The 72,089-nt window shown below is 40.7% G+C and overlaps 2 protein-coding genes across 3 annotated transcripts; one reads left to right on the forward strand and one right to left on the reverse strand.

The window, feature by feature from the left end:
• Positions 1-13,361: 13,361 nt before the first annotated feature.
• Positions 13,362-47,645, forward strand: ADSS2 (adenylosuccinate synthase 2). 2 transcript variants are annotated; one of them, XM_063124317.1, is made up of 13 exons: positions 13,362-13,719; positions 30,639-30,741; positions 31,823-31,891; positions 33,231-33,281; positions 36,202-36,268; positions 38,097-38,204; positions 38,421-38,502; positions 40,569-40,695; positions 41,422-41,576; positions 42,248-42,372; positions 44,552-44,649; positions 45,661-45,810; positions 46,983-47,645. In XM_063124317.1, the coding sequence occupies exons 1-13, from the start codon at positions 13,552-13,554 to the stop codon at positions 47,033-47,035; spliced, it is 1,356 nt and encodes a 451-aa protein (XP_062980387.1). In that variant the 5' UTR covers positions 13,362-13,551; the 3' UTR covers positions 47,036-47,645. The 2 variants fall into 2 exon arrangements, with proteins under 2 accessions (XP_062980387.1, XP_062980388.1); XM_063124318.1 differs by lacking the exon at positions 38,097-38,204.
• Positions 47,646-53,018: 5,373 nt separating this feature from the next.
• On the reverse strand, positions 53,019-62,213 carry SPMIP3 (sperm microtubule inner protein 3). The gene is made up of 4 exons (XM_063125638.1): positions 62,146-62,213; positions 60,342-60,434; positions 54,581-54,756; positions 53,019-53,131 (listed from the first exon to the last, which is right to left on the reverse strand). The coding sequence occupies exons 1-4, from the start codon at positions 62,211-62,213 to the stop codon at positions 53,019-53,021; spliced, it is 450 nt and encodes a 149-aa protein (XP_062981708.1).
• Positions 62,214-72,089: the final 9,876 nt, after the last annotated feature.

Below are 72,089 nucleotides of genomic sequence, written 5' to 3' on the forward strand. Positions count from 1 at the left end.
CAGCCTACTTATGGTTAGAAGATCTGTGTGTGGCTGGTATTTTAGATGCATCTAAAATTTTCTGTACAAAATGATGTATCCATACAGAAGAAATGACTAACTTTTCCGTGCCATCATTTTCAATGTCGACAGGTATCGGTGCCTGATCCATCCTTGCCGTTGTGTTAATGATGTTGGTATGTGTGGCAGACTGCAGTACCGACCCCTTGTCATTTTGAGAAGTGGAGCAAACCACACCTGTCTCAGCCACCAAGGAGTAACTTTAGGGCTGCCCTTTAAGCTGATCCGGAAGCTGGAGCTAATGCAGAATGCAGCAGCTTGGCTATTGTCAGAGCTGCCCTTTTCCAGTATGCAACTCCTTTGCTGAGGGAACTGCATTGGCTGTCTATTTGCTACTGGACCAGGTTTAAGGTTCTAGTACTAGTGTACAAAGCCCTAAACAGCTTGGGATTAGATCCTGGAGAAGATTGCAGGTAAGTCCCATCAAGACCTATACTTGTTGCTTCGTAGAAGATACAACCCAGTCATTGAGGTATCGATATACCTCAACACTGTGTAGCCGCAAACTGGCACAAACCACTGCCATACACTTCAAAAAGACTGTGGAGCAGTAGCAAGGACGAATGGAAGGGTTCTTTATTTGTAGATGTTCTCGCCTATGACGAAGTGGAGGTATTTGTGATGGGAGTGCTCAACTGCGATATGAAAGTATGCATTGCAAATGTTGATGGAAACAAACCAGTCTCCTCAAGTTAGAAGTGGAAGAATGGAGACCACTTAAATCACACGGAACTTCCTTAGTGTCAGGTAGGTATTGCGAAGCCACAGGTCCAGGAGAGGTTGAAGTTCTCTGCCCCTCCTCGAAACCGTGAAGTACTAGAGTAAAAACTGGTGCAGAGACAACTCCAAGAACTGGGTCTATAGCACCTTTGCGAAGGAGCATGTCAACCTCCTGCTGTTAAGCAGTTGCTGCTGTTACCCTCATATACTGACCGGAGGGAGGACGTCGAATTATATCCTGTAACCATTTTGGATTATGGATAACACCCTATTGTCTGACGTAATCCTGGCTCATGATGGAAGAAAGCTTTCAGGCGATCATTGAAAATGGGGGAGAAGACGGGTGATTAGGGACTTTGCCTATGGAGTCAAAGATGCCATCTTCCCAATCCCTCACACTTTCAGAATGTGCCCCTATTCTTAGAGAAAATATACCGTTTCCTCTGATGAAAGGGTTGCTGTCGGTGTTGAGTGGATTATTTCTGCTGGTGTTGTTGCCCTTGAAATTACTGAGATTGAGAATGGTACCATTATTGCTTGCCTTGCTACTGAGGCTGAGAAAATCCCATCCTCCGAGCTGTCGTTCTGGTCTTATGCACTGTGTCCAGCGCTTTATCAATCTTTGCATTAAAATGGCCCAATCCATCAAATGGTAAATCTTAAATTCTCGTATGGGCTTCCAGTGAGATCCCTGCTGATCTTAACCAAATGTGACGTCTCAATGCAACTGCTCCAACAAGTGTTTTAGAATTACAAACCACCTGATACCTAGAGGTGTGGATTTGTTGCCTTGAAAATTTCACCACCTCATTATGGAAGATTTGGGCCAGATTTCACTTGTCTTCCGGTAGGTGTTCCATCAGTTTGCCCTTTTTGTCCCATAAAAGAAGCTGATAGCTTGACATAACAGCTTGATAATTGGAGATCTGCCAAAGAATAAAGGCGATAGCCTAGCAGATTAAGACGATGGATTTCCTCATCTACTGGCGAAGAATGTTGACGTGACTTGCCCTGTGCTGCTAGAAGCTGGATGTTGGAAGAGGAATTCTACATCACTCTGTTGAATGTTACACATCACTTCTAGATGCTTGGAAGTGGGCAGCATGGAAGATGGTGACTTCCAGGATTGATTTATCATATCCAAGAGGACTGGTAATATCAGTATTAAGACTGGTTTGGATGAGTTGCTGGCAATGGAATCAAACACAGGATCTTGTACAGTAGGTGTTGATTACTGTACTGAAATGCCCAAAGCCTGAGCCATTTTCATGATCTGGTTAGACAACTGACTTCCAAAGGAGGTCTTCCAAAGGAGAAATGGCAGCTTGTGTACCCACTGGTGTCAGAAGAGATCGAAAACTGGGCTGAAGATGGGGATGTTGAGTCAGAGTAATAGTCCTGAAAAAGGTGGCTCCTGAGGTCGTGGTTGAGTTTCCATAGAAGATACTGAGAGGAGGTACAATTCCAAGAGACTCTAATACTGATACCGGGATGGTCCCAACTGCTATGCTGATTGGGGCTGCTCCCGGGGCTGTGTTGCAACCCATCTTGGGATTTGTGGAGGGTCCATTAGGACGGACTGAGGCAATACTGCAGGTTGTGTCTCTGGAGGTGACAGTGTTGAAACTGTTGCTGAAGGATAACAAGATCAATGAACCAAAGGTGGTTCATGCCAATGTCTGTCATAAAACCCTGGACCGTACAAGTCCAGTTCCCAGTATCTGGGTCTGTAGTATGGACAGCCCCTGTCAGAGTGCCTATCACAGTCTAAAAGGCAAACAGGATCTTTCCTTTGATCTACTACCAGAATAGTAATATCCCTGTTCCGATGGTGCTGAAAACACTGAGTCTTGGGAGTAACGTCTGTGTTCTTGCCTTGGTATCCTGTCTTGTGGAATAACAGGCCTCATGGGGATTGGTGACTTGTCCCTGATCTTGACTTCTGACGTCGACATAAGCTGTTGATCAACTGGCGCTGATTGCATAATCGCGATTGGTGACTGACGCAATGGTGGCGATGGAGGAGCTACCTTGACCTATCATAACTGTTGGAATCCTGGAACGGATCCTGGTTATGTTTCCATTGATTTGTTAATTGCTGAGGAGCTGGAGGAACAGAAGACTCAGCAGAAAACTTAAAGGTCAACTTTACACCTGGACATTGATGTCATAATTGAATAATTGGTAAACTGATTGTCTTCAATTAAGGGTTGCAAGAAGTTGCATCGTTGTACAGGTAGTCTATAAAAGTAAATGTATTTCCATGTACATGTATCACTCTGAATGTATCACTCAGAGCTGTGAGCTGTATTGACTGACCGTTTGTAAGTATTTGTTATCTGTGATTGCCATAACTAAATTATATTTTATATGCCAGTAAAGGTTTGTTTAAACCAATTCAGATCTGTCTTAATTAGTGTCTTTGCTGACTTGGCTGGAAACCGTTGTAATACTCTGCTACAAAGTTATTGGCCAGAAGCCTAGTCTGTGCAATAACTAATGAGGTTGGAAAATCTCCCATAAACCTCAATCATAAAACCTCAACAATAACAACATAAGAAGTGCATGCTGGATCAGACCAAGGATCCATCTAGTCTAGGACTCTATTCAGAGTGGCCAACCAGCTGTTAACCAGGGACCAACAAAGCACAACATGGTGCAGCAGCACCCTCCCACCCATGTTCCCCAGGAACTGGTGCACAGGCTTACTGCCTTCAATATTGGAGTCGTTGGTATTGATCGGGCAGTTAGAAGCACTTGGTCACTGATCTCAGTGGAACTGCAGCAGAGGAATCAGAGAACGCACTGAGCTAGATTGCAGAGGATCAGGTCTCTTCAGAGACTTCTTCCTCTTTTTCTCTGCTGATATTGGTGCAACATGCTTTGTTTTGTTGCCTTAGCCTTTTTAGCCAACTTTTTAGCCGCTGATAAACTAGAGATCTGCCCCATGTAAGGAGCTGCTCCCGTAGAGCGCTTGTCTCCAATAATGGCATTTGGGGTGTGTTTTTCTCCTGCAGCCATCTCTGAAGAAGCCAATTGCTGTGACTGAGTATCAATAGCCTGAAGCGCTTTACTCCACAGAATGGCTTTAAGTCTGTCAGAGCTGTTGTTGCGCTTCATTTTCTTAGAGAAGGCCTGGCAAAATTGACAGGATTCTACAATGTGCCTTTCTCCTAGACAAAGAACGTACAGGGAGTGGACGTCGGATGGTGGGAGCTTACTGCCACACCTAAAACAACTCCTGAAAGAGGCCTTCAGGGCCACTCACTCTTTCAGGCATCGAAAGTTTGTGAAATAAACCAGCAAAACAAAAAAGAATAACCAGAAAGACAAAGAAAGAAGAAGATATAGAAAGAAGAAGATATAGATGAAAAATGCCTCTTTACTCTAATTTTTTAAATGAACATGAAGAGAAATTGCCCTATGAGGTTGCCACAATGGCTGACGAAATAGGTGGGAATCCGTTAAAACATCTGCAGTAGACGGTGGGGGAAGAGATCCTGCCAAAACCATCTTAGCTATAGAGGTTTTCCAAAAATGAGGCTCCACAGGCACAGAGTCCATATGTGTAATACACAGAGACCACAAAGAAAAACAAAATGTCAATACTGTAGGTAGCATATAGGAATCAGGGCTAACAGCCACTGATAGCCTTATCCTCAATGATCCTCCAGTGTCCTTTTAAAGACATCAAAATTGGTGACCATCACTACATCTTGTGCTAGTGAATCCCAGTTTACATTGTGTGAAGTGCTCGTGTGAAGCAGCGCACAAAATGCTGCTGTCCCTTGTCAACAAAAACAAACAAACTGATATAGAGATTTCAATGGCAATATCTTCAGTGTAGCTCAAAGCAGAAAAGCCTTTATTACTCATTCCTTTCCCCCTTCCACCTCATGCTACTTTAAGTATATCCATATGACATATTTTTGCATTGCTTACCTTTTATCCGCAACAGAACATGATGTGGAAATATCCCATTCCACAAAGGAAGTCCCTTCATACTCTAGATATATCTAGACAAAGAGAAGATAATTTAGAAATATTCAAACATTTTCAATATATTTCTTTCTTTAAGGCAATTTGGACCAAGTCTAGCTGAAAAGCCTCCTAGAACAGCAAAGATGAATAAAAACAAGACAATCCCTGCTGCCAGGAATAAAATTGAAAATACATGATACAAAATGGAAAGGGGATGGGGAGAAAGGTAGAAAAAAGCAAACTCAGGCATTCGTTATTTACTTTGCATAGTTCTTATAACAACCAGCTAGGCTGGAGACTGTTTGGAGAGAGGAGACAAAAGGAGCTGCTCTATCAGTAAAGCTGGTTGAATGGCTCTGCTGCCTTCTCTCCCTCTGCTGTAGCTTGATAAAATGACTGCTGCTAGTTGAGGAACCCAGGTCACCAGGTCATAAAATGGAAAGGCAGCATAAATGATACCAATGAATTCTGGATAAATTTAAATCCAGTAAGTCACAGATCTTATCACTTGAAAAATGGATAAAAAGTTTTATTTACTACTTTGGCTCATGGGCAGAAATATTTTTGTCTATTTTTCCAAGCGATAACCTTTCTCAGACTGAAGTAAATTTAAAATTTGACACCATTGGGATATTCACAACTCAATCCTATTCATTTCTACTCAGAAGTAAGCAAGCCCCACTGATTTAAATAAGGTTTGTTCCCAGTTGAGTATAGGATTGCATCTTCAGTGTCTAACTCTCAGATTTGGGCTGGAGGACGAAGAGCTGTCATAGAAAGTTGGGAGGAGATATTCTCTGACAAATCCTTAGGGAAAGGACAAGCCAGTTCATAAAGAAAAATTGAGGAAACAGTATCACGGAAACTCTTCTGTCACTATTTCAAGAATGGACCACATATACCATCATTCTCTATACTGCCAATGTTCAAGGTTGTGCCATTGCTTGTATAGTCAAACTGACACTGCCTAGACAATAGAGGGATGTAGCAGCAACCTGGAAGAAACCACAAGGTTTGCAGAAGTACAAAACAATTTTAGAAAAAAAGTATCTGGGGCAAAAAAACCCGCCCCAAATACCCCAATGCTCAGCATTCATGGAATGCTGACTGAATCTTGGTGGCGGTGGGATAGGAAAATGGGAGAGGGAGGAATGGAATGGAGTGGAGTGGCTGGAACCCTGAATAGCAGCACTCTGCACTGCAACGTTTTATTACAGGCCCCACCTATTTTTTATATATTAGTTCTGCACCATTGATTGAAATCAGTGCCTGCCAAATGTTTTGGACTATAACTCTCAGCATTCCATATCATGGGCCATGCTGTCTAAGACTAATGGGAGTTGAAGTCCAAAACACTTGGAGGGCACCAGATTGCAGGCTACATGACGGCTGATCCAAAACAGGGATTCAATAGGTGTTAGATGGCATTGCACTTGCCTTGAAAAGTCTAGTTCACAGTTTAGCAGTGCTTCTGTTCTCAGTCTTCTTCCCAGATTCCCAGGTGGCAACAGTACCCCAGAAAGCCTTTGCCTACCTTAGGTTGGTGCACCAACAGCACCCATTTCTGTAGAACACAGATCTGCCCAGTCATGCACACAGATTTAAAAATGTCAGAGAAATTCATTTGGGGGGTGGAGTTAAATGAGTTTTCCTAGGTTCACCTCCTGAACTTTGTTCTGGTTTCCATTGTGGCGCTCAACTCGGTCTGCAGCAAGTTGGCCCAGTTCACGGATTTTCCAGGCATTTTGCACAACCCACCACCATAGGTTCCACAATTTGTTCTAATTTCTGAGCAACTTGCGGAAATTCAGCTGCAAATTGCACAACCCGCAAAAAATGCACAAAAAAGTCCTGAGTTCAGGGCAAAGCATGCGGCTTGGATTGTAAATGCAAATTGAGGGCAGCACGGTTACTAACAGGGACTGGCCGACGAGACCACATCACGCCAGTCCTTTTCCAGCTTCATTGGCTGCCAGTCCAGGTCCGGGCCCGATTCAAAGTGCTGGTATTAACATTTAAAGCCCTAAACGGCTTGGGGCCAGGCTATCTGAAGGAACGCCTCCTCCCGTATGTACCTGCCCGGACCCTAAGGTCATCCTCAGGGGTCCTTCTCCGCGAGCCCCTGCCAAAGGAAGTGAGGCAGGTGGCTACCAGGAGGAGGGCCTTCTCTGCTGTGGCACCCCGGCTGTGGAATGAGCTCCCTAAGGAGGTTCGCTTGGCACCTACATTATATGCTTTTAGACGCCAGGTGAAGACCTTTTTATTCTCCCAACATTTTAACAGTCTATACATAAATTTTAACTTGGTGTTTTAAATTTGTAATTTGGCATTGCTGCTGTTTTTATCTGGTTGAGCTTTTATATTGTATTTTATATTATGGTTTTATACTGTTGTTTTATACTTTGAATGTTTTTAATTTTTGTGAACCACCCAGAGAGCTCCGGCTATTGGGTGGTATAGAAATGTAATAAATAAATAAATAAATAATGAGTTGTAAATGCCACAGAACTCCATCGAGTCCAAAAAGAACCAGATTTCCCAAGGATGGACATTCCTACACAGATTGGACTGATATACTGCACTAAGTGGGGGCTGCCTTCAAAAAGCTTTTGAAAATTGCATTAGGTACAAAATAGCTCTGCAAAAGTGTTGCCGAGCACTCTTATTCGACACCCATACCAACTGTACTGCCCACCAGTCCATTTCCAGGCTCAATTCAAAGTAGTGATCATTACCTGTAAAACGTGACTTGGGACTACTGTACAACGTGAACTAAGAATGTGGAAGAGTACCTTTGCTGTTGCAGAACCCAGAATGCGGAACTCATTGCTCTGAAAAATTCACTTGATCCTATTTGCTAGTTTTCTCAGACAACTTTTTCAAGAAGTCTTTAGCTCAATTTTTATTTCACTTTTGTTTCCTCTAAAAAGGGTGCTTTTTTGTTTTATTTGTGTGGTATGTATGTTTAAACTGGCATATATATATATATATATATATATATATATATATATATATATTATATATTGAGCACTCTGTTCTTAGAACGAAAGGGTGGAATAGAAACCTTATAATAAACAATTCTACTAATTTTTAATTGCCCCAATCTAGTGTGCTTGGTGTGGGATATGAGTGCTCTGAATTTCATTTCAACCACATAAAACAATTTATACATTTATAGCATTTTACCCCATTCTTCAGCCAAAAAATGCTCCCAGAGTGGCTTAGAAAGATAATTAGTAACTACCAGTCTCTGCCCTCAGGTTACAAACAAAAAGCACAACGAATAGGAAAAAGGGAGGAAGAAAACAAAACAAAACAGACACTGGTTCTTAGTATAAAAATTCTTATAGAAGTTTTTTCTGACATAGCAGCTGTTCCTTCACTGATTGAGATATGGGGATAGATTTTTCTCCACCTTGCTATGATATTTCTCTTGGGTGGCAGAGGGTGCAGCCCTTAGTTTTCTGCCCAATTAAATGAGGCCAGAGTTGCAGTCCCAGGGGACGGTCAGTTGGAACTGTGTGTTCCTTCTAGCAGGGAAGGGTGAAGCTAGCTCCCTGCAGCCCTGACTGGTGTTTGCGCCGATGTTGGTCTCCCCATTGCCATGACCTTCTTCCAGAGAGGCAGAGGATGCAGCCTCCCAGTGGCCCCTGTTTTTCTGGCCAATGGATGAGCTGTCAGATGGAGCTGTGTGTTGTTTTGGAGAGGGCTGAAGCAAGCTCCCTGCAGCTGTTCTCTCTCTCTCTGGTTGATGTATGCATCCATATTGTACTCTCTTTTGCTATGAGGTTCTTCCTGAGAGTCAGGTGGTAGTGCCCAATGTTAGTTCTATGTAGGGTAGACCTATTGAAAAGAATGGGACAAGTAAGTCTTGACTAACTTAAGCCTCATTCATTCCAATGAGTCTACTCTATGTAGGACTAACCTTGGATACAAACCAAGGGAATGCAGGGTGCAAGTGGCCCTTTGTTCTTTAGAATGGCATTTCTAATTTCTTTAATGCCAAATGACCAATGAACTAGAAGCGTGGAATGGGCTTATTTCTGTATCCGAGGACTGGGGAATGGCCAGTGTAACATTGATTTTTAAAAAAGAATCCAGGAAATTACAGACTGGTTAATTTAACGTCTGTTCCGGGTAAACTGGAAAAAGCATTATTAAATATAAAATCAGTAGGTATAGAGAAGGAAAAGCTCTGTTGAAAAAGAATCAACATGGCTTCTACAAAGGTAAGTCTTGCCTCACTGACCTTTGAGAGAATCAATAAGCACATGGGCAAGGGTGATCTAGTAGACACTGGACTTTGAAAAGCCTTTTGACAAAGCCACTCATCAAAGATTCCTGAACAAACTTAGCAGCCATGAAATAAAAGAGGACCTCTTATGGATCAGTAAACTAGTTAAAGAACAGAAGGGAGAGAGTAGGAATAAATGGTAAGTTCTCCCAATAGAAGGATGTAAATAGTGGGGTCCACAAGGAACTGTATTGGGACCAATGCTTTTCAATGTTTATAATTGATCTGGAACCAGGAGTAAAAACTGAGGTTACCAAATTTTCTAATGACGCAATTTTTTTTAGGGTGGTTAAAACAAACAGGAATGCAAAGAGCTCCAGAACAATCTCTTCAAACTGGGAGAAAAAGCATCAAAATGGCAAATACAGTTTAATGTATGCAGGTGTGAAGTGATGCACATTTTGGCAAAAATCCCAACTTCATGTATATGCTGTTGGGATCTGAACTAGCAGTGACTGACCAAGAAAGAAATCTTGGGGTTGTGTAGACAGCTCATTCAAAGTGTTGACCTAGTGTAGGGATGCAGTGAAAAAGGCAAATTCTATGTTAGGCATAATTAGGAAAAGTATTGAAAAAAACCTGCCAGGATCATACTCCCCTTAGAAAAGGGTTGGAAAGTGTAGAGTCAGAAAAGGGCAACTAAAATTATCAAGGAGCTGGAGCAACTCCCCTAAGTTACAACATCTGGAACTTTTTAGCTTAGAAAAATGGTAGGGGGAGACATGCTTAGAGGTGTACAAATTATGAAAGTGTATAGGGGAACGTTTTTCTCCCTCTTTCCTAATACTAGAACCTAGAATTATCCCATGAAGCTGTTTGGTGCGAAATTCAGGACAGATAAAAGGAAGTATTTCTTCACACAGTGCATAGTTAAACTATGGAATTCACTACCACAAGATGGCCAGCAATTTGGATAGCTTTAAAAGAGGGTTGGACAAATTCTTGGAAGATAAGACTATCAATGGCTACTAATCCTGATAGCTATATGTTAACTCCAGCATCCAAAGCAGAATGCCTATGTACACCAGTTGCTGTGGAATATGGGCAGGAAGTTTTTTGCACTCCTTTCCTGCTTGTGAACAGCTGGTAGGGCACTGTGGGAACAGAATGCTGGACTAGGTGGGCCTTGGTCCGATCCAGCATGGCTCTTCATGTGTTCTTATGGTTGATAAAAAATAGGAAATATTCAAGTTATCCATCAAAAGAAGCATCATTTGAAATATCAGGGGAAGCTTTTGAAAACAATGAAATTTTAAATGGAACTCAAATATTCAGTTGGAATTAAACATGCCTAATTTCCTTAGAATTGCTCAAGAAACTTAAAACTATTTCTATATACCAATGATTAACTTCTAAAATTAAGTATGCTGGGACACAAATCTTTCCAGAAGTCCCACACCTGACTTGAATGTCTTCTCATATAGGAGCTGTCTACGGTTATTCAAGATAAGAAGATATTATGTGCATTTTAAAACACTCTATCCTTTATTATAACAAATTCCCAACCCTGAGCCTTGACTCAAAGTAAAGGTTCCAGGGCTGAGCCCTATCAATCACAATTTTAAAACTACTGCCAACTTTGGTGTCATAACTACCAAAAAAGTAAAGTCTAGAAGCACTGTTGTAATCTGAGAAATAAACCTAGCTACAGACTTTTAATACATTAGTTTAAAACATTAAGTACTTACAGTAGTTCCTGCACTGAATATAACATAGTTTTCTACTCTAGTTTTATATCTGAAAAATAGAAAGATTAAAAATTAAGGCATTCATTAACCACAGCAGAAAAGCAAGTTTTCCCATGATCAAACCCAGTGTACACACCTGCATACTTACTATAAGATTAAACTATTTTTTAATTTCATGATTTTGTCTTCCCTTCAGGATCCCTAGTCTAATCATTGTGTGTGTGTGAGTGTGAAATACTTTCATTCTTTGCTCCCTCACAGAATTACGATTTCCAGCTGCCTGATTTATCTGTAGATATTTGCTACTTATCCAGCCAATTTTCACTTGAGTATAAATTGAGTGGACACAAAAGCTTGAATGTATTTGAAGCTCCCACAATCAATCTTACAAGTTCAATAAAACTATTCACTATATACGCTATCATTCAACTCTATAGAAACTAAGTCCCAACATATTTTAGCAGCAAAGAACTCCTCTGTAATTATCAGATCTACCAATGACTATCCAGTTTAAGGATGAAACTATGTAGGAGGTCCTTGTAGAGGAAAATTGTCAGACAGGTGGCTGGGTGTGTTTGACTCTTTCTTTGCCTGATTATCCTTTGCAAATGATCCTCAAGCTATTCTGTTCCATAGCCAAGCTTCAGTTATTGAACCCAGCTGTGGAAAATACTTAATGTTGCCTGGAAAGGATTTGCATTGAAAAATCAGCACAGAAGAGTGATATTAAGCATTGCCTCCCAATTCACCTTTGCCCATGCCTGATGAGGAAAACAGAGTTCAGCATTCTGTGTTTACATCTTGAAGTATTATTATATTTATTTGTATTCTGCCTTTTGCCCAATACTGGGCCTTAGTACAGTTCTTCCCTAATGATCATGGGTTCATCACTTAGCATAATAGTTTTTCAATATTTTATTGCTGTGGATAACAAATTGAAAATCATTTTCTAAACATGTGATCATAATTTAGAAGCATATTGCAATATTTTGTTTTCATGTTTGCATCTGAATACTGTATTGTGAAATAAATGTTTGTGTTTGCTTATGTTTATTTTTTAAATTGTACACCACTTTGGATAATATTTGATTTCAGAAAATGCAGCTTCGGAATTCTCAAGGAATGAATCCATATTTTTGTTCTTTGATGCTTCTTCTGCTTGCAGACGTCTGAAAATCTATAGAATGAGCTAGAAACAGCAAACCTTTTGATAACAATTAAGTTGTTGAGTTCAGTGTGGACAGAATGAGGAACTGACTGTAAGAGTCAAGAGGGTGGCAGACAACATCACTTGCACAATTACCAGAGTTTCAGGTTTAATTCGAGCAACAACTTTAAAAGGAAAGGGCTAATTCTCACATGCACGTTAATCGAACACTAATAATTAATTTTTTATTATTGAATGACTTGCCTGAAAATATCAGCCATTCCATAATTGCCACTGAGGGTGGATTGATTTAAATCAAGGCAGTTTAAACCAATTATTTAAATCAGCAAGAAAAGAACAGTTGATTTAAATCAAGTTTCCACTGAAACTTTTTCATGTATTTCCTAAAGCAAGGTGAAAATCTGACCACTAAGTCATAGTAATCACAACTAAATAGAATATTATTTACTCTGTTTTATTCTTACAAGCAGGTTTTACATCTTTTGGTCTGTATATATTTTGCATGTTTTCCTTTTTATCTAGAGGGAATGTGTCTAAAATATTCCCATATGGACTTTCTATAAATAAAATAAACCGTGAAAGTTTAAAGCTAAAAGCACAATTCTCTGTGTCTCCTCATACATAAATTCCATTGAGTTTAATGGGGCTTACTCCTAAGGTAAGCGGGTATAAGATTTCAGCCTTAGTATGAAAATAAAGGAACATGCACACTGGACATTTTTTCAACTTTTTCTTTCCAGTGTTGCTTCTTTCTGCTTTGCTCTGCCTTAGATCAGCCCTTCTCTCTCTCTCTCTCTCTCTCTCTCTCTCTCTCTCACACACACACACACACACACGGCAAACCAAGACAAAACACCGATGACTGAGAGGTCAACCCAAAGTTTGATAGTTACTGAGCTGGAAAAAAAATCCAATTTAATTTTTTTTAATCCAATTTTTGGGACAGTTTTAAGCATCAATATGTATCCACCCTGCTGCAGTGTCTTTCTGCCTTGCTTGGCCCCACTCCACTGCATGAGTACACAATAACAATTCTATCTAGCCCTTGATACCATCCTTCGCTCCCGCACCTCCACACTGTCCAGCATCCGTTCAGCCAAAGGCAAAGCAACAGGAGCCCAGCCCTCACAACCGCGGACAAAAAGCGCGCCATTGGTACGACCTAATGGACGCTCCCCAACCGCTATTTGCAACCGCCGCCGTCTCGCGCACACCCGCGCGCTCTCTATCGGCCTATAGCAGCGCCTAAGCTTTGCAGCTGAAGAGTGGGCTTCCCCCTCCCATAGAGTACTGCCAACAGTAACTACGCCTCCCAGGACGACGCGCGGCCATCTCACGGAGACTGTGCGGGACTTAACCGCAATGCACCTTAGGAAATGTAGTTCTTTCTATACACGGCATGAAGCGCCCCCTTTCGTTCTATGCAGATAAGTGGGCGGGCCTCTTGACCCGCGTAGAAGAAGAATGTCAAAGAGAGACCAATAGGCGAGGGCAGTAGTTGCTGGATGCGGCAAATGTATTTTCTATGTAAGAAGGCGGGGAAGAAATAGCCGTCGCCGGCAGAGTCGGGCGCGCCGCTTCCTCCTCTGTCTCTCGCATGTGTCTTAAGCGCAACAGGGGAACCTTCGCCTACGGGAGCCATGTCTGAAAGCGGCTCCTCGTCCGCCTCCATCCCCAACGGTGGGGCCGCTTCCCGGCAACCCGGCAACAAAGTGACCGTGGTCCTGGGAGCACAATGGGGCGACGAGGGCAAAGGAAAAGTAGTGGATCTGCTAGCGCAGGACGCGGACATCGTCTGCAGGTGCCAGGTGAGGAGCCGAATGGGCCGAGATGGAGTCACCTTGAGCCTCCCGGGGGCTCATTCTACGAAGAGACGGGGAAGCGGGGCGATTTAATAGCTCCTCCGCGGCTTTTCCCGCCTTAGTTTCTATGGTAACTACCGCGCTCTATCTTAACCCGCCATCGCTTGCGCTTTTAATCAGCAGTCAATCAATAGGAGTATCTTTCTCTGTCTTCCCCCTTCCCCCATGCCCGTTTCCTCCTTCGCTTTCCCCATAGCCGGCTCTTCTCGCGCCTTCTCTCCACCCCCCCTCCAGCCCCATTGTTGTTACTATGCTGGGTTGATGCTGCCTTAGAAGCTCCTAGAGGCTTCCCCGACGGCGCTGCTTTGTGACGGGGAGAAACCCCAGCAGCGACCTGTTCCTTCCTTCCTTGTAGTTCTCTCCTCGCTCTCCCCCCCCCCCCCACCACCACGGGCCCAGCCAAACCGTTAAGGCCATTTCCCGCTTGGGGAGGGTGGAGAGTGACTCTGTCGCTCGTCAGTCAGTCAGTCAGTTGTCCACTGCGTTTTCCTTCGGGCTCCTGCAGTGCCGCGGTGGCTGCCTTCGCCCTGGCGAGACGTGTGGGGCAGGAAAACCTTGTTGGGGGGGGGGGGACGCGAAGTGTGAGCGAGAAATGCAGTTGTGGTTGGCGAGGCCTTGGCCGCCCCTTTACCAGCCCCCTTCTCTTAACCCCTATCCTGAGTCCTTGGAGGCAGCAGGAGGAAGAGGAACGTTGAGTCTCAAGCGTTCAGTTCTTGTTGTGCTCTGTTAAAAAGGCAGGAAGGTGTGCTTTTGTTTTTCCAAAAAAAAAAAGAAAGAAAGAAATGTACACACCTGAGTGGTTCTTTGAGTTCTAACTTGTTGTATAAAGATGGCTCATGAAGAGATGTTGGTATTGCATATCATTGATGTACACTAATCATACAGGAGATACTAGAATAATGTTAGATACTAGTAAAGTCCTAAATTAGGTTGGAAATAATAATTAAAACACCTGTTTTCTCTAACTGGCTGATTTTCTAGAAACCAAGAGAGTCTAGAGATTATATAATGTGACTACAGTGTGCAACAGAAATGTTCCTAAACTGTGGCAAGAATCCAAAGAGCATCATGTGCATGCTTAAGCTCTTCCATACATGTACAAGAAATGTGGTGACTATTTTACAAATGCAGCCTCTCAAACTACATCAGATACTTCTCTGGAGGATTTTCTGGCCTTCAGGAAACATGAGTGCTGTGGTGGGAAAGGCCCTGTTGAATGCCTAGAAGTTCACGTACAACTCTGGATCTTTGTATGCAGATTGTAGGCTGCATATTTCAAACATATTTAGATAAGAAAAGGTTTATCACCCTTAAGCAATGTAATGTAATAGCAGTTCCATACTTAGGGGATGATACTTTGCTTTCCTTTCCCCCTCCTCCTCCTCCCTCCCAATCCCCTTTCCTTTTGTGTCATGTCTTTTAGATTGTAAGCCTGTGGGCAGGGACTGTCAAGAAATACTTTTGTAAGCTGCCGTGAGAGCCTTTTTTGGCTGAATGGGGGCATAAAAATCCTTAAATAAATAAATAAATAAATAGATGATAAATCAGATTACCTGCCATACCTAGATGACTCAAAATCATAGGCTGTCTGACTGATTTTAAGAATCTGAATAGATTTCAGTTGCTGTGTTTTGGAGGGCTACTATTATGGCAAAACCTTGTCGTTTCGTTTTGTTTCCCATTTCAACTTCTTGTTTATGTTTTTTCTTGTATATGTCATACTCTGAAGTCATTGGCACTGTTACTTTGTAAACATTCTCCTCACTCCTATTCAACTTTTCAGAATCATGGCCCCTTAGCCTATGAAATATTATTAGCACTAGGAGCAAACATAAATTCTGAAGTTCTCTTCAAATTATGCTCTGCTTGTTTGCAACCATCATTAGAACTATTGCATTTGTGTAGAATAGACAGATTAAAATCAGGCTTAAAGAGTAGGCCCATATACTGGGTTGTATCAAACATTGTGTGAATGGGAAGCTACTCATCTAGCAGTTCTTTCCCATTGCTTACGCCTCTGCATACCCTGAAAAGCATCTATGGAGGGTCAAGGAACCTTCCTGCGCAGAGAGGCTGCACTGTGGGGGCTGAACTGTAAAGGGGGGAATTACCAAAAATCAGGCAGAGGCCTCTTATACAAGCACTTGCCCACACTGGCTGCATTCAGAAGACACAATAATCAATGTGGGGGGGAAGCAACTCTCAGTTGAGTTGATTATTGTGTCATGTGGGGATACACACAACGCACACACAACCGAGAGTATGCTATTTTGCCATTTTAAGCAACGGAGAAAAACAATGGACTGCTCCGTTGGCTTATCAAATAATCAATTGATTAAGATGTTGGCGGGGGCTCCCCCCTTTATTGAGTGCACTATTCCATTGGCCATATAATTCTCCAGCAGGAGCAGCCAAAACACCCCAGCTGTTCCTATACAGCCAGCAGAACTTGCAATGGCTGATGGGATGTGGCCAGGAAGACTGAGGGAGGGTGGAGCACCGGCAGCCCAGAAGTTCGCTGGGACTTTCAGCCGCATGACAGGGGAGGGGCAACATGTCATGTGAGGAGTACCAGGAGAATAATGCTGTGAGTGTGTTATTACCCCCTCCGTTGCCTAATACGTCGTTCAAACTCAGCCTCTGTTTAGGAGGGTCCACCGGCCCTGTGATGAGTCTTTTGCAGGATAGGAAAGGAGGGGCATAGGAAAGATCTATTGCATGAATGATCGCCATCTCACCCAACTTTGATCCATCCTGTTGTGAATGAAGTGCATATTCAACGTTTAAAATCCTAAGCATGAAAGTCTGTCAAGGCCTCAAACTTATACATGCATATATAATATTTTAAATATATTTTATACTGAGTTAGGTGAAGAGTCCATATACCCAGTACTACACTGAAACTTTCTCCGTTTTGATCTTTGGGTCAAAAATAGAGCTTTTTTGCATGGGAGCAGAAATATTTATCAAAAGCCGTTGTCAAAACATTCAGCTTTTTTCAATACTATTTTCTTCCATTATTTCTCCTCCTTTCCCCTAGCTACTTTTTGGCACATCTTTCTGGATTAGTCACATGGCCAGTCCCTAGTTAATTAGCTATATACATCATAATGTGATCCCTAATCAGATTTAGCTGATGTCACTGAGGGCAAGTGCTTCTTGAATAGCTGAGTATTTCTGAAGAAGCAAATGAAAAATACCTAAGGGCTTTTTGATGTCAAAAATATCATCTGCTTCTGGCTTAGTTTTGTGACTCTCCTGGTGGTTGGGTAGATTCAAGAGGTTGGAGCATCTACTCAATGAGGGAAGGTTACAATAGGTGGAATTGTTATCTCGAAAAAGGAGGCTAAGAGGAGGCATGATAGAAGTGTACAAAATTATGCATGTGGCGAATGTGGATAGGGAGTCATTTTTCTTCTTCTCATAATATTAGAAGAATTCCATGAAGCTGATTGGTGGGAGATTCAGAAGAGATAAAAATAAGTCCTTCACACAGCACATAATTAAACTATGGAGTTCACTACCACAAGACATAGTGATGTCCACCAATTTGGATGGCTTTAAAAGGGGGTTGGATAAATTCCTGGAGGAGAAGGCTATCACTGGCTACTAGTCCTTATGGCTCTGTGCTACTTCCAGTATCAGAGACAGTAAGCTTGTATACACCAGTTTCTGGGGAACAGGAGTGAGAGGGTACTGTTGCAGTATGTCCTATTTGTGGGTTCCTGGTTGACAGCTGGTGGGCACCCAGTGTTGGACTAGTTGGATCCTTGATCTGATCCAGCATGGCTCTTCTTATGTTCTCCTATTGCTTACCTTAAGAGATAGGATACTAGCATAGATTTCCTATTTGTCCTTTCTAATTGAGCAGTTGTAATGTTTTTTCCTTAAATATTTTGCTCATAGTCTTTCTTACAATTAGCCAAGTGGGATCTGTAACAAAAAGTTGTGTGTGGCGTACACTTGTTTAGGATAATCAATTGCATCCCAAGTCAGTTAACATTCTGTGGCTAGTGAGCATGGACTGTTTTGGGTCCCCTCCCCACTTAGAGTTGGTTGTAAATATCATTGACTATAGTCTGCATTTGTATACTGCCCATTAACAATACTTTCTGTTAATGTTTATTTATTTTTATTTATTGCATTTTTATACCGCCCAACAGCCGAAGCTCCCTGGGTGGTTCACAAAAACTAAAACCATTCAAAGTATAAAACAAACAGTATAAAAACATGATTAAAAAATAAAGGTTTGTTTGGTAGTACTTCGACCTCAGGGTCCCCTCAAGCCTGTTGATAACTCCCTCTTGAGTGTAGATGTTGCCATTTTGGCTATGTAAGGAGCAGCATTTAGATATTTTAAGTTCCCTCTTAGTGTAAATATTGATGATAATACAATGTTTCGTAGAACTCCACCTTTTTTCAAACAAGAAAGATGCAAACAATGACCAAGAACTGCAAAACTAGTTCTGAGATCTCAAATGGGATTTAGGCTTCTTTCTCAAACAGTCTTTCCATGACAAGCCTGCTTTTGAAATTGAGGGGAGTTTCAAAAGAAGTTTGTACTATAGCATGGGGCTCAGCTGTTCAAAATAGCTCTTAAAACATGATAGCTGAACATCTGCAGCTGCCTCCTGATTTGACTGTCTATTAAGAACTCTAAAATTAGGAGAAGGATTAAGTTTCTTTTCCAAAAATAAACAGATTCTAAAATATATTTTACAGTATTAATTCCTTTGTTTTCTGTTAATTCTAGCTACTTTGTACCTGTACCTCTCTTGAATGATGTAAACATACTCAAGTGTTAAAAAGTTAGAAAAATGAAAGTTGCCATTCTCATACATCACTTTAACTCTCTCATAGTCAAATGGAATAACAGAACAGTGTTGTTGTAGCGCTATCTAATTATTTCATCAGATATGCAAGCAACTATGCAGTACTAATTTAGGCTATAATCCTATACAAAGTTACTTGGGAGTAATCCCACTGAATAGTGGGACTTATTTTTGAGTAAGCATATGTAGGGTTGAGCTGTTAATCTCTATAATATGCCATGCTGGAAATGAACAGACTTTCTGAAGTAAAGTGTTAATTCGTCAAATTATTGTCTCGTTTTTCCTTTGACATATATTTACTTAACTGCTGTGCATGTTGACTAGTTAGGATACTTTAGGATTATCAACTAGTGGTCAGGGATTGCATTCCTCTCTGAAACATAATCTGAGCAACTGAAGATGATTTTAAAAAATGGCACTTCTGCAACTGCAGTTATAAAACAAAACATTACTATAAAACTTTATTTCCCCCCCTTAAAATGGCATGATGGAATCTTGACAGAGGACATCTTAAACCTCAAAGAATACCATTATTCTGTGTTGGGTTTTAGAACATGGATTCTCAGGAAAATCAGAGATTACAGCTTGCTTTGAAGGCAGACCCTGTTCACTTCCATGGAAAAAACAAGCTTAAATCCGGTACATCAAAACCTACTAGAAGGGTATAACTGCAATTTAAAAGACTGGCTAAGATTGTACATAGTGTCTTTTTAGTTTTAGCCTTCAGGAGATGTGATACCTGATATAGCCTTATTAAAAGTAGCTAATGTGATTTATAGATGTACATAGTTGCACTGGCTGTCACTTGGGCTATCATAGTTATAGTGCTCTCCTGGATTTGACACATGTTTTGCAGCCTTCCATTTGTACTCCTATTTTAACTTCTTACTACATTAAACTGTTTATTTTAATTTTTGTGAACCACCCAGAGAGCTTCGACTATTGGGCGGCATAGAAATGTACTAAATAAATAATGTAGGAATGTGCAAACTTGGTGGCTGAAAGGATTTTGGGATGTTCTCTAAATATCTGTGAGTTTTGGTGCTATATGACAGTTTTGTATGTTGCTGCTGCAACTCCCAGGATTGCTTAACATTGGCTGTGTTGACTAGGGCTGATGGAAGTTGAAGTCCAAAATATCTGGAATGAAACAGGGTGGAGATGGCTGCTGAAAGCAATAGTCCCTATGCTCTTATTTGTTTCCCTGTTTTATTAATCTAGTGGCACCCAATTGGACTACTAGAGATAATAGTGATACTGCCAAAGATTTCTGAGCCAAGTTTATTGTTTTATTCTGGTTAAGAACATGTACAGAATTTGATTGACCTAAGTAACAATTAGGCTCTAGCTTTCTTTCTGTTAATTGGTATAAAGTGTTGACTTGCACAAAGGTCTCTAGATAAGAGCTACAGTCCTTTCTAATATCTTGTGATGTCAATTTTAATTAAAACTGAAATAGTATTTGATCTAGGTATAACTAATCTCAGACTAGAACTGGGGAGAGAATAATTCAAATCCCCATTTAGTCATGAAGCTCTCTTGCTCAAAGTCACCATTTCTCAGCCTGCTTAACAGGGTTGTTATGAGGTTAAAATGGGGTGGGGGGATCATGTATGCTTCTCTAAGGAGGGATTATTGACCTCCAACATGTTTATTGGGAGAGAGATTTTGGCCTGCGGTGAGGTAGCAGAGGCAAGTGCACATATCCCAGCCCTTGCTGAAGTCAGTTTTTAGAGTTTGAGGGGTAGGAGGGAAGATGCAAGATTATCCTGCATGAGCTGAAGATCCTGGTTTTCTGTGGAGAGCCATTCTTTCTCTCTCACTCCTACCATTTTTGTGCTCAGCATGGACCTATCTTACTAATAGGGAGTGTAGTACTAGAAGTAGAATATATGAAATGCCTGCACAGTTTCAACTAGCTCACAAGCCTTCATCAGAGAGAGAGATTGCTAGATTAGGTTACCTCCAGGGAAGTAGTTCAACCAAGGATAAAAGCTTTGTAGCTTTTTCTGGGTGAGCAGCACTAGAGAGACTTCAGAAATATATCTTGCAGATAATTTAGAAGAAATGTTGTTTCTCACTCCTATTAAAAATATTCAAAAGATAAAATACTCAGTTATAAATAGCAACACATTAACATGAGGATAGAATACTATTTAGACTTATAATCCAAAGTTAGCACTTGTGGGATTCTTGATATTGATTTGGAAGCACTGATGCAGAGTTAAACAGGATGGATGATTTCGAACTTCTGCAGAAAGGGATGTCTGATAGTTTCAAAGCAGAGTTTAACTCCCATATCCTGCAACATGTGATGATATCTGCAACATGGGAGACCCTGCTCTATGGAGTTTAACTAGGGAGAATCCGGCACGCACACAGCCACCCTGTGGTCCATTCCAGTGGTGAATATGCCAAGATTATCGTGTGCTTGTGAGGATTTGTAGATTGGGGTTCTACTCCAACAGTTGCATTAGAAGATTTATAAGTGGGAACCTGCAACAAAATGTTCTGACTAGAGTGGTTCAGGACTTCAGCTTGGAACAGAATGCTTGTAGTGTGCTTTGGAGTTCAGGAGGGCATTTATTTTCTTTCTGGCACTGGGATTGGCATTAGAAGAGGAGCTAGTGGGAATGATCAAGAAAATGTTGCACTGTATTTCCAGTCCCTAGCAGGAGTGGCTTTCAATTCTAGTTTGCAGGCAAACTTTGTTTGCACAAAAAATATTTAGCCCAGTTTGGATCAAAACAGGAAGTGTCTCAAATATAACTGCCTTCTATGACTAGTTTACTGTAGGGAAGGAAAAAAAAAAGAACGAGTGTCTAGAGTGCAAATGTTTACCTCTCTTGATGGAGTAATTGTTAGTAGCTGTGCTTAGGGCTCGCTGTTAACCACCTGAAACAATAAAAACTGGTATTTACCATTATGAATTCTATGGATGCCTGTAAGAAAAATGCTGACTTAAACCAAGTTTCCCATTGACACTTTATACATTTCTGAATCAACTTCTGTCTTGTCTAGATTAAGCTTCAGTTTGTTTGTCCTTGCCCAGTCCATTATCCACATCAGACAGTGATTTAGAACTAGAACAGCTTGCTTGGATCTTGATGGAAAGAAGAGATAGAGTTGGGTGTTATCAGCATTCTGGTGGCACCAAATCCTAAATTCCAGACAACCTCTCTCAGTTGTTTCATGTATTTGTTAAATAGCATGGAGGACAAGATGGAATCCAGAGGAACACTACAGGCCAATAGCCAAAGTGTTGAATAGGAGTCATCCAGCACTACCTTCTGATATTGCCCATCAGGAAAGACGAGAGCCACCATACAACAATGCCCAAGTTATATCCCAGAGAGATGCCTTGGAAAGCTGCCAAGAGGTATAGCAAAACTAACAATGACACACTTCCCTCTTCCTTTTCCCAGTATAGCTCATCTACTAAGGCAACCAAAGCAGTCTCTGCCCCATAACCAAGTCTGGAGCCAGATTGAAATGTATCTAGATAATCCACTCCATCCGAAAACCCCAGACATACTATGGAATTATACTAAAACAGTTCATTGCAATTTTAACATGTCAGTTAAAATAATAGTAAAACAATATATAAAAATGGCAGTGGAAGATCATAATTATTTTTTTTACAGTTCTTTCATGTTGTGTTTTAGGATTTGGCAACAACATAGGCATTGGAGCTCCATGACAAGTTTGAAGATTGTTCTTATCATTTAGTCCTTATGGTTTCAGAGATATAACATGCCAAAAACACACATTCCAAAGAACTTTTTATACTTAAAATTATCTGTTTTCCAGAAGAAGGCTCTTCTCTATAAATATTTCCTACTTAACTTAGAGCTGTAGAACATTATTATAAGTCAGATAAAACATAATTTTTATAAAAAAGCTATAGTAGTTGATAAGGCTGATTTACCTACAAGTTTGCTGGAGCTTCATTAGGATCCTTGCAACCTGCTCTGTAGACTATGTTAGATGCATTTGGAATCTCTAGTGTTGATGTGTGCACCCCCTTTTCTTTCTCTTCAGCACCCACTCTCCCCCTCCAGTCCTGCTGTGTTTTCCTCTTAGGCACCCAAATAAATGTGTTAAAAGCTCTGACAGTGTGATGCATATCTACTCAGAAGTAAGTCTTATTGAGGATTGCAGCCTCAATGATTAGTGGTTTTACTCCTTCGGTCGTTACAGCCAATGTAAAAGTGGAGACTGCAATGTAAAAGTACTGGAAATTTTGAAGCCATAGTGAAAAAGGAGTGTTACTCTACCAGGTACGGCAAAAATCTTAGAAAACATTGAAAAATATGCAATACTTGTCAAAAATAAACCTACCTTATTTAAGGCTATGAAGTGTATCATATAACATAGCACTTTAAATTGTACTGTATTCTAGATTTGTGAAATTTAAAAGAATAAAGGTTTTTTTCCAAACAATTTATTCAAGGGTATAAAAGCTCTTCATTTTAGTCAAACAATTGTTACGAATATGAGTGTTTAGGTGGAGCAGTTTGTAGCTGCTTCCCTTATGTATTACATCCAGAATCTTATACACACTTAAAATGAAGTAATGCTCTTTGAACTCAATGAAAGTTACTTCTAAGTAGACATTTATAGGATTACACTGTAAGTATACTTTGAAACACTTGGCATTGCACTAAAAGTTTTTATTATCTTGTGGTAGAAACAATATGTAAATCTTGGCATTCATGATGGAACAAAGAAACCATACTTTTAGTAGAAAAGCTCAAATAAAAAAATCCTATAATTAAGAAATTGCAATAAACTTGGATATTAGCATATTGTCATTTATATGTAGTGGAAATCTCCATCTTTTATGCATATTTATTTGGGAATGAGCCCCACTGAATATTGTAAAACTTCCTTCTGAGTAAATGTGTACAGATAAAAAAGTCACAATTAACATTAAAGAAAATTGACTAGCCTGAATCCATATTTATCTAGATTCCACTCCATCTTGGGGGGAAATATATAATTGAAAATGCTAGCATGTTTATTTCTCTAATCAGTGTGCGAAAAATCTATAGAACTTCCTCTTTAAGCTCGATTGACTTCGGTTTTGCATGAATTAAAATAAACATCTTTCAAGTGTAAGTTTGTTCTTTGATACTTTATTGCACTTGATGTCTCAGATTTTTCTATCTTCTGCAAGTGAGAAGCAAGAGCAGCCATAGGCTACACTATGCACACAGAACGTGGTACCAGGTTGCAGGAGCAATAGGTTTAGCAGACTCCTAATTGGGTCTTAAGAGTGTTGTATTGCTTGTTTAGTAAATCAGAAAGATGCTGTCACTAACACTACTACCATAGAATATTTTGTCTAGGGGTATTGAAGCGGTGTAATTGGCTGTAATAATATTTTAAAACACTATTTTAAAATGGTTCTTTCATCAATCGTTCTGAAAAAGAATCTCAAGTACCGTATTTCTTCGATTCTAAGACGCACTCCCTCCCCCCCGTATAAACCTCTCTAAAAACTGGGTGTGTCTTAGAATCGCGGGTGCATTCATTATTTCTTAGAATCAAAGCTTTTTTTCTGTTGGTGGTACTGAAATTAGTGTGCATCTTACAATCGATGGCGTCTTAGAATCGAAGAAATACGGTATTTGTTTCTTATTTAACTTTCCCAAACCAGTCAATAGTTGTTTTAAACTATTTTTAAAATAGTTGTTTTAAAACAACAAAAAATGGTTGTTTTATGATGATTTTAATTTTTGTGAACCGCCCAGAGAGCTTCGGCTATTGGGCGGTATAAAAATGTAATAAATAAATAAATAAATAAATAAAATAGTTTCACTGGAAAAAATGGAAAAACGTGTTCTTTTCCCCGATATTTTGTCAAAAGCTACTTTGGAATCCCCAGACTGTGAACTTGATGCCTATTCAGACTTTTGTTTTTTTATGTCTTTTAATAAAATAGGTCATTAAATGGCTCCAGTGGAGTAGCTTTTGGGGGTGCATGGAGTGCTGCAGGGATGAGCATTCCCTCCTCCATTGTTTAGTGCAGTGCCTCTGGGTCTTTGATCCTAGCAAAGGTTTACACCAGGAATCACAGCTTGTGGGCTGGATGCAGCCCTTGGTACAGCCTGCAGAGCTTTGGGGACTCTACTACTTATTTGTTTATTCCATTTTTGTACCGCCTAATAGCCGAAGCTCTCTGGGCGGTTCGCACAAATTAAAACCATTCAAAATATAAAACAGTATAAAATCCGTAATATAAAATACAACATAAAAACACAACCAGGATAAAATCAGCAGCAGTGCAGAAATACAATTTTAACATACAAATTTAAAACAGCAAAGTTAAAATTAAATTTATAAACTGTTAAAATACTGAGAGAATGAAAAAGTCTTCACCTGGCAGCTGAAAGAATATAGTGTAGGTGCCAGGCGAACCTCCTTAGGAAGCTCATTCCACAGCCGGGGTGACACAGCAGAGAAGGCCCTCCTCCTGGTAGCCACCTGCCTCACTTCCTTTGGCGGGAGCTCTCAAAGAAGGACTCCTGAAGGATGACTTACACCGCAACCCAGCTGAACAGCTAGACTGTGGGGTGAAAATGCTGTTCCAGCGTTACTATTAGTGCCGGGAAACGATTTCACTGGATATTGTTAGGAGTCCCTTGCAACCCCAACTTTAAGATTTCTGTTTCCACTACTACTACTTTCTGCCTAGGAACAGATTCCTGCCCATTTTTGCAGAATTTCTGTCGACCTGAATATGTATGTTTACAGAGTAACTAGTTAAGACTGTAGGACCGCTTGTACTTTACCATCTCTACATAGAAGTCATTTGTACTTTACCTTTTTCCACAAATTGCATGTGTTCTTTGTTTCCCTAATTTTCTGTGAGTAAACATTTTAGGACAAATGTTTTCTTTATTCATGTGTTTTAAGCTGGTGTTAATCTTAAAGTTTCTAAAGCCTGCTTCCAGGCCTAAGAAATTACCATACTGATCAGGGAGGAGTTTGGAAAGGGCTGACTAGGATCTAGTACTCAGTGAGAGTATGGTCCTAAGTTGATACAACAATCTACCCCCTCCAAATACTTCAGCAAAAGTGCATTCTCTTTCGAAGGGAACTAGAAATCATCTGTAGAAGGCTGGTGGCAGCAAACCAAGACTTGAGCTGGTTATCTTAAGGAAGTATGTTTTTGGGAACACAAGACTCTGAGTAAAGGGGTGATACACCCCTAAGTAAAACGTTGCCTTAATTCTTGTGACATAAGTTTTAAAATATTGGAGCTAGCCTCTATTTGAGCTTGAAACCAATCCCTTGCCGATGTCAAGTTCTCTGGCATATACAGGGAGCTTGAGGGAGAAGTAGGGATTTCTTTGATTTGCCCTGCGATATGGGGAAGGTAAGAAACTACTCCTGTTTCTTTAAACTGTAACGTAAGTGAAAGTTTGTGGCAGGTATGTGTGCTGCTGGCTATTCTTGCCATAGGGCTGTGAGTGCTTGCTCTGTGTGAGCTGGTGAGTGGATAGTGGATGTTGCTGTTTATCTGGTGAAGGTAGAGGGACTAGCAGTTCCAGAGGGAGCTGGAGAAGCAAAGTAAGGGAGACAGTAAATGGGAATGAGGCTTGGAGAGAAGGAGGATGGGTGCCAAGGTGTCCCAAGGAACCTCAGAATCGAGGCAGTGTAGATGGAATCATAAGATTTCCTTGCTAGAACTAAATGCTGCATTCTAGAGGATTGGACAAGGTGAAATGTTTAAGACAGGTGAATTTGTTGGATAGTGGAGAAAACATCTGCCAAACGTACAGGAGGCTTTCTAAATCTCTTGTGGTTTTATGGAATGACAGAGATGGCGTGCTATATCTATATAAATATTGGCTCCATGGACTATTGCAAGGTAAATCCTGTGAGAAAAAATATGCCAAGTATGTTCACATAACTAGAAGGCTGGATTTGTATATTTTACTCACAATTCAACTACCACAGCCACTGCACATTGTGCGTGCCTGTTGCATAGCACAATTAAAATTGACTTAATTTAAAACAAACATAACCCTGTGTTGTTAATCATAGACTGCAGTCCTAAACAAACTTAACTAGGGAACAAGTTCCATTGAACTGGGAGTACGTTTCATTGAACACAATAGTTCTTTGCTTCTGAGGAAGATGCATAGGAGTGTCTTGTTTGTTTACTTTCTACAAGCCGTTAGTTTTTCCTCAGTTCCTTAGAATAATTAAACTCATGCTAGCTTTGTCTATTGTCAAATCTAGCTCATAAAATATAATGCTTGATCACTTATTGAGTAGGACAGTAATAGAGAGTGTCTTGTATTCAATGCGTATTAGAATAGTTTGGGTTTTTACTGCTTGAACTGTGGAGGCTTTTCATGCTTCCCTCCCCCTATGTATCTGGTCTTCATCAGCTCAAGTGTCTCAGCATTACTGTGTTTTTATCTCAGAACAGGGTAAATATAGCTACATATAATGGTGTGCTTTCACTAGTGGTTTACTATATGGGAAGTGTTGTTGGATTTGCATAGTGGTTCTGAAGCAGTGACTAAAATACAGGGGTTTAGGGTGCAATCCTATGCATTTTTAAACAGAAAAAGCTCCCAGCTAGCCCCGATGTAGGATTTTTTCTGCCTAAACATGCATGGGATTGTGCCCTTAAAGTGCAGTTGTATGCATGTTTAGACAGAGAAAAAAGCTTACAACTAACTCCCAGCATGCCGGCAATTGTAAGGCTTGTTTCTGTCTAAATGTGCACAGGATGATGTCCTTATTCTTCTTAGTGGTCTCTGTGCATCACACCCATGGGCTCTGCGCCTGCGTGAGCTTGATCGGGAACTTTCAAAGCTTATGATAATTTTAGGCGGGAACCATGTCCACTGGGTTCCCACCTACTCTTTCAGTTTCTTTTCGACCGCCATTGTGGCTGCTCGTTCTTCAGGACTTCTCGTCAAAGAAATGTCTTCTTCTTACCTTTTTCTATATATATAAAAAAAGGGATTGTTAGTGTTAGTTTTTCTTGTTTTTGTTGAATTAGGTCGATCGCATATAAAATTGCGCGATCTCTGTGCCGCCTTTTTGGGCACGTATGGCCCTTAAGGCCCCATTTAGAAAATGTGTAAAGTGTGGAGCTAAACTCCCGCCTACTGATGGCCACTCCCTGTGTTTAATTTGCCTGGGAGAACAGCATATTCCAGAATCCTGTCATCACTGCATGACCTTTACCAGACAGACTAGAAGACATTGTGCAGACCGTCTCCGCGCTGTTCTGAGGGAAAAAACCTTACTTGCGGTAGACGAGCCTATTCTCCCTATGGCCACGATGCAAAGCGTGCCAAACCCAGGCCAGCTCTGCAGGGGCAAGATTCTGTAGAACGCCTTGACTCTCCTGCACTGGGCCCCTCCCTATCAGTCGTGATGGCAAAAAAGATCTCAAAGAAGGCCCGTACGCCAAGACACGGAGAATCGCATAAAAAGAAAAAGAGGCACTCTGTGGAGGAAACATTTGTGTCTGAGCCTCCAAGGAAAAATACGATGCTAGCGCCTCCTCCACCTTCACTGCTGGATTCACCGGCTCCTTCCTGTACCGAGCTCCAAGTGAGGTCTCGGTACCGGCACTGGCATCAAGACATACTTTATCAATGTCCGAGGGTGAGATACTGGCATCAAGACATACTTTATCGATGTCCGAGGGTGAGATACGGGACCCCACCCCACCGACACACATGGAGAAGAGACAGATACCGCTATCTGAGGGCACAGACTATAGATCTCCTCGATCTCGTCCGCAGACCCTGTCCTCGAGGCATAATCCACGGTCTCATGGACGCCACTATTCAAGGGACAGATTGCGCTCCCCAAGATCGTGCTGTTCAGACTCCGACAGAGAGTCTAGCTGGTCAGCCCTGAGACCATACTATGGCTGAGGCGACTGTAATTACTTCAGACCACCTGACTACCACTATTATTACGACTGGCATAATCACCCCCCTCGATACCAGCAGGAGGGGCAATTCGTCCTACCACTGCCAGTCTCTCAGTCGGCACCGAACCCAGCCTCGGTACCCACCCCCACTCCCCATCCAGCAGCCCCAATGCCAAACCTGGCTTCGGAGCATCGTAGACTTGAATTACCATTGCCACCTGCTCACTCATTGGGTGGGGATGACCAAGAATCCTCCTGCTCCCCAGGGGAGGATTACCAATCCGATACAGCGTCGTTATCATCGGTAACCCCCTCCACTCTATCTCCGGAGGGAGCGGTTGGGACATGCAAATCCATGTCCCCACCAGACGACAAGGCCCATTTCACCGAAAATGTGCAAAGAATGGCTCAGTCATTAGGCTTAGAGATGCATCAGACTATAGAGCATGTTAAAGACCCAGTGTTCGATGCAGTTCATTCAGAACTGCCAACCACAGTAGCTATACCCTTTCTGCCTACGCTTCTCCAAATGGCCAAACAGTCTTGGAAAAATCCTTCTTCTATGCCACCAACAGCTAGAAGATTAGAGAATATGTACAGAGTTCAGGAACCGGGTGCAGAATTTCTCTTCTCTCACCCCCCACCTAACTCGGTGATTGTGGAGGCTTCGCAGAGCAGATCACAGAAAGTCCATTCCTCCCCTGTAGATAAAGAGGGCCGCAGACTCGACCTACTGGGCAGACGTTTATACTCTTCTACTGCCTTAGGACTTAGAGTCGCGAATTATCAGGCTGTCATGGCAAGGTATCAATTGTTCCTTTGGGAGAAGATGGGATCGTTATCTGACCATCTCCCAGAGGAACAACGAGAGCTTGCCCAAGTTTTTCAAGTGGAGGCACAGAGAATGGCGTGGCAACAAATTAATACTGCCCGTCACCAAACGAACTGTAATTCAAAGGTGATGGTGGGAGCAATTGCCCTGCGCCGCCATGCATGGTTACGCTCTGCTGGTTTAACTCAGGAAGCCCGCAAAAGAATTGAGGACCTTCCATTTGATGGGGAGGGCCTTTTCAACAGAAAAACTGATGACACTATGGATGTTATACAAAAAGCTAAGAACACAGCACATAAAATGGGGATATTACAGCCGCAATCGAGTTTTAGGCAACGTAAGTGGTACAAAAGTCCAACTTCTCAACAGTTCTGCCGACCTGCGGATCGCACCGATAGACAACAGCCCAACTGGCAACAACGTCGGTACACACAGAACTTCCCTAGGTACCAGACTCCTAGAAAGAGGGGGGACTCCAATAAGAAGCAGCGGCTTTGACTCCCTCATGGTATGCCGCAGTATATACCTTGAAGGACAACATCTGGAGGGCACCAAGTTGGGGAAGGCTGCTTTGGAGAAAGGCAGGCAGGCAAAGAACACCTCAGGTTCTTGCTCTAACTGGACTGTCTCCTTATCCTACAAAGCCATTACCACTAATTGCCTGTGGGAAAGATCCCAGACAGGCAGGTGAAAATTACCTCAGGCCCCTGTTTCACCTGGTCTGTCCTCCCTTCCCCCACAGAGCTTTCTACCATCAGCTGCTCTGCGGGTCAGATCCCTATGAGTTATTTTCAGTACTGTTTTATAGTGGTTTATATTACTGCATTGTTGTCCAACTTGTAAGCCACCTTGGTAGGATTTTATCCTGAAAAGCAGGATATAAATAATTATAATAAATAAAAACTATAATAACATGAGGTATTTAATTGAGAACAACCCTGCACATTGTAAAGCTTATTGTTTCCATTCAAGAAATAAACTTTGCCTTGTGAATTCAATTGAAAAAAAAACATTGAAAGTGTGTGAAAATGGAAAGATAAGTTGAAAGCAAGTTAAATAAACAATCAGTCAAGTCAGTGTAGGTACTTTCAAGAGTATTAGTAAGGTGTTTATTGTTCATACTGCCAAACTAAGTAAAAAATACCTTGATTTGGCTTTCTCCCTAGCTATAAAGAAATTGTAACTACATATATGAAATGGGCATAGTAGTTTTAGTGTTAAAAGTAATTATTTGTACGTATTTTCGGACAAGGTGAAAAACAATTCATTCCTTTCTAATCTGCAGGGAGGCAACAATGCTGGACATACTGTTGTTGTTGATTCTGTGGAATATGACTTTCATCTATTACCCAGTGGTATCATCAATCCAAAAGTCATGGCATTTATTGGTAAGTGATCATTTTTCAAAATTCAGTGTACCTCTACAGTCTACAGCTCCTTGGTCCTGAAAAACATGGAAGAGTAGATTATGAATGTCTATTGGCACTTCTGTCAACATCGAAACACATTGTGAAATAGCTCTACTTAAATGTATACATTAGGAATCGCCTGCATTTCCTTTTTTTCCAAAGCAAGCATGCACATATCCATATCTAACATTCCAGCAACATTTCCTGATGGTATTTGTAGTAATGCTGATTGTTCATTAGGGAGTTACATATTTGGACACCCATGATCAAGTTTCCTGATACCTTTATTTCAAGGGCTGCTTGAAGGGCTGCTAATTTGATCAATGAAGCTGTGCTGTGAAATCCCTGAAGTTGCTATTGCCCCCACTGGAAAGGAGACAGGAACTAGATATCCACATTGTACCTGTTTTTAGTCCCCAACAGGGGAGCAAATAGCACCTTTGTGGGTGATTTTAGTTGGGAAAATGGCATAGATTGATATTAACTCAATAGGCTGCAGGGCTTTCCACACTTTATATAGGAGTAGCCCTGAGCCTGCTTCTTGGTGTGCTTAATAGCTGCAGCTAATTCCAGTTCTTTGATAACTGTTTCTCTATGGGGCATGTGTTTGCAAACATATTTGTTGTGTTCAAAGTTTGTTAGGTATAAAAGCAAAAAAAATTGGGTGTACACCTAAAAATTGAAAAGTGTGAAGTGATATTCACTCCTTAGTTTCTTTCTCTCCTTGTCCTTTCTTCATAATCTATTTGCTAGTCATAACTTTATTAATGAAATAGATCCACCTAATTAATTAAGGTGCATGCCTTTTTTTCTTTCAATGGTTTTCTTGAACTATAGAAATAATGACTGAACAGGGAGGATTTAGAAAAATTGAGCACCCTATATTGCATATGTAGAATTGCTTTCATCATTGACACAGGACTTGAATTTTAATTGAAATGGTTGAACAATAATATTGGTGTACTTTTCCCATCTCCAAAGTAAAACTGTGGACTTCAGGAGAGAAAGTTAATATATGTTGCATTCTTCATTGAACTCTCTCTTTCATGGCTTTCTCCAGGAAATGGTGTGGTTATTCACTTGCCAGGGTTATTTGAAGAAGCAGAGAAAAATGTTAAAAAAGGAAAAGGTAAGAACAGCTTTCTTAGGTACTGTCGTTGAGGAGGCAGGGATCCACTCACAGTGGCATGTAGCAGAACTCCCAATCCTTGCTAATGTGCTGTTCATACTCAGTTATGGCAGCCTTCCCCAATTTGGTGCCCTCCAGATGTTTTGGATTATAAGACCCATACTCTCCAGCCAGCATGGCTGTTGGGACCAGATTGGGGAAGGCTGCCTTATGGCGTCCAGTTAACACATTGATTAAAAAAAAAGGTAATCCTCATAGGCTTTTCCCCCTAAGAAAGTATTTATCCCTTACATTTTAATATCTACAACTTTGTGGTACATTACATACAATGCTCTAAAATGCAAAAACATACTGTGCATCAGTGGACAAGGATGACAGGTTAGTATTCAATTATCTAAATATTACTTTCAAACAAGTTTAGTAGCAAACAGGTACGGAGACTCAAAAATACCAAATATAGCATTGTTTTTAAGCTAAATATGGTCCTCTTGAGTAGTTTGCCATCAAATTTTGGTGGCAAACCAATGATTTTTATTATTTTTTGCTGGTAGTGTAGCAGCAGCAACAGGAGTGCAATCATTAGGGTGGTGTGGGAAGAGGAAATTGGCTGTTGGACCATCTGAAGCTGCCCACACCTCTCCTTGGACATCTCAAGTTACCCATGCTTGACCTAGAATTTTTATTGCAAGTTAGAGGATTCAGAAGCCCAGTTTGATATATATGCATTTTCCAGGTACTCTATGGTTGAGACAGAGACCCGGTTTACACATCACAGTGGGAAATCATGATTCACTGGGCCACGTGTGAGCTGCTTCCAATTTCTCTAAATAACCTCTGATCAATCCGATTGGAGATTAGGGGCATGACATGTGTACTGATCAGTTGTTTAGGGGCTAAACAACCCAGCAGTTAACCGAACAACAAACCATGGAGCTAAACAACCCATTGCTCCACGTTCACACATTACACACACAACCTCCAATTGAGTCAATCAGAGGTTGTTTACAGAAATTGGAAGCACCTTGTGTGCAGTGTACATCACAACAAATCATGGGTTAATTAAGGTATGATTTGCCACCTTGATGTGTGAAAGAAATTTGTTTGGTTTTCCAAAATACAATCAGTTTTGTGGTGTCTTTTTAACTGTCTCTTCTTTCAAGAGATCAAGTTAGGCTATAGTCCTATGAACACTTCCTTGGCAGTAATCATCATCCAAGTCAAATGAATTCATCTCTAAGTAACATGCATAGGATTGCACTGTTAGTCATCTTAAATATTTTTTTTAAAAATTAAAAAACTGATTTGTGAATGTTTTGTAATATTCTGTTTCTTTTTAAAGGATTAGAAGGCTGGGAAAAAAGATTAATTATATCTGACAGAGCTCATATTGGTAAGTAAATATATATATAAAATTTATTCATAGTATTAACATCTCTGATAACTCTGATTTGTTTTCCCTTTATAAACACCTAACAATAATGTAGGCTGGGATCCAAAGGGCTTCATGTGAAAGTTCTATGCACAGAGTGGTACTTCTGTGAGATTCATCCACACTGCGTTACTCAACAAGCAGTTCTTGTACAGCCTTCAACACAATATAAGCTGAATTTTAATACGAACAGGTGTCAATTCAAAACGGGCTCATCAAATTCTCAATCACTGTTTCTCAGACTTGTAGCATCTGAGATTCCATTCAAGCGCGTGTTTACTATTAGTAACATACCTGTCAAATCATTATTCTATATAACCCATAATATTTACACCGATTGAGATTCCAGTTCTAGCTATTTAACATGGAATGTTGTTGACTTGAATTGGCTGTCAAATAAGCCAAATTCTTAGAAATGGGAGGTTATTTTTCTCTCTAAATTGTTAATTGATTTATAAAATTTGAAGATGATCCTCCAACCTTCCATCTAGGGAGAGCTTTTGACAGAAAGGGGTTTATTCATTTATTGCCTTTTTTATAAATAGATGTGTACTGTGTTTTCAGTGCTGCATACTACATAATGTTTGTTTATTAGTTGAATTTTATGTCCTGCCTTACCACCAAATTGTGCTCCAGGATCGCCCAGTGGCAACATGAGCAACATCAGCCTCACAACTTAACTTTGTCTCGCCTCCATAAATTAATCCTAGCATTCTATCAAACTTAGAAAACAGAGTGAGAAGTATCTTGGCTTTCCTTTCTGCCTTTGCACTATTTTCTACAAAGCCCATAAGAGAAGACAAGGGGCACTTCTGTAGTTTATCAGTTCAGCTAATCAGAAGAACTTACTATGGTAGAGTCTCGGAGAGCTGGGACCTTGTGAAATGTTTTAGGGTGCCTGCTGTTCCAAGTGACATAAAGGTGGTAGGGAGGCCTGCCTGCTACTGCTCTTATCACTGCAGCAGCAGCTGCCGACATAACAGCAGTAGCCAGATAAGCGGGGTGGGAGCTGTCAGGAGGTAGGCCACAGATTTGGGCCCTGTCATACCTCCATGATGTCTGTCATTCACAAATGAGACTCTTAATTAATTGATCTATTTTCCAATTTGGGGAAGGCAGATTTGCTCAGTTTCCTGACCCCAGTCTGATTTGGAAGGTGCCATCCATTCTTATTTCACATCTCTCTTCGTTTAGAACATGACAGGATTTTTGTTGTTCTTGTTAATTAAACCACTGTCATTGCTTATGATGCAACATAGCTACCTTTGTGGCTTATTTCTTTGCTGTTTTCTATGTTTCTCAGTTTTGGTTTGTCTCCTAAGTATTTGAATATCAAAATATATTCTGTGTTTTGAGGAAGCTTCTATATATCTTGACCTGGTTCGCACGTAATGACTTTCCATGGGTTAAATAACCCATGGTTTGTCATGCATGAACAGGAGAGAGTGGGCATGCTGCTTCCTGCATGCCTACCACTTCCACTTTTAATCAACCTGCAACCAGCTGGATTGTAGGTTGTTAAACATGACATGCAAACCCAGAGCATTGGGTTATTTAGGGGCTAAACAACCCAGCAGTTAACCTATAGTTTGTTAGTTTTACTGCTGAATTGTTCAGCCCATACTCTCTTACTTGTCCTTGAAAGCCCATGAACTGTTTAATCCATGGCTTTTACTAAGTGTGAACTGGCTCCATATGTTCTGTGATGAGCAAGAATGTTTTTTGGTCCTGCTGTCACTGGGCCTTGAGAAATGTAAATGTTCTGGGGGGGAAATAATTTTGAATGACATTACTTGATTTGCAGTGTAGTACAGTACAGTTTATATTTGCCTTGACTTTTCTGTTCTCACACATCAAAGTGCATATCTTACATAACACTATATTTTCTCTGAGTGTTTTCTACTTTGTTTAGAAACGTATGAACAACAGGTGCTCACCTTAACCAGAAGTTAAACAATAAGTGGCTACAAAGTTAAGGAAATAATGAAACAATAAACTTATAAAAAAACAATCTATCTATCTATCTATATATAAAAGAATAAAATGTGGAACACTTTTTAGAGGCATACACACAAAGTTAATAAACATACAGACAACAGTAACACAATAATAAAGCTGCTCTGCAATGTCTGTGAGTGAAGGCCAAACGCGTTTCGACTTGTGATCTTCAGTGGCCTGATAGCTAAAATAAATAAAGATAACATACACAAAGCAATAATAATAATGAGTGTCTCAGAGGTTACAATGGGATTGATAATTTTAGCAGTTTTGAAAGTACATACAGTCAAGGGAACATACCATAGCTCATTAAAAACTTCAGTTCAGGTATTTTTTTTGGAAAAAGAAAATATATACGGGCTGACTCAGTTGATCCCAAATTCAGGGAATATATAAAGTTGTCACTCCCTATAGCACGGCGAGTGGTGCCTCCTGGAATGAGATAAAGTTGTAGCTAATAGCTTTTTCTAAAAAAAACCAAAAAAGGCCCAGAAGTCGTCTCATCGTCACAAACAATGCCAAACTTAAAACTGAAACCAGAACTGCTGATATCTACTTACATAAATCACTGACTGCCCCAACTCATGTGGATTCGTAATGAGCATTTGGAAGCCAGTTTGGAGTAGGGCTATTTATGGAGGCATAGAGGGTGAAATTAATCACCTGTGCTATGACCCCTTAAAGCTAAAGTTTTAAAGGAAAAACGTTCCTTCCTGTGACCTCAGAGGCACTAGACATAAGTAAAAACCACGATGAACATAAATAGGAAAAATAGCCATTTAAGCTGCAGAAACACACCTAGAAATAGATAAACATATTCTAGCATGCACACTGCCAATTGCATTTCTCATTGAGTTCATTTTGTACCCTCCAAATTTCCTAGTATTTGACTTCCATCAAGCTGCTGATGGCATCCAGGAACAACAAAGACAAGAGCAAGCAGGAAAGAAGTATGTTTTCCTTTGTCATATGTCTTAACTGTTACATAACGGAAGGAATTTTTAGTTAAACAAAGGGAGGGGTTTAAGCAATTCACTTCCAGAATCTGTTAACGATGCTTTGTAGTATTTCTGAATGTTTTTGTAGGAAGTCTGAAATATCAGTAAATTTCCATTTATTTGTATATACTTTTAAGGCAGGCAGTTGAAAGGAATCAAAACTAGCTTATTTTCAGAGCAAACAGTGCAACAGAAGTCTAATTCTCTCTAATTGGGACGGGCATAAGATGTATGTTTTATGCAGTAGTTCTATTCTAAATTGTAAGCCTCAATACTTTTTTAATACACTGGATAATTTTGCTGGCAGAGCATATAATGTTACCCAAGTAGCATATCTGGAAAAGTGAATCAAGTCATTGTTCTTGTTTCTAAGGCAAATATGCATCTAAAAATGTTTATCGGTGATATAGATCTTGTTCTTGAGCAGGAACAGGAAATATATCCAAACTTCTGGGATTGTATTACTGCTTGTTAAGAATACAGCAGACTGTGGTTATCTTAATGAGATTTGGGATTTGCAGTTGCACTTATAGTGAATTCAAGGAAAAACAGTTAATATTAGGTGAGGATTCTGGGTACCTATCTCACCCTCATATAATGAAATGATAGTGTTGTGGTCCTGAATATTTGGGAATTTTCAGGTCCTGTGCTAACGTTGAGAAGCCATTTCTAGGTTTTAGCACTTAGAATTCATTGCAGCATCATAAGCAATTGAAATTGGTGTGGTGGGAGTGGGGAAAGAAGAAAATCTGGCCCAGGATCTTCGCAATCTATCCTTGGAGTCAGTGAAATAGAACTCATTTATTTATTACTTCAGTCGACAGTGCACACTCTTATAATTGCAATCTACAACATTTCTGTCTGCCATGCCTCTCTTATGCCAGGTATGGGCAGAAGATAAATCTCCAGATGTTTAGGTCTTCATTTCCCTGGAGCATGGCCAATGGTTATTGATGTTGGGAGCTGAAATCCAAAACAGCTGGAGAGCTACTTTCTGTTTGACCCTATCTTACACCACTGGATAATTTGTTGTGATTCTAAACATTGGTGCAGATCAGCTGAGCAATTTTAGAGCCTTTTGGTGGAGATAGGCAAAACTTTCTGCTTATCGTATGCAATGACTGACCAACTTGAGCACCAAAGAAGAGATTATTAAAATGATGCTGATTTGCTGAGATAGGCATTCAGTATCAGCAAATCAGCATCATTTTAATAATCTCCGATCTCAGCAACTCTATGACATGCTTTAGATATATGTTACTGTATGTTGTTTTGCTGATAAGGTCAGAGCAATTTATAATGCTATTATTTAAGTTACTCAGAGTTTACACATCTAACATGTTAAGATTCACACCATTAAGATCCTTGGCATCAGTAAGTTTTGGCTTCTTTTGAAAACTTAAATAATATTTACATAGAAATGCATATAAAACAAATGTATTTAAGCAGTTTGAGATTACTGATGTGTTTTATAAAATTATCATATTTAAGGTCTGAGAGCTAATTAGTGATTATCCTGTTGCCTCATTTATTTTTAAGTATTTGCATATCAGTGTTACAATTAACACTCTTCGAGATAGTTGTCCAACTTTTGCACCACTTGCCTGGGTTTTGCCTCTTTCAGTCCTCTCTCTTCCCACGGGTACCCTCATGGGGGCAAAACCTACCAAAATGATTATATTTTTAAACATTTAGTATCAACAAACTAGTCATCATGTTTTGATTGAGAGTCACCAGATTGTGTAGTATGTGTGTGTTTTTTTATTTTTGTGTTTTAAAGCTTGGGAACTACAAAAAAGGGAATTGGTCCAGTGTATTCTTCTAAAGCAGCTCGAAGTGGGCTCAGAATGTGTGATCTAGTTTCTGACTTCAATGAATTTTCAGAAAGGTAACCACTTCTCTAGAGTAATGTTACATTTCAAATATATTTATTATTAGGGCTATCAGTATACTTAAGATTTCGTATTCTAATAAATCCTTACTGGATCTCTCATTCGTAATTTTTTCTCTCTTTCTCTCATCTCAAGTCAAAATCTATTTTAAAGGTTTGTATAAAATGTTACAGGTATAATAGAATACAAATATTAACTTTTTTACTTTTTAGATTCAAAGTGTTGGCCAACCAGTACAAGTCTATTTATCCTACTTTAGAGATAGACATTGAAGGGGAATTGAAAAGACTCAAGGTAAAATTATAGAAGTTCTTTTTATATGCAGCTGGATTTTCTATGTATGTTACTTCTAATGAGAGAGGTTTTTTTTAAAGCTGCCTCTGACGTACAACACAGCAGTCAGAACTAACACAGCAGTCAGAACTAACATCTGGCTTTGATTACTTGCATGAGAGTTCCTGAGAAGTTAGGAAAAGATGGCCAAGTAGTTTTAGCACAATATGCTAAATATGTCTTAACTTCTATAGTGAACTATTTACTGATTAAAGGTAGCTCTGATACTGCATGCCGGGCACCATTTGCCTAACTACCTGCCTGGGCACGGCTTGTTTTGTTGTCTGAACACATGTGGCATGGTTTGTTTGAGGGAGAAATAACCCTCAGATAAACCAACAACAGGCCATGGCACCCAGCATGGACTGAGGCTTAAACAAGCCACTATGGCTTGTTTAAGTCAAGTGATCATGCAAACTGGATGATTGTGGGGTGAATAAATTTATTTCTGTTCAAGGACCCTGGAATGTCTTACCTTTTAAAAGTGCATATTCCGCATTGATTTGATAATGCTGCTGAGAGCTTATGTAGTATAGTATCTTGAAAGACTGGTGCTATGAATCAGAAAATCCCTGGTTGTTATCTTTTCTACCATGAATAATTGTAAAATTATGCATGGTGTGTAGAATGTAGATGAGCAGACATTTTTCTTCCTGTCATATAGTAGAATTCAGGGTCACCAAAGAAACTGATTGTCAAATTCAGGACAGGCAAAAGTTTCATGATACTGACTCTGAATAACAGATCCTGGCTCTGACACAGAGGAGAAGGGACCAACTCGATCCGGAAAACCAGCAGCTCAAGCCTCAGAGATGCTAAACCCAGGCCCCAACACCAAGCCAGAACCCTGAACTGGCATCCCAAGATTCTCCTGAGGAATTGCCTCCCTTTTAAACAGGAGTGCCATGCCTCCCCTGTGCCTGTTCACCAGTGCAGACAATGCTGCACCAGGCAGAAGCTAACCAAGAGGTGACAGTCTAGGCTCCAGGTCAAAGGACTAGTCCTGAAGGCCTTCTCTTTAGGGAAAAGGATGGAGCTTTAGACCAGGGGGTGCTGAACCTATTTCACCCTGAGGGCCAAATTCTATTAAAGAAAACTTCTCAGGCCACATCCCAGTGATGGGAGGGCCCAAAGAAAAAAGGGGTGGGGTTAACCCCCAGCGTAGTTTATCTTAAAGCTCCTACTGCCAGTCACTAAAGCTTAGTCTGTACCATGAACGATGGATAAAAGGCAGATATTATCTGCTACCTGTCAAACTAGCCTCAGACTCTTGTCATGTCCTGTGGACACCCGCTCAGGAGGGTACTCCCATAACACAAACTTAAATTACAGGATTCGCTGCCACAAGATCCGTTGTTAAAAATGCCTGTTAGCCATGACATCTAAATGGAACCTCCAGATTTGGAGGCAGTGTACCTCTGCATACTACTTGCTAGGGGATAAAGAACAGGGGATGGGTATTGCCTTCAAGCTTTGCCTGAGTTATTTTCGGGAGTACTTGGCTTGCAAATATTGGAAATAAGGTGCTGAATTATATGGATCTTTGGTCTGATTCAGCAGGGCTCTTCTTCATTTTTAATATAAGAAAGAACTCTTAATGCTGCCTAAAGTAAGTTACTGCTCCATGACATGTACATATTTTAGGGGTGCTAATGATAAATTGCAAATGGAAGTTGTTGTTGTTTCACATATCCCACATTTTTTCCTCCAAGGAAACCAAGGCAGCATACATAATCCTCCTCCTCTCCATTTTATCCTCACAACAACAACCCTGTGAGGTGAGTTGGGCTGAGAATTTGTGACTGGCCCAAAGCCATCCAGTGGACTTCCATGGCCAAGTGGGGTCTAGAACCCAGATCTCCCGACTCACAGTCCCATCACTTTAGCCACTACACCACACTGACTCTGATTTTATTACAAGTCTAGAACAATTTATCTTTCTAACTACAGTTTACTAAAAAAAAAGTACTGCAAATCACAATTTATGAATTTAATCCTAATCTATAGAATATATTTGTTTGTTTTAGGGTTACATTGACAGGATCAAACCAATGGTGAGGGATGGTGTATATTTTATGTATGAAGCTTTGCATGGCCCACCAAAGAAAATTTTAGTAGAGGGTGCAAATGCAGCACTGCTGGACATTGATTTTGGTAAGTAGAATAACTGCTGGTTTTGAGAAAGTGCTTGTTTTGTGCTTGCCATAATTGCAATGTATGAAATATTTACCATGCAGATTTCTTGTAGGGCAGCAGCAGGGAACCCTTGGAAATGTATACTTGAAGGATTACATATAAGTGAGCGGCTGCAAGTTACATTTGTATTGCGTAAACTTTACTTCATAAAGCCATTCAAACCATAGGGTGGTATCCAGTTAATGCCTAACCCTGACATAACGGCTTCCATTAATGGAATGAGACTGTGGAGAGATCCACCCACATTCTCTCAAAATCTGCCCCAGAGGGTTGTGGGATCCTCTAGAGCAGATGCGCGGGGGCGCCATGGAGGCTGCATGGAAAAGGAGAGGAGGTCATGGAACACAAAAAATACTCAATAAAAAGCAATGTGATTGAATTACAAATATTTAGGTATAATGTGTGACCTTTGCTGGGAGTTGGAAACTTTCCTGGAGTGGGCCATTATTTTTTAAACTAAGGAGCAGCATATAAATGAATAAGTATCTGTTGTGATTGTATACAATGGGATTGTATACTGTTGTTCAAATTGAATAGTACCCCAGGAATCCAAACTTGCTTTGCTATTCAGTTACCTTAAAATGAAAAAGTACAGAACTTAGCATCCATACCTGTTTTATAGAACTATGTTATTGTTAGGTCATTAATTTCTTCTCTCCATTACCACCCCCCGCCCCCAAATAGGGACTTACCCTTTTGTGACCTCATCAAACTGCACTGTGGGAGGTGTTTGCACTGGGCTGGGAATGCCACCTCAGAATGTTGGTGAAGTATATGGAGTTGTGAAAGCGTACACAACTAGAGTTGGAATTGGTGCCTTTCCTACAGAACAAGACAATGTAAGTAAAGGTATTACTAGGACATAGCAAATGAATGTGTAATTCTCAGCAATATTGTTTAAGGAATGCGTGGCCCTACTATTCCAGGCATGTTTACGGATATTGCATTCATACCTTTCTAAAATATAACTTCCTCATTCCACAAATCTGCTGCCTGAGTGTTAATATGTGCTTTTTAAAGGTTTTTAATTGCTAAATATTCCTCAGTCCAGCAGACCCTATATTTCTGTTGGAGAGCAAACTGAATTCTGTTCTTGCTTACTAAGCTCCAGTTATAGAATCTTTATAACTAGTGATGATACACCTGATTCCATTTGCCTTTTTGATTCCAAGCTAAATTAACAGGACTAGCAATTTAAGGATTTCAGAGCTTCAGAAACAATAACTGAGCTACAACACTCCTGTGAGATAGCAGGTAGGCATTATGCAGTGGAATCAACATGGAGCGTGGAGAAACTAGCCTGCTCAACAAGTATTTACACACTGATTCTTGGCCTTACAAAGGTAGCTCCTGTATTTGTATCCTAAAGTCTTGTTAATAGTTTGGTTCACCCTATGGACCTGGGAAATGTAAAATATATTGTTTCCTTCTATTGCCAAAATGCTGTTTATAAATTGAAAACTAGTAATACTGCTTCAAAATACTACTATGTTTTTCTTCTGTTTCTTAGGAAATTGGAGAACTACTACAGACGCGAGGAAAAGAAGTTGGTGTGACAACAGGTCGAAAGAGAAGATGTGGCTGGCTGGATCTTGTGTTGCTTAGATATGCTCACATGATCAATGGATTTACTGCGTGAGTAGCTTGCAGTGGTGACAGGATGAGCTTCACATGCACCATAACAGATAAACTACTGTATTTTGTGGAATTATTATGAACTGACAGGAATGAAACTACCACCCCTTCCAGTAGCAAAGAACCATTTTTCCAGGTTCTATAGAAGACATAGCCATTTTTAAACTTATAGAACTGATGTGAACTGCCCAGAGAGCTCCGGCTATTGGGCAGTATAGAAATGCAATAAATAAATAAATTAAATAAATAAATAAGACTTATCAGCTGGCTACACTAATTGTAATGATATCCCTGTCTTGAGGAAAGTATATTATATTAAATGTTCATGTGTCTCTCTTTAAACTGTAGTGTGGAATTTAATTTACATTAAGATTGCTTAATGGTAACAATTCAGTATCGACATGAAACAATTGAGCAAGGTCAACCAGATAGGCTAAAGTGTCAGTATTAAACTGATGGTTCTGAGCATCCTGTCTCTTGTTTTTCCATCTGATCCTTGTGGATTGTGCCAGTTCTGAACTAGTATCTGAAGTCAGTGGAGGACTGGATGTAGCTGAACAAACTGAAGCTTAATGCAGACAAGATAGTAGTACTGTCGATCTATGTCTAGTTATTTAACCTTTGAAAAGTGTCTAGAAACTATAATTGGTTCAAAGTGTAGCAGCTAGGCTGTGAACTGGTATGTATTGCTCAGAGCATGTAACTCCAATATTCTTTCAGCTCGATTGGTTGCCTATCTGTTCCCAGAGTCTATCTAAATGGCTAGTGTTGACTTTTAAAAGCCCTAAACTATAAGGGAGCAGAAAATGTGAAGGACTACCTCTTCCCATGTCAACCTGCCAGTGTGCATACCTGAACATTGGAGGCCCTGGTCTGTGACCTCCTCCACCCCATGCCATTGGATCTGGTGGTTGGGGAGGGGTAAATGTGAACCAGTATCTGAAGTCAGTGACTTATTACAACTTATTTTAATAATTCCAATAAATTTTAAAACTGCTAACAAAGATACGGTTCCTGTAAATGTGACCAATTTCACTGAACTGTTTTTCTTTTTGGCTTTTATCTTGGAACACCAGGGTTTACCTATAGTTAAAAAAGTATAAAACGATGTTATTAAACTAGAAATAAAGCAAAGTATCAGAAGTTATTAAACAAAAGTCTATTTCTAAAGCCAGCTGTAAAAATAAGCTGCCTCCTACACATGCTCTTAAGTTCATGGAATATTTGACTGCAGTCAATTAACAATATTGCCCTGACTGAGCAATTGACTGACTTGGCAATCTTAGTGAAAACAATTATTTATTTTAATGATGCAGATTAAACGAATACCATTTTTAAAAAGTAAATTTAATGTAAAATCTAGTAGTTTATGTTAGGGGGTTGTGGCAGACAGCACAATGTAAATGTCAGCCCAGTGTGTGGCTGCTGTAAAAAAAGGCGAACTCCATGTTAGGCATAACTACCAAAGGAATTGAGAATAAAGCTATCAGTATCATACTGCCTTTATACAAATCTAACATGCGACCATACTTGGAGTACTGTGAACATTTCTGGTCACTATGCTTAGAGAGAGAGAGAAAGATATTGTAGTCCTGGAAAAAGTTCAGAAAAGGGCAACTAAAATGAGCAAGGGGTTGGAGCATCTCCCCTATGAGGTAAGGTTGCAATAGCTGGGATTGTTTAGCTTGGAAAAAAGGCGGCTAAGGGGAGACTAGATAGAGGTGTACCAAATGATGTGTGGTGTTGAGAATGTGGATATGGAGACATTTTTCTCCCTCTCTCAAAATACTAAAACACCCAGGGTTATCTCAGTTTAACTATGTGTTTCACGCAGCGCATAATTAATTCCCTTCCATAAGATGTAATGTAGTGGTTTTAAAAGGAGGTTAGATCAATTTCTGGAGGAGAAGGCTAACAATGGCTACTAGTCCTGATAGCTATGTGCAACTGGTGTACACTGAGGCAGTAAGCCTATGTACACCAGTTGCTGGGGAACATGGGTGGGAGGGTGCTCTTTCACTCATGTCCTGCTTGTGGTTTCCTTGTCGACAGCTGAATGGCCACTGTGTGAACAGAGTACTGTACTTGATAGACACTTGGTTTGATCTGGCATGACTCTTCTTAGGTTCTTAAGTTTATCTACATATAACTAAAAAATCAATATTTTATTTTTAAACAGATTGGCTCTTACCAAATTGGATATTTTGGATGTATTTCCTGAAATTAAAGTTGGTGTTGCTTACAAAATAAATGATAAAATCATACCTCATTTTCCAGGTGAGTGTCTGTGTGTTCATCGTGTAACTTTACCACTTGTATAACTGTATTGTTGCTACTGGAAGTACCTCAACACTGTAGTAACTAGTTCTTCGTAATCCCCTTACAAAACGTGTAGGAGAAACTATAAAGAACCTGTTAGCCTCTACATGATGTTAGACCATAGCTCCCTTCGCCATTGGCCCATTTTGGCAGGGGCTGATGGGAGTTGGAGTCCATCAACATCCAGAGGTCAATGGGTTCCCCACTCCTGGCCTATAGGGAACCTGAAGTTCACTACAGTAATTACTCTTCTGATATGGTTAGCCAGTCTTGGAACACACGATGGCCAGATTCATATGATCGTGGGGTGGGAAAAGAAGCCATCATGGTTTCTCCCCTGCTCCTGTGCATGGGCTGTCATGTAATAGGAGTTATAGGGTAGGTATGAAGTCACCCCCGCCATGCTGTACGCCAGGTTTGGACAATTATAAACATTGGGCATGTACGGGGGAAGAGGGAGAACCCAGGATTACTTTTTTACCCCCATGATCATGTGAACCCAATCATAGTGTAAAGTATGCTTGTTTACTCAAAAGCCCCATTGAGTGCAGTGGAGCACACTCCCAGTTAAATAGATACAAGATTGCAACCTTAATAATTTCTACTGCTGATTCATCTTGCCAACCACAAAATAATGAAATTAGTCCAATTACTTTCCCCCTTCCTTTTGTACTATCTCAACTGTGAATAGAATTTTAGGATGGCCTATTTTTAATCACAGTAAGTCTGTTCCTTGGCTGTTTGGGACAACCAGACTTTTGTTCCTTCATCCTGTTTTTATGATAGACTTTTCTGAGATGAAATATATGACAAGCTGTTTCTGAGCTGTTCATAGCTAATCGGTAGAGAATTCTCATGCAAGTGTAACCTCTTCTGTTCCTTTGGTTACTTGGGGTTACAAAATTTCTTAAATTGAATCATTAATATGATGTGACTGTGTAATTGGTATGCCATTGCTTTTCTTCTCAGCAAACCAGGAAGTCTTAAATAAAGTAGAGGTTCAGTATGAGACCTTCCCAGGATGGAAAAAAGATATATCAAATGCAAGGACGTTCGATGAATTGCCTGTAAATGCACAAAACTATGTTCGATTTATAGAAATGGAGCTAGGCATTCCAGGTAAGTAAAATAGATTTATATGTCTCAAGAGACCCAGGTAAACTAGATTTGTTGGTTTCATGAGACCACTTGAAGCAGAAGTCCTTCAAAGGAAATGCTTTGTTACTGAGAGTATTACTTTTTGGTATATTTATAACTGCTCTTTTGCAGACCTGGATCTGTAAATGTAACTGTGAATATCATAATTGGTAAAGTGGGCCTGAGGCTCTGTATACTGCTTTATAACAGTTCATAATTTATATAGCAGTTATTTCTAGAAGCAGTTGCTCCCTGCAAGTAACAAAGAAGCATCAAAGAACCTAAGTTCTTGGCTTCCCAAGTTAGCGTGGATAACATCTGATTGTAAACTGGTTTGCTTGTTTCCTGTTAAATTGTTATAACTTAAAACACTAATTTAAATTGATTGAGAAGATCCTTTTGAAACACCATGAGTAACTAGAGAACAATATCCTAATATTACTGTTCTCTAGTATTAGTAGTTACTGGGTATATTCCCAGCTTTGCTAAGTTTTAGCAAGTGTGAATGCAAGTTTCATCATTTGATAAATCTCATCTTTCCATACACCACACTGAAGTTACAATTCTTAATACTTTACTTTTTTGTTTTAAGGGATTATTTTTATGATGAAAACTGAGCAAAATCTGTAGTTTCATCAGGAAACCCAAAGTTTCTTTTGGTCAATTTTATAATCCTTGGCAAAACTGCTTGAAAAGCACTGGCCTTCAGTGAATAAAGAATCCACACAGTGGCCCTGTTTTACAACACAGTAACTTACCCTGGTTTAATTTACCCGTGAGAGCTGTTGCATTGTACCAGGTGCCCATGGGCACCATTTTTGTGTGGTGTCCATGGACCCATGGCTTGTTGTGTCATGGGAACCCAGGAAGCAGTGGTTGTTTGAGGGTTAGGGAATCCTCAACCCTAAAACAAGCCATTGATTATTTGGCACCTGGCATGATGCAACAGCCCCATGGGTAAATTAAGCTACAATGGGCTGTCGTGTCATGTGAATCAGATCAGTGTTAAGTAGTAGAGCATCACACAATTGGCCCAATGTAGTTGCATAATTACTGAAAAGCTTCTAATCTGGGAAGGTTCTGAAAGTATCTCTGGTATTGTAAGACAACCATTCCTTCAAAGTATAATGCAAGAAATATTTTTGGTTTTGCAGTTAAATGGATTGGAGTAGGAAAATCCAGGGAGTCGATGATCCAGCTCTTCTAAAGATATGGAAGAAATGGAAGAAAAGAAAGCACACTCCAGAGACTGCTTGTTCTTATACCTATTATCCTTAGCCCAATAAACAATGGTTTTTGGAAAGCTGGACACTGTTTGGAAAAGAGCTAGAGATGGTCTGGAAAAACAATTGTTAAAGACTTTAACAACTATTAGTATCACTTCTCTTACCACTTCACAAATTCCAGGGCATTTGTCATTATTGCCACCATTTGTCATGGTGCCACCAGATTTTTTCTTCAGCTGTTTGTCTCAACACTTAATTTCAAAATCTAATATCGTATTACTTTAATGACCATTTGTCTTTATTGTCTCCCTGCTTTTGGTGGTGTTACTTCCTGAAATTTTAGATGCTTAAAATGATTAATGCAGTTTTGCACAGAGAGTTTTACATCCTCATTTGTACTCCTAAAGCTGTTGTTCCCTGTATGGCTGCTGATATAGTGTGTGATTAAAGAGAGGGATGATTTTATAATGATGAAGAAAAGATTTTTTTGTTAGATTTTATTAAAACTATGATGATGAGCTGGTAGTTTGGAAGCGGTGCTTAATATGTATTCAACGCAACAACTTAATTTATAAATGAAAATATTGAAAACCTATTGTAGGTGTGTTTTGCTCACTACTATAAGGAGTTCATTGATAGATTTTTTATTTTTATTTTTTTAGTTATGATGTTTTGTATTTCAGCTTTTCTTCATTCAGGCCAATGATCCATCAATTCACTGGCCTGTTGCCAAATCTATCCAGTACCGGGTATTTAAAGGATGACTGGATTTAGGATTAATAGATGTTGCATAGCTGGCTCCTTGGGTATGAATACATTGGATTCTGACAGTCCAGCTGGAGCCTCCTTGGGCTGCCTAGTTAAATAGCCACTGAAGACAATACCTTACTGTAAATTGATTTTTTAAAAAATATCTGAAGCCATGTTGGACTACCTGGCAAAGGCAATAAGTTCTACTTTGTGTTTTGCGAAAGACATTTCTTTTGATTACATTGCATGCCTATTGAGATATAAGTAACTTTAATCCCTATTACATTCTTTAACTGTCTTAATACCATTCATGACCTGCTCTTCCTCATTGGGCATCTGTAAGCTGAAGAAGGCTGAGTTACGCTTCCTTCCTTTCTTATCATAGAATCATAGAATAGTAGAGGTGGAAGGGGCCCACAAGGCCATTGGGTCCAAACCCCCCCTCCCCTCAATGCAGGAATCCACCTTAAAAGCATACCTGACAGATGGTTGTCCAGCTTTTATAGAAACCCTTCTATACCTTTATTTCTGTGATATTTTAAGAGGAGTGAGACACACAGTACTCAGTATTTGAGCATACATCTATATTATTAATTGACTTTTTTAAAGATTTAAGGCTGCTACTTAGTGTTCTAGTAGCACAATGCACAAACTGCACTGCTCATGGTTAGAAAAAGTCCCCTAGACATTTATTATTGCCCAGTTGTCTAAAAATTGGGTGCTGTCATCTAGGAATTCAACAGTTTCCAGTCCAGCTGATGTCTGTAATGTTTGAGATCATGCTCCTGAAAATATATTTTAATGACTTTAGTTGCGATGCTGATTTCTGGGGGGGGAAACATTTGGCAGCTCAAACTCTTCGCAAAATAACATTTTGTCAAATTTTTGGTGGAAAGTTGCTGCGTATAGGGTGGGTGGGTAGAAACAAGGGCTAAAAATACTTATTTTCTATGAAAATACCACCCTCACTTTCTGGGAAAGTTTGTAGTAAGTTATGATACCCACATTTTAACTGCAATAGCAAACATTTCTATTCTTTTTCCCCATATAAAAATATATTTTAAAATTAAGTTAAACACAGACAACAAAAACAAAGAATACAGAGCAATAGAACAAGATCGCTAATTAAGGGGATAAAGGAAGTGCTCGCTGTTCTTAGTATAGTAGGAGTTTACCTGTGGGAAAATTAGAATAAAACATCCTAAGGTGAAGTACACCAGGTATTAAGTGAGCCTGGATGCATATGCTATGCAACCAAATCATAGGCAGAACAATACACATGTATCTGCTTTTAATTGGAACATGATCAGAAGCCTGAAGGGGTTTTATATGAGATAAGCAGAAATTGGTATCTGTTTTAAAATTGGGATTCCTTACTTGCTTCGTGCATTTGTACATAACCATGGTCTCCCAAATATTATTAATCCACTGTTTAAAACGTAGTTTAGGGGATTTCCAGTTATGTCCTATATATGACTTCATTTACTATATGCAGTTTCTTAAGATCTTTATGCAGGAATAAATGTTTAGCCAGTGTTTAGCTAGCATTTTCTACCAAGATTAGAAATTGGATGCAGAATTGTGTGTGTAGCAGTTGACTCACACCATATGGTTTTCATACCTCCTCACTTCCCCTCTGCAACCTGTGAAAACTTGCCCTAAGTGTCCCCCACCCTTACAAACGTGATCTTCTAAATACCAAAACAGCCCATATGCAGCTGAATAATATGGCATTAGTTTTTCTTCTTTTTTGATATTTGACTTTTTGATCAGTACAGTGTGGTGAGCTGATCGTTTTTCAACCAGCGATCCACTCTTGTGCCAAGATTCATTTTCTGACTGCTGAAAACTTCAAAAAGAACCTAACATTGAAGTTCAGAATAGGATTTATTATGTTTTGATTCTGAACAAGGCTTTGATTAGAGTGCTTTCAAAATTTCTCCATGGGACTTTGGATTCTGGCCTTACTATTTTATCAATGAAGTGTTCTGTACCTGCCTTTCATCTGGATTTAATTTCCAGAATTCACAGAACAGATTTCCCCTTACTCCAGTTTAATATAGTATCCATGCTTAGGAGTGGTTTGTTTTGTTAATGTGTATAGCACAGATTGAATCATTCCTCTGCATCCCAGTTGCTGAGAAGCAACTAGAGAGGGCTATTGGCAACATGTCTTGCTTGTGGACGTTCCATAGATGTATATATTGCTGAACATATTACAAATCTCTAAGCAACTCAATAAAATACATTATAACATAAACTACATAAAAATTGCTGAAATTAATATAAAATATTAAAATCAATTTAAAAACACTGCAATTACAAACAAACAGACTGGGTAGCACATTCACTCGGGGAAGGCTTGAGCAAAGAAATTGGTCTTTCATTGAAGCCTAAAGCATGATACGGTTGTGCCTCTCACAAAACAAGAGGTTAATAATTCCATAAATTGGGTGCCACCACAGAGAAGGCCTGCTTCCTGATTGCTGCGAGATAGCAATGTGCAGGTTGTGGTACAATCAGCAGTACCTCTTCCAGTGATCTTAATGTTCACACAGGTCTGTACTGGGGAAGGCAATCTGCCAGGTAACCTGGTCCCAAGCTGTTCAGGACTTTATATGCCAACAATAAGACCTTGTACTTGGCTCAGTAGTGAACAGGTGGCCTGTGCAGTTGTTTTAATACTGCTATAATATGTGCATAGCTAGGCACTCCGCTCAGCATCTTGGCTGCTGCCTTCTGCACAAAATGCATCTTCCAGACCATGTACAAGAGTAGCCCCATATAAAGCGCATTACAGTAATCTAAACATGAGGTTATCAGTACATAGACTACAGTGGTCAGGCTATCTCTGTCCAGGAAAGGGTTAGCTGATATATCAATCTTGGTAAGAAGTACTCCTTGCCACAGAAGCCACTTGGCCCACTAATGACAATGATGAATGCAGGAGCACCCACAAACTGGCCCTTTCTGTACCTGAGGATTATCCCCGGCAAATGGAGGGATCGTCCCTGCCTGCTCCCGGGATCCCGTGTGTCATTTGGATGCACAGGGATGATCCTGGGATATAGGCATAGTGTAGACGTGCCCTATGTTCCTGTTTTGTTTTATTTGTTATATTTATATCCCACCTTTTTTTCCTCCAAGGAACCCTAGGTAGTGTACATAATCATCCTCTCCATTTTATCCTCACAACAACAACCATGTGAGGGAGGTTGGGCTGAGAATCTGTGACTGGCTTGAAGTCACCCAGTGAGCTCCCATGGCCAATTGGGGACTCAAACCCAGATCTCCTGACTCCCGGTCCAACATTCTAACCACTACACCACACTGGCTCTCTGAGTGCAATGTGTTTTTCTGAGGGAGTGCAACCCAGTCTAGAAGAGGCAAAGTCCCCAATTTCTGTACCTGGAAACCACCCACCAGAGAGTCTCCATCTCATCAGGATTCAGTCTCAGTTTGTTGACCTTAATCCAGCCCATTATCTCATCCAGGCACCAGTTCAGAATATGAGCAGCATCTCCTGATTCAGATATTACAGAGAAATACGACTGGGTTTCATCAACATACTGATGACACGTTGCCTTAGAACTCCTAATGACTGCCCACAGTGGCTTTCTTTGGCAGGTATGTTTTTTCTAGCATCCTGTGGTGCACTCCTCTGTGTTAAGTAAAAACTAAAGTGGTGGTGTTTTTGCAGCGGGGGTGTGTGTGTTTGGTTTGGTTTTTGAAATATACATTTGCACCTATGGAGAAAACCCTGCACAGTTCAGTCAGCATGCTACATAGAGTTCCTTTGAAAGCTGTCAAAAACCATTTCTGTGACTGAAAAGAACCATTTTTTTAAAAGCCTCTTCCAGTATCTGAGACTTGTCGTTTTTAACTTTGTGCAACACCACAGATAGTATAAATCACCTTTCTTTTTCCATAGGACTTATTTCTGTTACAACTGTCATCACTTTTGATGTGTATGAGTTTGACTATGCTACAAAATAGAAGTAGGTGTATGTGACACCCCCCCAAAAAAACTTTTAGCTCTAATCACTCAGATTTAGGTAAAAAGACAGTGGTTTGCAGTCATAAGAAACTGCTTGCATTCAAACATCTAGATTCCAACTTGGCCATTATGCCTGCTTCTGCAGCAAAAGGTAGAAATGGCTTTGTTCTGATAGGCTGGGGAGATCCCTTTCCTTTAATCTTGTGAGTCATAAAATGACAATTTTATTCTTTTATTGCCTGGCATCGAGCAGTTTCCTGGGAATGCTCAAAGGTGAATGTGGACATTATAACCCTCTAAAAATGTTTGTGGGAGGCAGGTGTGGAACTAAACATGACCTGCTCTACCATGTCACATTCCAAGCAAAGTACAAACATCATATTAATCTCATTCTTTCTATGAGGCAACTTTGTGGGGGGAATTTTGGATTTTCTTAAAGCCCAACCTTTAAGAAAAAGATGCAGAGTTGCCAGTATACACTTATTTGTGCCTGCACTGCACTGCACTGAAGTACTTATCAGAGTAGAAAAGAGAAAAATATAAGTCAGAATAAGGGTAAGGGAACTTGCAGAATTAACAGTGTTTGTTCACTAGTGATTTATTTTTGGTGCAAAACTATTCAATACAGTGGAGTGCCTTTGCACAAATCTGAATAAATCCAATTGCATAATGCCAGTAAAATTTCTAGCAAGAGCAAAGTGCATGGTGCATGCATAAATTCCAGAATTATTAAATTATCCAGGCAGAATGGAAGAAAGTTGGAGAAAAAAATCTTTTCAGCTTAGAACCGTATAACAATAATGAAGTAGAATGGTAGAAGCTCATTCCTAGATTTTGTTAAGGTAACGGCTTATTTAAAATTATTATTAACTCTTGTGACAGTCTAGGACAGAGCACCTAGAAGTGTTTGTTTCTGGGAGGGTTCTTATAGATAGCAGGCTAATCTCCGCGCTGTTGCAGCTCTGAAAGACTGTATCACAGCTTCATATGTTATACTATTTCAGTATAACTCCATTTCCCATTTTGATACCTATTACTTTAAAGCATTTCCATATCTAGAATTAAAATTTAAAAGGCTTCAATGCCATGCAGACCATATTTTAAAATGTTGCAGCATATGTTTAGTATTAGCAGTAGTTTTCAGAACTTCTGTCAGAATCAATCTTGAAAGTGTCTTCCATGGTGCTTTTTTTTTAAATCCCAGATGAAAGAATTTGTTAAACTCCCATAAATGAAGGTTTCACTTTGTCCCTCCTTTTGGCAGAAGTGCTTTTCCAAATTGCCAGTGATTCAGCAATGGTCCTTGGGCAATATCTATCCTCAGTACTGTCTGTAATTTAAAGAAGAAGTTATTATTAGCCCTTGTTGCCTGAATTCAGGAAAAATTAATCAGTTCAGAAGTTGGTGATATTGAGCAGAACCTTCTAATATTTCCACCCCATCCCCAAAAGATACACAAACATCCATCAGATCCTTCACATAAATATCCCCCAGTAATGTCGTTTATCATGCTCCCTCCTGAAGACTCAATGAATTACCATTTTTAAATCATGCTGTGCTATTGTTTTTGTATTTTTATTTTCCTTCTTCATTCCACCTTTTGTCTCAATTCTAACTGTGTTCTAATTTGATTCTTCCCCCCACCCTCACCCCATTGGTTATTCTGAGCTGATAAATCCTTTCTGAATCGCAAACAAATTGTAGAAGAACTGCACAGCTCGTACTGTTAAGACACTGTTGATCTTTGCCTGGAGCCATTGAAAACAGTTGTCTCAAGCTCTGCCTTAGAAAAAATATTTAGTGGAGAAGTCCAATACATTAGCTACAGCCACATGATTGCTTGGAATACATAACGACAGAGGTCATGTAGACTTCTAAAAAGAGCTGTTATTCTGACATTACCTGACTTTCTGCCATTGAATGACAGATACATACGCACACATACACCCATAGTATCATAATATAAATTCCTTTGCTTGCTGCTCCCCAGCCCTCAGTTTGAAAAGAGTTTCACCATGCAGTTTAGGGGACTGCTATTTTGGGGTGGGGGGTGGGGGAGAAATGCAAGCACTGGATTCAGAGCTATATAATATAGCAGGAGAAAAAGGATTAATAGGAGAAAAAGGATTACAAGTTTATCTTCTGGGAAGGGTGAAATCTAGCCAATTGTAAGGCAGAAGGGCTTTCTGCCAAAATATCAGAACAAGGATTATCTGATGGTACCCTGATAATCCACAGGATAATGGCTTTAGTTGATTTGTGAAGCAAAGTTGAAGAAGGCTTTCATATTAATTTTAATTGCTTGTATTCTTTAGAAGTGTAAAATTAGCTTTTGAAAAAAAATAAAGTCCTTTAAATGCCATGTTAAATTTTAGTTTAGCTTCATGCAATGGTGTTGTTGGACTAGCTTCTTGGTCCATTCTGATATTTACTCTGGTCAGCTAATGGTGTCACTGGCTCACTTCCAAGTTACGATGAAGGCATGTAATGTGCATCAATATCTCATATAAATATATATAAATTAAATGTAAAATGTAAAGAGGATTTCTTTTTAAATCCAACCTACTGTCTGTCTTCACCATTATTTCTTGAATATGAAGATGTGACAGGTTTTCTCGCCTTGGCTATATTCTATGTAATATTGAAAAGTTCTGTTGGGCTTTTCTCTTTTCTTTTTTCTGCTACACATTTATCAAATGGAATATGTCAATCAGTGCATTAAGTTGTCTTTCATAACATTAGGAGGAGCTTTGTATTAGAGGGCTGCAGTTTTACCCACCTGACTTGTAACATGGTAATGTGAATGCTTCTCTGTATGTGGTTTGTGTGTACCAGTCACACACACTCTTCTTTGTCCTTTGGTAATGGATATACTGCTTCAGAACTAAATGATCAAACCCATGATGAAGTACAGTTTCATGTTTCACTGGAACTGGTTGCAGTTTTGTAAAAGGTCTAGATGCAACACATAAATAGTTTAGTAAACTTATGTTGACATTCGGCTTGGTAAAACATGAGCTACCCATAAGAACAGCGAAGTATCAAAATGCTTATCCTAATATCCTGTTGAAATGGGCTATTCAGTTATAATCCAGCTACAGTCTAATAGGCATTAGCAGCATGACAGCTTAGAGTGAAACTCTCATAATAAACTATTGTTATTCAATTGGCGCTATCAGATTCTTGAAATAGTGCAAATGAGGCTATGCACTTTGCAGTTCATCAGTGTAAACTGCATTGATTTATTCTACTGTGGAAGCTTACTGTAACATACAATAAATAGCTTTCAATATGGCCAGAAGATTGTTGTTGTTGTTGTTGCTGCTGCTGCTGCTGCTGTTGTTTTTGCTTTATATTATGGATTACATGCAAGTACACAGCTAGTATTAAACCTAGTATTACATGGAAGTATAAGATCTGCATTTCTACTCAAATTCTGACCAGTAATAAATTGAGGTAGGTAAGTGTGTGTGCGTGTGTGTGTAGGTGTATATGAGAGAGAGATGGAGATGTGTGTTCAAACCAAGAACCAATCCTGTTTAACCATTAGCACACATTTCCTTCCATTGAGTTCATTTTTCTTAAGATTCAGTAACAGAAATTAGATGGATTTCTAAAGTTTTGTTGACTTAACTAGCTCTCTATTTTTAAAAACCAAACCTCCCAACTCCCATTGCTAGCAGTCTGTTGGCTTGCATATGTGTGAGTTAAGTTTTGGTTCAATAACTGTCTCTCAACAGCAGAAAGTTCAAATCACAGTTCCCCTTCAGTCTCCTAAATGTTGCTAATTCAGTTTCAAGTGTCCTGTTAGTGCTTTTGAGGAATTTCCTATTTTCTGTCAGAGGTGTGTGTGTGAGTGAGTGAGAGAGAGAGAGAGAGAGAGAGAGAGAGAGAGAGAGAGAGAGATGAATGAATGGCTTCGCACTTTAGAACATAAGAGCAATGTTGGATCAGGCCAAGGGTCCATCTAGCCCAGCATTCTGTTCACACAATGCTCAACCATCTGTCCATGGGAAACTGACAAGCAGGATATGAGTGCAACTGCTCTCTGCCGCCCATGTTCCCAGCAACAGGTCTACATAGGCATACTGCCTCCGATACTGGAGGTAGCATATAGCCATTGATAGCCTTATTTTCCAGGAAATTGTCCAATCCCCCTTTAAAGCCATCCAAATTGGTGGCCATCATTACATCTTCTGGAGTGCTTAGTTCAAACATGTCCTGTCTTTAAGTAGTCTTTCTTTTGCTAAAGAACTACTACTGCCTGGTTAGATAGGCTTTCAAGGCTATGGAAAGAGCCTTCAAAATTCAAACAGAAAAATCCTTCAAGCTGGATCTAGTTTTCATCATGGGTGAGCTTTGTGATTCTTTATACTGGACTATATACTTGATCTTTTCCTGATGCCTACTTACAAGAAGTCCGGGTAACATGGCTTTTCACTCTGTTTTTCAAAGGCTTGAAACAAAGGAATTTTATGGTGCAATGCAATGTATAGGCTCCATCACACCAGCATTATAGTCTGCTGTCACAGTGAATTGCATGCAAAGGACTCAGATGACATCGACCATATCCTGCTGTGTTTGTGGTCCCCCCCCCACTTAGCGACATATTTTGGCGTGTGGAAAGTCTGTTTCTTCTAGTAATGCGAAAGCACACCACTCAAACTTCAACGTGTATTTTCATCCATCATTTTCAAAAATCCGATGTTCTGTGGGCGTGTTTTCAAGGGGCGGTATTGCTGACAAAAGAGAGGGGCATGCCTTTTCTCCAGTGGGCTGCATAGATTCTCTCCCCTCCCCTTTCCCTCTCTCCTTTTCAATAAAAGGGAGTTTTGGTTGATTAATCAATTAATCTATGGATTAAATTTGCATGTGGGTTATAAGCAGTCCCTCTGGAGCAAGAAGAGGTCCCATTGAACTCTATGTTCTTACTCCTGAGTAGGCATTTCCATCTTAAAAGAAATGTGGGAAATTTTATTTATTTATTTATTTATTTATTTATTACATTTATATATCGCCCCACAGCCGAAGCTCTCTGGTCGGTTTACAACAATTAAAAATGGTAAACATTAAAAATACAAAATTTAAAAACCATCAAAAACATAAAAAACAGTATAAAAACAACAGTATCCACTTAAAAACAATTCTGGGGTCCATTAAAAACAAACTTAATGTAGTTAAATGCTGTTAAAATGCCTGGGAGAAGAGAAAAGTCTTGACCTGGCGCCGAAAAGATAACAATGTTGGCGCCAGGCGAGCTTCATCGGGGAGATCATTCCACAGTCGGGGGGCAACCACCGAAAAGGCCCTCTCCCTTGTTGCCATCCTCCGAGCTTCCCTCGGAGTAGGCACTCGGAGGAGGACTTTAGATGTTGAGCGCAGTGTATGGGTAGGTTCATGTCGGGAGACGCGTTCCATCAGGTATTGCGGTCCCAAGCCATGTAGGGCTTTATAGATTAAAACCAGCACCTTGAATTGGGCTCGGAAACACATAGGCAGCCAATGCAAGCGGGCCAGAATCGGTGTTATATGCTCAAACCTCCCTATTCCAGCTATCAATCTGGCCGCCGCATTTTGCACAAGCTGCAGCTTCCGGACTGTCTTCAAAGGCTGCCCCATGCAGAGGGCATTGCAGTAATCTAATTTGGAAGTTACCAAAGTATGGACAACTGAAGCTAGCTTATCCTTGTCCAGATAGGGGCATAGCTGGGCCACCAACCGGAGTTGGTAGAAAGCACTCCATGCCACCGAGGCCACCTGAGCCTCAAGTGACAAAGATGGTTCTAGGAGAACCCCCAAGCTACGAACCTGCTCCTTCAGGGGGAGTGCAACCCCATCCAGTACTGGTTGAGCACCCCCCATCCGATCAGAGGAACCACCCACCAGCAGCATCTCAGTCTTGTCTGGATTGAGTTTCAGTTTATTAGCCCTCATCCAGTCATTGTCGCAGCCAAGCACCAGTTCAGCACATCCACAGCCACACCTGATGAAGTTGAAAAGGAGCAGTAGAGCTGTGTGTCGTCAGCGTACTGATGACAGCACACTCCAAACCTCCAGATGACCGCACCCAACGGTTTCATGTACATGTTAAACAGCATGGGGCACAAGACCGACCCCTGCGGAACCCCATACTGGAGAGTCCACGGGGCCGAGCAATGTCCCCCAAGCACCACCTTCTGAAGCCGACCCGCCAAGTAGGATGCAGTGCCTCCCACTCCCAACTCAGCCAGACATTCCAGAAGGATACCATGGTTGATGGTATCGAAAGCCGCTGAGAGATCAAGGAGAATCAACAGAGTCACACTCCCCGTCTTTCTCCCGACATAGGTCATCATACAGGGCGACCAAGGCTGTTTCCGTGCCAAAACCAGGCCTGAAACCCGACTGAAATGGATCCAGATAATCAGTCTTATCCAAGAGTGTCTGGGGCTGGCTCGCCACCACCTTGCCCAGGAATAGAACATTTGCTACCGGCCTGTAGTTACTAAGATTTTCAGGGTCCAAGGAAGTTTTCTTCAGGAATGGTCTCACTACCACTTCTTTCAGACGGTCTGGGACCACTCCCTCTCGCAGAGAGGCATTAATCACCTCCTTGGCCCAACTGGCTGTTCCATCCCTACTAGCTTTTATTAGCCAAGAGGGGCAAGGATCCAGTACAGAGGTGGTTGCGTGGACCTGTCCATGCAGGTCCGCTCAAATGCACTCTCCTTGCCAGCAGCACCCTCATTTTTAAAGATAAAGAGATCCAAATTGGCACAATGATAGCTCTTAAGGAGGGCTTTCAGCATACCACATTTGAATCAGATTGGATCATCCCTTGATTTTTTAATGATTTTTTAAATTACTCCCCTTAAATTCTTTTCCTCTGTTTTGCACCAGTGTGAAGGATTGTAGGATCGTTCTTCCATTCCTTTGATCATGCGAAGCTGTGCATCTTCAAGTTCATAAACTACAGATCTGCTGGTTCCCTTACTCAAAAGTAAATCCCATTGATTTCAACTGCTAAATTCACATGCAGGCTTACCTTTGAGTAAACCCCACTGAATAGAGTTACTTTTGAGTAAACACATGTTCCAGTTTTAGAGAGCCATGGAGGGCTCGTGTGTGTGTGTACGTGCGTGCGCATTGGACAGATGGAGTGTGTATGAGAGGTACACCCTGCGAGGCGGGGAGAGGAAAGGGGTGGGGGAACCGGGTTTGCTTGGTGCCCTTTTCACAAGGTTTGGACACCAGCTGTCTCCGCAGTTGGCTGAGAATACCAATTCCAGGAAGGCTGCTGCAGCAGCTTCTTTTCTTATTCCAGGTTGGGGGTGTTCTCTGTTTTGCATCAAGGGGAGGCAGAGAGGCAACCTTGAGACCTTGAGTCAAGCAGTGGGGAAGCAAGAGCCCTGTGTCTCTTTCCATCCAGGTGGGCACTTTACTGAAGTGGGATTCTCTTTCTCTCTCTCTCTCTCCACACACGCACACACACCTTTCCCTTCTTTCTTTCTACCAGCCCGATCCTAGGCAGTGTTCAGTGCTCCTAACCGGAACTTACTTCTGAGTAAAGATGTGCAGGAGGGCGCAATGACTTACAGGGGATATCCACGAAACTACTTAGGGGGGAGAAGTCCTTGTTTTCCCCAAATCTGTTCAGCAACAAGAGAAGCTACTGCGGAGGAAAAAAGCAGAGCAACTCCTAGTAGCCCCATGTCCTTCACAGTCATTGCAGGGGGTGGGGAGTTGTCCAACCACCAATGACCAATAAAGTGTAGGGGGATCCATGGGTGGATGCAATAGTGATTTGCAGGTATGCAAGGGAGGAGAGGTGTAAAAATGCATGAACCCTAAAAGCGCATAGGTGTAAGTGGTCAGGGCTTCACACGCTATGGAAACAAAGGGGGATAATACGAGGGCAAAAGTGTAGGTGTGATGGAGCTTTATGTTTAGACAGAATAAAGCTCTACAACTCCCAGCATGCTCCAGCCACCATGCCCTAAGAAACCATGTTGATTTTGCGGTAGCCCTGCTATCCATACATCTATGGCCGTGCAATGTAGAAAAAGATATTTGTCAACCAAAGGACTTGTGTGTTACTACTTTGTATTTGGGGTGGGGGGCATTTGAGTTCTTCATTTTAAATTGGAATACCATGCCAACTCTGATTTCTTTTACTTTATTTATTTTCCTTTAAAGTTACAAGTCTGCCTCTTGGGTTTTTCACAGCACTACCTCTAGTGTGCATATACCAGATGTCCCCGGATAATATTGGGGTTGTTTTCCTAGCAGGACAAGAATTTTGGGCAGCAGATAGATAGCCAGATAGTAGTGCTATCAATTTTTGAAAAATAACTTTTGTCCACTTATAAATGGGTGGGGTGCAGGGCAGACTGTGTGCTTGGTTGGGAGGAACTGTGCCTTCTGCTGCCACAACGATTTCCTAAGTTGAGGCTGAAAAGGGCCATATGCACAATGTTCTAGGTATGTGCTTGTTGCTGACAATTTGTCTTAATCCATTAGAGCACCTAAAGGGTGATGAGCCGTACAAAATATTTTCTTACTTTGGCTGCCCTTCAGGAGGATATTCAAAATGAAGCCGTGCCAGTTGCCCTGGATAGTAACCAAGAATATCCTTTCCCTGATGATGAATAATTCTAGAAAAAAAATAAAGCGTCGTCAGGATTCTATATTTCAAATACATTTTTTTTAAAAAAAGTGTGTTCATATTGTATATTAATTTAGAAGTGAAAATTCTAGTTATTTTCCCCAAATTTATTTATTTATTTATTTAAATGTAGTATTAAAAGACCTATACAAACAAACAAACAAACATGAACGGTTGTATTAACTCTTGCAGAACTAACACAGGTAGAGAGGAAATATCTGAAGGGCTAGTGGAGAACTGTAGGCATATAGGGAGGAGGATACGGGTTCTTTTTTTTACAGTTCTTATCCAATGTAATTCAGCAGAAATTGGAAGCCTTGTTTTAGTTGGGTTTGTAAAAAAATTTAATTGTCATCTGCCCTGGGTGCTGTGTATTCAGTGGAAAGGCATGATATAAATAGTCTGAAATAAAGATTGTCTGCCAGATTGGACAGTATGATTGGATAGTATCATAGGTACTGTATATTCCAATACAATGCCACCACACTTAATTATGGTGTCTGAGTAATCTACTCTCTACCACACATGTACAAACACTGCTTTCCCCAACTGCAATGACAACATAAATCTCAGCAATTATGGTGCATTTTGTTTTATCTTCATTAGCACCAACTAAGCCTGTAATAGCCTAAGTATGTGTAATAGAAATAATGGTACTACATTCTTCCTCTCTTTACCGCTTCCTCCACTTCTTCCTCTGTTTCCTCTACGATGAATTTTAGATTGTAAATTCCTTGGGCTAGAGACGTGTCCTTTTGTACTATGTAAAGAGTCATGCACAGTCATGGCACTACATAAATAACAATATCATAAGCAACCAAATCAGACATGTTTATTTAGAAGTAAATACCATTTTATCCAAGTAAGTATACTTAGGTTTGCAGCCTGAAATTCTTGTTAATTTGTACTGATCATTGTCTAGTTAGCTATTTCACAGAATTTATATTTGTTGTCTTCTGACACTGGGTTGGATCTGCTGGCATGAGCATTTCCTGGAGTTCTGTTCAGATCACCACCACCAGCAAAAATAAATAAATAAATAAAAATGGCAGGGGGGCATCTTTGTCAATTCATCCCTCCCTCTCCAGTCCCCATAGCTGTCTCCCCTCACAGTTCCAGAGGGTTCCCCTAACCCCCCACAGCAGATTTTGAGGGTGGCACAGGGACTGCAGGGGAGGGGGGTAGAATCAACAAACACCATTGCCCCATCCATTTCACCAGCATGATTCCTCTGCTGGATCAGTAGTTTCCCATGGACAGAAGATGCCACCTGTCCACAGTTGACAGATTCTGGATCCAACCACCAGTGTATTCATTAGAATCTTGTGGAATGTTAGAAGTTCTTAGAACCACATGAGGCAATTGTAACTTTCTCAAAGTTCCCTATAACAATTCAGTACGATGTTAAAGTTTGTTTACATTCATCTGTTACATCTATTTTGGGTGACAGGCCATATATTTACAGGGTTTTTTTAACAATCACAAAGTAATGTTTTGAAATACTGGGTTTTATCCTAATTTGATGTATATATGATGCATGGAAATAGCAGTCCCTTGAGGCTTTATAATCAGAATTTGTCATACTGTCTGGGTTGGACTTCCTGTCTGGCATGATGTCTTACAAAATCCTGTCAAGCTGGCAATCATTTTGATGTCTTGAACCAATTCTTGAGAGGTTTTGCTCGTTTCTGATACTTTACCCTGGAGGGATTTCTGGTGCTGGATCTACAAACTGCCGTAATCTTATTGCTGTAACATGCCCTGCCATCAGAATCCCTGGAAAAGATCATAGAATGTTAGGCCTCTGTTACTAATTCAGTATTTATTCAAAATATAAAATCTTACTTACAATGAGTATATATCCACTTGAAGACAATTTCAAGGAATATTTGGAATGGGCCAAATATGCAACATTAAAATAAAGGTAGTAATTTTAAATTGTTTTTGCATCTCCCATCCTCCTCGTCTTCTGAAATTCCTTTTCTACAATTGTATTTATATTGAAAGATATTTTGGTGTTCTATTTTTTTTATTATGTGATAAGCATAGAAATATGTATAAGTACAAACACATCAGATCAGCATCATATATTGCCAATAAATGTCCATCAATTTCTTAAAGATAGAATAACTTTGGTGGGCATCGGTCTCAAGTTGTCCATACTCTCAGTGGAGACTGGTGGCTCCAATGTCAGTGAGGCAGTTGAACCACTCCAGGTTTCAGTCAGAACCTGCCAGGACTCTAAAAGTGCTATCCAAAGTGTGAAGCAGTTTGGAGCCCCCAACCTCCACTGCCTACTCTTCCTCAAACCAGTAAGCAGAGATCTTCAGGGTTCATCAGACAAGGCTTCCTGCTTCCTGATTCTTTGGGGCAGGGCAGGTGCCAGACTATTTTGCGCCCTAGGCAAGGTGAGCTACTTTCACCACCACCACCCTAAAAAATGCCAACTTTGATTTTTAAGAACATATGTTTCCTGGAAAAAATAAGCACAAAACTTGAAACTGCTAAATTTATTTTAAAGTGCAAGAAATACGTCATGCAATTATAGCAAACAAATTGGAAAGGAACGTCTATGGGTCTAAAATGCATTATTTAATAGGAATATCACCTCCAAATCATGCCCCCCAACTCACACACGCTCACACACACTCAGCATCACTCACTCCAAACAAACACACGCATGAACACATGCATTCACTCAAAGACCCCATGCACCCCATTCACCCATACATTCTCTCTCTCTCTCTCTCTTCCAGGTGCGTTCCAGAAGTCTGAACGTGGAGCCGCCCCACCCCCACCCTGGCGTCCCTGGCTTTGCTTCAGCTGGGCGGGTGCAGGCCGCCATCTTGCCCACCCAGGCCCAGCTGAATCCTTGGGCCAGGCCGGCTCAAAGCCAATGCGCGTGAGTGCTGCACTGTGCCTCGCACCCCTCTTAGCTTGGCGGTCTAGGCGGCCGGCTGAGTGGCCTCTATGGTAGCACCGGCCCTGTTTGGGGGATTAAGATGGACTCCTTTACATAGGTGGACACGTGGTTTGAATTGAGGAAAGTCAGCAAGATCTATAGGTTTCCATATGTTTCTTTTTACAGCCACTAGATGGCGCTGTGAATATAGTGCAATGCCATCATTTTACACAGCTGATAGATCAGATTAACATCTCTTATCATGTTATCTCCAATCTTTTTGAAAGCAGGATAAAGGTCATAAACCATGGGAGGGGCCCTGGAAGTTGACGACATGGAGAAGCTCTTCTTGCAAAGGTTTCAAATTAATGTCTGTTGTCTCAATCGTACATACTTGGATGGTTTATGTTTACATTTCTGCCTATTTCTAAACCCTGACTCACCATTCTCTTTACTATAGGAGCAGTTGGATCACCTCACATCTTTGCTGTTCTTTGCTAGGCAACTGTACAATAGCCTGCCAGTCTGATGAAGATGGTGGCCAGGCTTCAAAGAAGCATACAACATGTTCATGAACCCAGAGAGGATGTAGACTTCTTTGTGTCAAACAGCAGCCCCTCATGTCCCTTGGCAAATGTCTTCTGAAATGGGAGGAGAGTTCTGAATTTCAGCAGCTCTTTGAATCCTTGCCATTATCTTTTCCAGATATCCCCTGCTGCCTTGTTAAATGTGTCTAAGAATATCTAGAGTTTTTGACTTAGAATTACATGAATTACTAGATCTATTTATTTATTTATTCATTTGCCAGGATTCAAATGAAGGATGAGTCATTAGTGGACTGTGCAAATGTTGACTTGCTAGTGTTTGGAAAATATTATAGATTATGTTGCCTGTTGACCACATCAGTGAATCATGTTTTGGCCATTCCATGGCAACCTCCATGCAGGCAAATGTTTAAACCTTGTAGTGGGATGAGTCAGAGGCTGAGCTGTAGGAAATTCTAGATTTCTGCCCTAAGTAAATAAAAGCTGCTTCCAATGATGTCTCTAAATAAAAATTTCCACGGTCTTTACTTATTTGCTGTATTTATATATTTTCCCATAACTAAAGCTATCTGGACAATTTATAATAAAAATGCTGCTATTTACTGAATGCTGCCTTTCAAAAAGGTAGTACAGTTTAAAAACATTTTTTGTACCTAAACTCAGTTGCTTGGTTCTAGGTTCTGCCTTCTGATAATGGAAGTGAGCTCACAGAAGTTGCCTCCACCTGATTTTGGGAGGATGCCTCGTCTCATCCTGTACCACAGCTCCCCCCATTCACCAGGGTCCCCTGGCCTTCTGAGCAGCATTTTCAAGAGGATGGAGGAGCTGCCACGGAGAAGAGGGAGCAAGGAAGACTGCTTCCACCAGCCCTGTTGCAGACACCTAAATCTCAGAGCTCCATCACACCAGTGATTTAGTGCACTCTCGCCATGCCTGGTGTGTGGATTTGCAGCACGGTACTCACATGACACCGTGCCTGTCCTGCTGACACCCTGCCTCTTCTCCAGCCCTTTCCGTCTTTTCCTACAATGCCTAAAATCTGGATTATTTTCCCTAAGTGCGTTTTCCTTTGTTGGGGGCGTGTGCTATGACAGGAGCCTTGCTCTTGGCTTGAATGGATTGCATCAGGTCCTGGCAGGGAAAAGCAATCTCTCCCAGCAGCCGGCTCCATGCCTCAATAGAAAAACCAAACCTTGCATCCCAGGCTCAAAAGCGTTTTTTTAAAATCGTACAATACCCAAATCTCTGCAGAGGCAGGATTGTATTCCCTCGATGCCCCCAAGGAGCCAGACTAAAGGGTCATTCCATTTTTGCTGGGCAGAAAGGCAGTCTGGTTGAAGTACTCATCTGACAGTACCTGTCTTGTTAAAGGGGGGGGAGGAGCAACCAATAAACTGGACGGAGAAAGAGAAGGGGCGGGTGGAGTGGAAGAGCAAATAAGTGAAAGAGCATTGGAGGTAAAAAACACGGAGACAAAGCAGGGGAAAAATTAAGTCTGTTGGAGCCCTGAATCCATCCCACTCAGTACTATTAACAGCATACTGAATTACCAACTATGCCATCTTAACTGTTGTGTGGAGAGCAGCCATAGTCTACAACATCTTTTCAAGTCTTGTTATTTTAGTCAGCCTTGGAACATGTTGCAGGATAGTGTTTTAAATATGACAACTCTGATCAAACACGCACACAGTGTGAGCTGTTGAGATCTGCTGTTATATTTACCAACATTTTCATATTCCTGTCAGCCAGTTATGCTCAACTGTTGTCTTCATAATTGTCAGTAATGCCATCAAAGCTTTCACTTCCTCTTCATGTCACATATAAACATTTCTGATTTATCTTTTACCCTCTTCCTCTAAATTCAGAACTGCTCATTGATTTTCACCCTCTTGTATGATCAGTTGTAGGCATTTATATTTTGCTATACAGATTAAGGTTTATAATAGTCATATTATGGGTATTGTACAGAAAATGGTCTATTTGAGATGTTGCAGATTTTACCCAATATTCTTAGTATATAGAACCTTGAGGTGATGGCCATTTGCTTCAGCACAGAGAGTGGTATTCAATTAACCTGTACACTGAAGAACAACTTCCATCAGCTGATAGGAGACAATTTCCCCTCCCCCCTGCAGCCCCCGCAAAGCCTCAAAAACCGGGGACCTTCTGCAGTGGATTTGGAGGAGTGGGAGAGGAGAGGAAAGTTTCATCGCTAAAGTGGAAGTTGGCTCACACTTTGACCTTGTTCAGACGACATGCTAAGCTACGGTGGTTAAGTATTTTGAGCTAAACATTATGGCTTAGTGTGTCATGTGAATCATCACTTAGCGTGTCATGTGAATTATTCCTAGCCATGGAGGGTACATAACCCCGGTTTAAACATGCTCACTAACCATTTGCTGCAAAAGGGTTAACGGACTAACCATGGCTTAGCATGTTGTCTGAACAGGCCCAATATTTGATTTCACCCTAATTTCTCCATAGTGTGCTTCACAGACTTTGTAGTAAGTGTACAATACTCAACTCTCAGGAACATTGATTGTAAAAGTATCTTTTTAAAAAAGATTATTTTTTATTGAAACCTCAATGCCCAACAACTATATATATATATATATATATATATATATATATATATATAATTTTTAATGTAAATGTTAGCTTGCTATCCCTTGTCAGAGGTTGCCCTGCTAACTCTGGGATTCTATTGTTTACTTAAATCAAAAGTAGGTAAAGTTCTATTAAGCAACATATCCAGAGTATTCTGGTTCTTTGGATGCACTGGAATGTCTGGATTTGCTCCATAGGAAGTTATTTTTACCACACTTAATCTCCAGGCTCAATTATGACTCATCATTAGAATGATAGCTATTTTGTAAAGCCATGAGCAAAATGCATGGGAAGGCTTACTGTTGACTTACTTGTAAGTTGCAAATGTATTTTACAGATTGAAACCAATGCAGTAGTTTGAATTTTTTTAAAAAAACCAGCACTTGATAGAGCTGGATGTTGAAACTCGTATCAACAGAGCCTTATACTAATGCAACATTCTCCCAATGATCCATTTATAATTTTAAATTATTATATCAAATTATTGCCTAACTTGTCTGAATTACTTTTTAGCATCTCCTCCAGTGCTGACTTAGGCCATATCTACACCAAGCAGGATATGACACTTTGAAAACGGTTTGAAACCTGTACATGCTGTGTGTCCCACACCCCAACAGTTGTTGCTACTGTTATAAACTGTTTTAAAGCAGTAGTGTAGCCTTAAAGTATCAGTATTAAATATCAGACATTCATTGTCTTCATTTATTATATCTGTAAATTGGTGTGAGCAGGGCATTGTTATAGATTTCTTGTTTGTTATTTAAGTATTGCTTTGAAGGGAAGCTTCACATTTCAAGTTATTGCAGTACAAAATGGTAATGAAATACTGACCTGGTTCACAGAATTCAAATAAGCCATGGTGACTTGTTTAAATCACGGCACATGCCAGGCATGATTCCATAATCCCCACCCAGGCACAGCTTCTTGTGTCATCCAAACCCCAGTGGAATGACTTGTGGGAAGGGGAAACAACCCTCCCACAAGCCAGGTCACCTGGATTTGACTAACACTCCAAGCCACATACAGGCAGTGATTCTGGAAATCATGCCACAATTTTAAATAAGCCATGATGGCTTATTTTGATCATGCAAACTGGCCCACTGTGACTGTGTCCTGTTACCTGCTCTTTTCCCATCTATGTTTAACCACTCCCCCTGACTCAGTCCCTCTGTGCTGATTCACTTCGAATATACAACCATTGTAGGAACAGATTACTGTCAAATATGTATAAACTGTGATGTGGACATGGGGTCAGTTTGCACGTCAGAATAATCCATGCTGAAAATAAGCCATGGTGGGTTGTTTGTTTGCTCACCAACCCATGTTACTCCCAACAAATCATCAGGCACTTTGCGGCTTGCCATGCTTTGTTTTTTCCTTAGTCCTCCCACCTGCTCCCAGCATGCACCTGAGGGGTCCTTGCGGCTTTTCTACATCAGCAGCCTTTTTACTATTGCTACCCTTTGTGTGCTGGGCACATTTAGTCTTTGCCGGCTCTAAAAGGTAACTTTGCTGCCCCTGCCCTCCTATCAGATTGCTACCTGCAAAGAGTTTTATAAGAAATAAGAGTTAAACCAAGAGTGATTTTTTTTTTTAAAAAAAAAACCTTTTTGTTGAGTCTGCTGGAGGGAATCTACACGTCGTTGTGAGGGCGCTTACATGCACCCCCAGTGCACCCCCACAATGACTGTGTAGACCGAGAAAGAAGAGACGGAGGAAGAGGTGGCGGCTGGGGAACCGGCCGCGTCCTTGCCGCCGCCGCCGCCGCCTCCCCGCCGGCCTCCTGCTGCCGGGCTAAGAGCCACCCGGGTCGGAGAGCTCGGCAGAAGTGGAAGCCGAGCTCTCCGACCCGGGTGGCTCTTACCCCGGCACCAGGAGGCCGGCGGGGAGGCGGCGGCAAGGACGCGGCCGGTTCCCCAGCCGCCTCCTCCTCCGCCTCTTCCTCTGTCTCTTCTTTCTCGGTCTACACAGTCGTTGTGGGGGTGCACTGGGGGCGCATGTAAGCGCCCTCACAACGATGTGTAGATTCCCTCCTAGAGAAGCAGCTTTCATTTGCTCTTCAACAACTGCAAAGACTTTTCTGAGCAATGAGAGTAAAAGCCTTCCCTCACCCCTACCCCCAGGCATGTGATTTATGTTTCAGAACTTCTGGCTGCCCTTTGATTCTTACAAGCACGCCTCCTTAGCTGCTCCTCACAGCCAGGGATGAGTGATGTTCCTATGCCTAGCAGAACTGTGTTTGTTATGTGTAATTGACTTACCTTTGGGTAAATGTGCATCAGCCCAATCTGGGACCATGGTGATTTTGGGAGGGGGGATTTAAGCTTTCCCTCTCCTATTTTCATGCCACAATTCCTCCTGCATATTTTGAGACTTTCTCCTCCTTTTTAAACCCCCCATACATGGGGGGGGGGTGTTCTTTGTGAAAACAAGAGGGAGGAAAGCTTAAATCCCACCCAATGCCCATAGTCCTAAACTGGGGCTACGTGCGCTCACACAGAGGTAAATCAACTGTGCATAAACAGCACATAGTTCTGCTAGGTAGAGGAATGCCTCAGCTCAAAAGGGGACAAAGCTCTTCAACCCCATGCTTTCCCAGGGCAGCATCAGGTAATCCTGATGCTGAGGAGGGAGCGCAGGGTTTCTTGGTGGCATCTGGGTTGCAGAGCTGCCCCCGTTGTCCTGGTGTTAGGCAACCAATTGCTGGTCACCTTCCATCAGGCTCCACCCTCGGTTGACCCCAGATTGGCCATGAGCAACATTATGTAGCGGAAGCCCCAGGTTGATGTTGCTCCATTTGAAAATATTGGGGTAAATCCCCGACTTTTTCAAAACGCAGCATCACGGTGACGCCCCACGGTGACTGCAAACCTGTGCCTTCATCATCTAAGTGATGCACTGCAGATCCACATCCACCATGGAGCTTTCCCGCATATAGGCAGCCCCCTGGTCAGTCAAATGAAGTACCAAACTGGAGGAAGGGTGGACGAGGGCACTGATGAGGAAGGAGGGCGTGAAGCAGCAGTAGCACATGCTGTCCAGCAAGCAAGATCATAAGGAGCAGTCAGGTTTCTTGCCACTTTTGCCAGGCAATTCTGTAGCCCTTTGAACAAACCATGCTGACGCCCCACTCTAGGAATTGGACCTCACAAGCCAGCCTGAAAACAGGACACCCTGAGCAACCCAGCAACAAACTGTGTTTTCAGGGTGATTTGTGTATGGTTAACAAACCATGCTGAAGCCAACCTGCCAGATTCAGACAACCTAACAAGTAACTCTGAAACAAACATGGCTCACAACCCAGCGTGGCTTATCGTGTTGTGTGAACCCAGTCATAGAGTAAACTCTGATGTAGGCATAACTTCTCCAGCTTAGTTTAAAAGAGGATTCCCCCCTCCCCCATGAGGGTAAAGTGCATTTAATTTTTGCCACATGGGCTCAGCTTTGGCATCTCTTTTCAGTGCCAAGGCCTAATGGTGGGAACTGAAGAGACGAAAATGCTTCTGAGTAGGTTGAGTGCATTTCTCTTACTGGTGATAAAAAAAGGAGAATCCCAACATGTCAGGGATTTGGGTGAAGACCTCTGGAGCCTAGATCATAAGGTCTTTTTCCAGACAGACTTGAGTCCCAACTTCTACTTTTTCCTAGCAATTAAGTACTGACATCTATACAATTTACTTAAGAATACGTCTAGTAGTAAGACACAAGTAATTTTCTAAAGTACTGTTTCCTTGTTCCAAGAGATTGTATATAAACAGACTCTTACCTGCTCCCCTGTAGGCACATATAACTTTTGAAGGTGAATTTTACTCTTTACTATGGGTCACTTGAAAGAACGTATTAGAAACGGAAAGATGTGAACCTAAACAAAACAGTAGCATATTAACTGCCCATCTGTGCAGAATGCTTAGGGGTAGGGGGAGAGACTGTAGCTATGAAATCAAGCTGTGTGTGGCATTGTGATGCATGTGATATTGTGATGCAACATGTTTTACAAGTTTGTCTAGGTAAAATCAGTTGACTGCTGGGGCGACTTCAGAATTATCTTACAGTTGCAATTTATTCAGGTATATCCACAATACTAACAGCTAGATTTAGGATAAATATGGTACAAATGGCATAAAAGCTGAAGACCATGGTACAAAGCACAGCTCAGCACATGCTCTTTGGGTGGTCTTGACAAGGCTGCCTTTCACCTTGACCTACTTAAAGGCTCATGGCTTTTGGGACTACAGAGCAGAAGAAACAAATTCTGAAATGTTTTCAGTACCTCAAAAGTGGTGTAGAAATAATTATTTTTGCAACAGGGATGGATTATGATTAGCACTGGGGTGCCATTAGGTTTTTGTGCTACTTAAATTTAGTCAATTAGTTACTTCCTCTTTACATGAGCTCTATTTTTCTGTTACATTAGAACTGCTTTCTCACCAAAGCAAGATGGCCATCAATGTCTTGAAGCTGGTTTGCAATCCTATGTTTAGAGGGTCATCCCAAACCATAGTTTGCCATAATTAACTGAATCAGAGTGTGAAAGGAGAGGGGTGCATATAAGCCCAAGGTTCTTGCTCATGTAATGCCAAACCAGTGCTTGGCAGAACGTGTGGACCAACCCTTAGCCTGAGACTTGGAGAATTAGCATTTATAAAATAATAGTTTGGATTTGAGATTAATCATATACTCCTATAGAGCATTGAATTTCTTTCCGCCTGAAGGCCCTCTTCAATTTCAGAGAAGCTCTAGGGTGTGGGGAGGGATTCCAGTAGTGGGTTGGGCCAAAATACTAGGATATTTTAGCTTAAAGCTCTTACTACCAGTACCGAAGCTGTAGGAGAGGCATCTTAACCACAGAAAAGCTGGGAAACAACCGAACAACTGAGGGAAAAAGGGTGTGGCCATTTGGGGAACCCCAGCAGGTGGAGTTGTCCTATGGATGGGCCAGAGGTACAACATCCCTTCTGTAGAGAATCGATGTACTTGTTTTGCTGTACTTTTTGCTCTGCTGGTGTACTCCACTGAACTTCCACAAATGAACCATTTCAATGTCAGCCTTTCTGACCATGATAATAATCAAATGCAGAATCTTCCATCATTATTTTGCAAATAAAAATTTGCTTCCCACCGCACCTACTCAATCCCTCATAAATCTTTTATAGAAGCATAGATGGCTCTAGCTTACATAATCAAGAGTACGGGGAAGAAATGACAGGACAGGAATTGAGACGTGCAAAATACTTCTCGGAGTTCAGATCAAACATTTTGTTTGCAATCATCCCCAAGCTTAGAGTAGTGGTATAAAATTGTGGAATCATCATTTATCAATGCTGTGAAAGGGATTTCAAATGGGCATGTTGTGCTATCTTTGCTCTTTAAATCCCTGCTCTATACATTCACATTGAACATATGCTGATGGAACTGGTGACCACTTCACCATCTAATAAAGGTGGCTCTGATGGAGCCAATGACCAACAGAGCAAAAATAGTCCCAGAAAATGTACCATCAACAAAAGCCAAAGTTAAGGAAAATGTATACAACCAAACAGTATTCTTTAATACAAATGAAAACACATATATTAATAATATAGCAAAGACA

This window comes from Elgaria multicarinata, chromosome 4 (genome assembly GCF_023053635.1).
Source record: "Elgaria multicarinata webbii isolate HBS135686 ecotype San Diego chromosome 4, rElgMul1.1.pri, whole genome shotgun sequence".
Taxonomy (NCBI): domain Eukaryota; kingdom Metazoa; phylum Chordata; class Lepidosauria; order Squamata; family Anguidae; genus Elgaria; species Elgaria multicarinata.

What these genes read in the sequence shown, in the direction of transcription:
- ADSS2 (XM_063124317.1), top strand. Translation starts at nt 13,552, where the DNA reads ATGTCTGAAAGCGGCTCCTCGTCCGCCTCCATCCCCAACGGTGGGGCC. An exon ending in ACTGCTGGACATTGATTTTG is followed by an intron (nt 40,696 to 41,421) that starts GTAAGTAGAATA and finishes GCCCCCAAATAG; the next exon opens with GGACTTACCCTTTTGTGACC. An exon ending in AATCATACCTCATTTTCCAG is followed by an intron (nt 44,650 to 45,660) that starts GTGAGTGTCTGT and finishes TTTTCTTCTCAG; the next exon opens with CAAACCAGGAAGTCTTAAAT.
- SPMIP3 (XM_063125638.1), bottom strand. Translation starts at nt 62,213, where the DNA reads ATGGCAGGGCATGTTACAGCAATAAGATTACGGCAGTTTGTAGATCCA. An exon ending in GCACCAGAAATCCCTCCAGG is followed by an intron (nt 60,435 to 62,145) that starts GTAAAGTATCAG and finishes TTTTTTTTCTAG; the next exon opens with AATTATTCATCATCAGGGAA. An exon ending in ATTACCATGTTACAAGTCAG is followed by an intron (nt 53,132 to 54,580) that starts GTGGGTAAAACT and finishes TTTAAATTACAG; the next exon opens with ACAGTACTGAGGATAGATAT.